The 72,089-nt window shown below is 39.3% G+C and overlaps 1 protein-coding gene and 1 pseudogene across 1 annotated transcript; one reads left to right on the forward strand and one right to left on the reverse strand.

The window, feature by feature from the left end:
- Positions 1-3,390: 3,390 nt before the first annotated feature.
- LOC118993698 (beta-arrestin-2-like) lies at positions 3,391-33,433 on the forward strand (annotated as a pseudogene).
- A 27,788-nt stretch (positions 33,434-61,221) lies between these two features.
- On the reverse strand, positions 61,222-62,563 carry LOC118993729 (glutamine and serine-rich protein 1-like). The gene has a single exon (XM_037056236.1). It carries the CDS (start codon positions 62,486-62,488, stop codon positions 61,610-61,612), a length of 879 nt encoding a protein of 292 aa, XP_036912131.1. The 5' UTR covers positions 62,489-62,563; the 3' UTR covers positions 61,222-61,609.
- Between the last annotated feature and the right edge of the window lie 9,526 nt (positions 62,564-72,089).

Raw genomic sequence — 72,089 nt, forward strand, 5'->3', positions numbered from 1 at the left:
TTGACCCAGCAATTCCACTATTAGGAGTATATCCTAAGAACCCTGAAACACCAATCCAAAAGAACCTATGCACCCTGATGTTCATAGCAGTACAATTTACAATAGCCAAGAGTTGGAAGCAACCTAGATGCCCATAGGTAAATGACTGGATCAAAATCTATGGTACATTTACACAATGGAACTCTATGCTGCAGAAAGGAAGAAGGAGCTCCTACCTTTTGCAACATCATGGATGGAACTGGAGAGCATTATGTTAAGTGAAATAAGCTAGGCAGTGAAAGACAAATACCATATGATCTCACCTTTAACAGGAACCTAAACAACAAAATAAACAAGCAAGCAAAATATGACCAATGACACTCAAATATGGAACAGGCTGACAGGGTCCAGAGAGGAGAGGGGAGTGAATCATAGGGGAAAAGGGGAGGGACTCACATGAATAAGTATAAAGGACACATGGACAATAATTAAGGTGGGGGGCGGAAATGGGAGGGAGTTAGGGTGCACTGGGATGGGCAGGGCTCAGAATATAAAACAGAAAACTGTACTTGAATAAGAATTAAATAAAAAATAAATGAACACAATCATAAAAGAAAAACAAAGGGGGGAGAATGGGATACCTGTAGTAGCATAATCAATGAAATAATTTTTAAAAATTAAAAAAATAAAAGGTAAAGGATCTCATAATGGATTAAAAATAATAAATAAATAAAAGTGAAAACTAAGGCAAAATAAAGACATTATCAGATAAGCAAATATGGAGGGTATTTATTGCTGTCAAATATGATATAATAAATTCTAAAGGAAGTTCTTCAGGCTGAAAGCAAGTGACCCCAGAAGTTAATTCAAAGCCACACACTAAAAAAACACCAGTAATCACATAATTATAAAAGACAGTGTAAACACATTCTTTTCCTTTCTTAAGTGATTTAAAGCAATTGTATTAAACCATATGTTTGTGTTTTTGGCCCTCTAAAGAAAGTATAGACATGTTATCTGTCTGACAAGAGCACAAGGAGGTGGAGTGAGCAAAGCTGTATTGGAGAAAGGAAATGTCATCCACTGGTAACTTGAATCCTTAGGAACAAATGAAGAGAAACAGAAATGGAAAATAAAAAGGCTCATGTTGCAAGCTATGACTATGTACTTGCTCTCCTTTCATCTCTCTGCATCATTAAAAGACACAACATTTTATACAGGAATAATTACAACAGAGCACTCTGAAATTTGTACAGCCATTGATGATAAGTGTGAACAATGATGGCACTCAAATGGAGAGAGGGAATAGAATGACATGGGAGCAACATTTCTAAATCTCACTGAAATTAGGTTAGTATAAATGTGAAGTAAATTCTGACCAATTAAGGTATGTATTGTAGGCCCTGGAACAAGCACTATTAATAAATAAATTAAAACTTCTAGTGGAATAACTATAGGACTTAAAATGTTACACTAGCTAATATTCACACAATGCAAAACAAAGCAGTAAGGAATGAACAGTGGAACAAAAAGCTGTGAGACATATAGAGAGCAAAATATCAAGTGGCAGACATAAAGTCAACTATTTTACTAAGAACATTTAAAGCAAATAGAACCCAAATTAAAGGACATTCTGACAAATATTCAATTAGTACTCCTCAAAACTATCAAGACCATGAAAAATAAGAAATCCTGGCAAACTCTCATAGACCAGGAGGCTAAGAAGAAATGATGATTGAATGTAATGTTACATCTTGCATTCAATTCTTGAACATAAAAAATACATTAGCATAAAAACTGGAAAAAGCTAAATAAAGACTGGGATGTAGTTAATAGCAATGTGCCAATATTGGCCTCTTAGTTTTGACAAATATACCATGGTAATGTAACATGTTAAAATTAAAAGAAATGGAATGAAGGGTACTTAGAATGCTGTGTATTATTTTTCCAATCTATCTGTAATCTAAAATTATTCCAAAATAAAAGTTTATTTTTTTAAATGCATGGATTAAATAAATCTAATCAAGAGGTAGATCTTGTCAGACTGGCTAGAAAATAAGATATTGTAATTTGCTGTCGATAGGAGACACATTCAACTCTCTTTTTTTAAGTACGTGTCATTGCTTCCCAGAAAGTTGTGGAGTGATTTTGTCTGTGAAGTAGCTTGAGATACAGGTATTATGTGAACATATGACTTTAATTGTACCACAGTCATCCCTTGCTATATTGTGGTTCACTTATTGCAGCTTCACTGTATTGCAGGTTTTTTAAAAATACATATCTAATTCTATATTGTGGCATTTTTGCTATATCATGAGATTTTGCCATACATAGGTATTTATACAATATTTCAGATTTTAATTATTTTTGCCTAAAAATTTAAAACAATATAAAAATATTAAAATGTTAATTCAAACATATTAAAAGAATATTAAATCAAAATACAGTACGTATTTCATCAGCAGATGAATACCATACTGTACACAATGGAAATGCAGTACACCACTACCACTTGCACAAGTTTGCCAATGTGAGAGTGTGCATGGCACACTATTGGCTGACGGAATGGGAGGCGACCAACCACAGCACTGTGTTCTGTATCATGGGCACAGATTGGCTCAGTGACCATAGCATCAGTTTGTTTGCTCTCCTGCACTGTGCCCATACATTCAGCATCTCTCCTTGTCCACTTCACATTGATGTCTGATCACTGCATGTAGTGTTGCTCTGCAATGTTGTGTTTTTGTGGAATTTTCATGAAAGTTTGAATCAATTTCAAGCCCTATGATGCCACCCAAACATTCTGTGCCTTCTAAGCCTTCTGGCAATGAACTAAATTGCCAGAGGAATATGCTTACCATCAAAAAAGGTGGAACTTCTCAACATGTTAAAGGAAGGCAAAAGTTACATGGCTGTAGGCTGCCATTATGGGATCAATAAATCTACTGTTTGCTACATAAAGAAAGACAAGAAGAATATTAGTTCTATAGCAACAGTGACTTTTAACAAGACTGCAAAGAGGGTGGTCACTTCCCTTAATAAGACCATTGTTAGGACAGAGTCTGCATTGGTCCTGTGAATAAATGACTATAGGAAGAATATCTTGCTGGATATCAACACCATCCAGATGAAAGCCAAGAAACTTTATGATAGTTTTGTGGAAAGCACGAACATTCACGACAGTGACAAGGATGAAGACGAGTACCGCAAAGCAGAAGCAGAACCATCGAGTGGTTCTCCCACCAGAGCAACCCCATTCAGTGCCAACAAGGGCTGGTATGACAGATTTCAGAGATGCTGTGGACTCAAGAGCATTTCTCTGCATGGAGAAACTGCCTCTCCGGATAAAAACAGTGCTAGCAACTCCCCATAACTATGTTCATCACTCAGACGAAGAGATCAGTTACGCCTATGCCTTTAGTGGAGATAGAAGTTATGGCCCAGGGCAAAGATACTGCAGCACCTGATGAAGCATCTGATGAAGTGGTGCCTTCAGAAGAGCTGTAATGCTCTTCTTGGCTGTGCAGTACATTCATCTCATCATCATCACCTTCATTGCCATCAGTACTGCACAGCTACATAATTCATGATCTTCATCATTCAAGTTGTAGTATATATACTTCACTGGTGAGTACCTATATAGAATTTTATATGTTGTTAAAATTATGCAGGTTTAAGAGTGTAGAAAGTGTTAAAGAGCATATGAAGTGTTTATAAGAGTGTGGGGAAGGATAATAAGAGAGTGGGAAAGGTTTATAGGAGTGTGGGAAGGGTTTTTAAAGCCTTAAAATATAGATGAATAATAAAAATAAATATAACACCACTTAGGAAGCCCCTAGGTTTTAGGAACTCTGTTCCCAGCACTGAGGACAGAGAACAGATATACCTTCTGTTGTACTACAACCCTGAGCATATCTTGGCTGTCCACACAGTGGAGACCAGTGCAGGGCAAGCTCCCCACCACTCCATTGCCCTGATCCTGTTCTCACAGGGCCTCACTAGTTCAAAAAGGACACTTGCATGAATTAGGAAGTGATATTCTCTCCTAGAAAGGCAAACTAGTAAAATCTTCCATTCAACCAGGGCTCCCCAACTAGGGCCCACAGCCTGGTGTCACCAAAAGAATTTCCAAACCAATAGAAAAAGTTCATGAGTTTATTTGAACCAAAAATTTCAGGACATGCCCAGAAACAAGATCTCAACATAATGAGAAAATGCTCCAGAGCATGGCAGTTTTGCAGTTCTTCTTATGCATTTAGAATTGAAGAAGAAATTCTTTCTGGTTGAAAATGGTGGTGAAATAGGTGGGAGTGGAGTCTGATCCCCACTGTGCACAGGTGGAACACCTAGCCAATCTTCTGAGGGATAGAATGAACAGCAAATGGAATCCCAGGATATTTGAAGGCTGGAGGCCAAAATTGTAGAGGACATTGAAAAATCAGATGGTAAGGAGAATACTTTGGGACAATAAGGTCCCTGGGACCAATGTGAGGCCATGGTGGCTGCAGCCCCAGGACCACCCTGTCCTGCCACAAGAGTCTTGGAAGAGAGCCAGGTCAACAACTCCCTCCCCTGCCAACAGGGAGGATAGAGCAGCACCAGGATGGACCTGAGTGCTTGAAGTTGCTGGGGAAATAAAGATGAAGTGGCAAATGCACAGGGGCAGTGTGCACCCACAGAGACTGTGGACACTGGCTGGGTCATTACCAGAAAAATTGGGGAGCCAGGTGATTCCTGGAGAAGGGAGAAGAGTTGGGTTGTAATGGACCCTGACCTGGGTATCCTCCAGTCTGGTTGGAAAGTTGGGCTGTGTGAAAGGCTGAGCAGCAGGCTTGAGCAGGAAGAATTTTTTAAAAGGCACAGGAGGGGGCTCTTGGTGGCTATTTAGGGAATTCTCCCAAAGCAGCCATGCCCCTGCCCTTCCCCCAGCCACAGCAGTGGAGGGTGGCCCCAGAGGCACATGCCAGACCCAGCCACCACCACACCAGTGGAGACCTCGTGCCCCTGCCCACGGCCCCAGTGGTGCACAGCCCACCCCACCACTCCCATGGCTGTGCCCCTGCTGCTGCAGCAGCAGCAGAGGCTGCACACTCAGACCCATCAGCCTCCCTAGCAGCCTGCTGCCTTGTGGTGCTGGACTGACTCTCTAAGAGGAAGGCAGAGGCACCCTCAGCAAAGGAGAGCAGCAAGGCTCAGGGATTCCGCAGTCCCTAGAAAAACTTGACTGTGGGGGGGAGCCAGACCACTCTGAAAAGACTTTCAGCATGCCTAGCACCTAGGACAGCAAAGAGCCAGAGGGTGGTGTGTGAGTTGCCCCTAATTGGTGTACCTCAAGGACAGCACAACTGGTGGGCTGAAGGCATAAGCCTGGCACAGAAGGGGACTAGGGGCACAGCAGCAAACTGAGGAACTGGGCTGGAAGCTGGGCAACTTGTGAAGAGCACAGCTCAGAATAGGCCCCCAACCTGTGCAAAACCACAGAAAAGGAGAAAAGCGAAACCCAACCACTCTCAGCTTGCTGCAGCCAGGAAGATCATAAGAACTCCCCTGGCTAGCTTAAAGCCAGAAGGAGGCTCTGTTTAAATTTTACTTATTTTTTTTCTCTCTCTTTTTTCCCCCAACAAGTGAGACAATAAGACCTGGAGCTGTGAAGGGACCAGAGGCAGACTCAAAGAGTGGTCATTCCCAAACACTGAGAAACTGAGACGAATTTCACTTTGCTATTCCAGAAAACTTGCATGTTATTGTTTATTTGTATTATTTTTTCATTGTTTTACTTCTTTTATTTTATTAGTTTCTTTATATTTATCTTCTTTCTGTTTAGTTTTATTCATTTTCTTATTTAAGTGCATAGTCTGACTGGTTTTCCTTGTTCTCTCTTTCATAGTGTATTTTTAATTTTCCTTCTTTCACTTCACTTGTATTCCAACAGCACACTAATCTAGGTCATGCACTACCTATTCTTGTTATTCAAATCATGGGGTTTCTGTCATATGATTGTTGCTCCAGTATTATTGTAAATAATTGTTGTTCTATATAACTGTAAATATTACACAGCACTCCTCCTGGATCTTAGCTCATTTCACTGTCTTCTACAACTTAATTACTGTTGTGGTTAACTCTATTCACTTGTACACCACACCCATTTTCTATTTTTTACTCTCACAATATCTCATGATCTGACCTCCCACAAGCTCACTGCTTTCTGGATCTAACTCACAATCCTCCAACCCCAAGAGTCTTTATCTTTTTTCCACCCTGTCTAAAAAGTGACTAGTTGGGTGACATATCACAGTTCACTATACTGATCCAAAGGATCGCCTATCTCTTCTCTATGGGTTAGTATTTTAAGTCCCATAGAATACTTTCCCACTGTCTTAATCCATTTTGCATTTCCCCTACAACTGATCACATAAAGAGTGGGTGGGAGCTGTGATCACCAGAATACCTACTGGAAGAGGGAACCCACCAACAAAGGAATCACCAACAAATAATGACAGAAGAAGGTGAAGTAGTGAGGGTAAGTTAAAGTAACCTCCAACCAGGATAAATAATGAATTACAACTAAACACTGAAAAAAATACCCCCCCCCAAAAAAAACAACTGAACAATAGTGAGAGAGAAGCCTCAGAACCTCATACAGAAAGAACAACTATCCTCAACACAACTGTCCACACCTGCACAACAGAATACAAGATGTGGTGGGTGAAGTGACCCTCAGTTTATCAGCTGGAGGGAAGGACCCACCAAAGAAAGACCCAACAACACTCAAACCCAAAGACATACAGAGAGCCAACATAAATGACAGCCCAAGACCAGCAAGCTCAGGAGATCAGGAGACTGCACCATTGAATCTCACACATCTCCTACCATAAAAGTTCACACCATCAACCAAGGGAGTCAGAACAAATCAGTTTTAGAAGAAGAGGCTAACAAGAAGAGTCTCACAAAAAATACGAAGACAAAGAAACAAACCCCTAATGAAAGGAAAGGGGGAAGCCTAAGAAAAATGGTAAATGAAATACAGGCAGGTCAACTATTAGATATTGAGTTCAAAGCAGTGGATATAAGGAAGCTCAATGAGCTCACAGAGAATTACTGGAAACTACAGGGAAACTACAATGAACTCACTGCAAACTATATCCACATGGAAGAAGAAATAGAAACTATCAACATGAGCCAATAGGAAATGAAGAATACAATTTCAGAATTGAAGAACAAAGTAGAAGAAATAAAAAGCAGGTAAATGAAGCAGAGGATCAAATCAGCAACCTGGAGGACAAGGTAGAAAAACACACCCAGAAAGACCAAGAAACAAAAAACAGACTCTGAAAGAGCAAAAAGCTCTTAAGGGAATGGCAGGACAACATAAAATGTAATCATGTCTATATAATAAGGATACCAGAAAGAGAAGAAGAACAGCAAGGGATAGAAAACCTTGTTGAAAAAGTAACGATGAAAAACTTCCCTAATTTGATGAGAGAAAAAGTTACACAAATCCAGGAAGCACAAAGAGTCCCAATCAAGAGGAACCCCAAAAGGCCCACTTTAAGACTCAGCATAATTAAAATAGTAAAATTCCAAGATAAAAAGAGATTCTTAAAGGCAGCAAGTGAGAAATAGGAAGTAACATTCAAGAGAGCCCCAATAAGACTAGCAGCTGACTTCTCAATGGAAACACTCCAAGCCAAAAGGAAATGGCAAGGAATATTCCAAGTAATGAAAAACAAAGGCCGGCAACAAAGACTACTTTATCCAGGAAGGCTTTCAATTAAAATAGGACAAATGAGGAATTTTGCACACAAAAGAAGCCTTCAAGAATACACCTCCTCCAAATCAGCTCTGCAAGAAATACTAAATTGTCTACTTTAAAAAAAGGAAGGAAAAGAGTGAGAGAGATAGGGAGACAGGTACAAAAAATGGCAATGAATAAGTACCTGTCAATAATAACCTTAAATGTAAGTGGATTAAATGCTCCAATCAAAGACACAGAATAGCTTAATGGATAAGAAATCATGACCCACACATATGCTGCCTACAAGAGACCCACCTCAGAACAAAAGACCTACACAGGCTGAAAGTGAAAGGCTGGAGACAAATATTCCAAGCAAATGGACAAGAAAAAAAGCCAGGGTACTAGTACTCATATCAGACAAAATAGACTTCAAGAAAAGGGCCACAAAAAGAGACCCAGAAGGTCACTTCATAACAATCAAGGAAAGAATCCATTAGGAAGACATAAACATTGTAAATATATCTGTACCCAACATACAAGCATCCAAGTACATAAAGAAAACCTTGGAGTACTTCAAGAAAGATATTGACAGCAACACAATTATACTAGAAAATTTTAACACCCCACTGTCAAAAATGGACAGATCTTTCAAACAAAGTATCAACAAAGATATTGTGGCACTGAACAATGTCCTCTATCAAATGGACTTAACAAATAGATATAAAGTCTTTCATCCAAAAGAAGCACAATACACATTTTTTCAAATGCACATGGAACATTTTCAAAGATAGACCACATGACAGGACACAAAAAAAGTCTCAACAAGTTCAAGGAAATTGAAATCATATCAAACATTTTCTCTGACCACAATGGAATGAAACTAGAAACCAACTTCAAAAAAAAAATGAAACTCAAAAACACTCAAAATCATGGAGATCAAATAACATGCTATCAAACAATGAAAGGGTTAAGAATGATATCAAGGAAGAAATCAAAATTATCTGCAAACAAATTAAAATGAACTCACAACAATCCAAAACCTGGGGAATTGAAGGTAGTCCTGAGAGGGACGTTCATAGCAATACAGGTCCACCTAAAAATAAAAAAAGAAACATTTCAAAATAAAACAACCTAACTCTACACTGACAAGATCTTGAAGAACAACAAAGAAAGCCCAGAGCAAGTAGAAGAAAGAAAATATCCAATATTAGAGCAGAATTAAATGACATAGAGATGAAAAGCATAATTCTGAGGTTCAATAAATGCAGGAGCTGGTTTTTTGAAAGATAAACAAGATTGACAAGCCTTTAAGCAGACTCAACAAGAAAAAAAAGAGAGAGGACCCAAACAAACACAATCAGAAATAAAAGGGGAGAGATTACAACTGATACCAGAGAAATACTAAGAATTGTAAGAAAGTACTATGAGGAACTATGTGCCAAGAAATTTGAAAACCCAGCTGAAATTGAAAAATTTCTAGGAATATATAATCTTCCAAAACTCAATGAAGAAGAAACTGAAAGTCTGAACAAACAAATAACAGCTGACAAAATTGAAGTGGTAATCAAAAATCTTTCAACACACGAAAGCCCTCGACTAGACAGTTTCACAGGAGAATTCTACAAGTCACTGAAGAAAGAGTTAACCCCTATCCTTTATAGACTATTCCTAAAAATCCAAGAAGACTTCCAAACTCTTTTTATGAAACCACCATTGCTCTAATGCAAAATCCAGATAAAGACATAACAAAGAAAGAAAACTACAGACCAATATCACTGAAGAACATAGTGCTAAAATCCTCAACAAATTATCAGCAAACAGCATTTAGCAATATGTTAAAAAGATCATACACCATGATCAAGTGGGGTTCATCCCAGGGATTCAAGGATAGTACAATATTTGCAAATCAATAAATGTAATACATCATATAAACAAAAGGAAAGATAAAAATCACATGATCATATCAATAGATGTAGAAAAAGCATTTAATAAGGTACAGCACCCATTCATGATAAAAACACTCAGCAGAGGGAATATAAGGAGCATTCCTCAATATTATAAGGGTTCTATATGAGACATGTACAGCCAACATCATTCTCAATGGGCAAAAACTTAGAGCTTTTCCACTAAGATCAGGAACAAGACAAGGATGTTGCTCTCACCACTCCTATTCAACGTAGTATTGGAAGTCCTAGCCACAGAAGTCAGCCAATAAAAACAAATAAAAGGAATCCAAATTGGAAAGTAGGAAGCAAAACTCTCATTGTTTAGAGATCACATGACAGTGTGCATAGAAAATTCTATAGACTCCATCAAAAAACTACTCCACCTAATAAGTGAATTTGGCAAAACAGCAAGATACAAAGTAAATATGCAGAAATCAAAGGCATTTTTGTACACAAACAATGACATATCAGAAATAGAAATCAGGAAAAAAGTCATTTGATATAAGAAAAATAAAGTACCTAGGAATAAACCCAACCAAGAATGTAAAAGACCTGTACTCAGAAAACTACACAACACTGAAGACAGGAATCAAGGAAGACACAAACAAATGGAAGCATCTGTAATGCTCATGGATTACAAGAATTAACATAATCAAAATGTCCATACTGCTCAAAGCAATTTATAAATTCAATGTAATCTTTATTAAAGTACCAATGACATACTTCACAGATATAGAACAAACATTTCAAAGTTTTTTGTATTTTTTAAATTTATTTTTAAAATATATTTTATTGAGACTTCCGCCAAGATGGAGGCATAGGTGAAAACACTGTGCCTTCTCCCACAACCAAGTTTGAATACAACAAAGGTTTAGTAAACAAAGACACAGCCAAAGAACAGAAAATTGAACTATACAGAAGTCTGACAACAACGAACCATTCAACCAGGACTGATAAACGAGCAGAGGAGTGAGCAGTGAGATGGACCGCACGGCCCCCGGCGCGGCTGGAGGTGGCAGAGAGAGCCGCCATTGCTCCTCTTTGACCCCACCCCCACATACAGTGTCACAAGCCAGCAACCGAGTTGCCCCGCCCTAGTCAACACCTAGGGCTCTGCTCCTCATACATAACAGGCACAAACAGTCCAAAATATGGCTCAAGAAGAACTCAAAGCCCCAGGGCCAGTAACTCTAAGCAAAAAAGAAATAGCAAACCTCTCACATGCACAGTTCAAAATACTGGAGATCAGGATGCTCACAGAACTGGTTGATTATAGTCACAAATTAGAGGAACATATGAAGGCTAAACTAATTGAAATGAAGGGAGATGGCCAGGAAACCAATAGCGATGGAAAGGAAACTGGGACTCAAATCAATGGAATGGACCAGAAGGAAGAACAAAACATCCAACCAGAAAGGAATGAAGAAATGAGAATTCCAAAAAAATGAGGAGAGGCTTAGGAACCTCCAGGACATCTTTAAACGTTCCAACATCCGGATTATAGGGGTACCAGAAGGGGAAAAGAAACAGCTGTGAGTGGAAGACATATTTGAACAAATAATAAAGGAGAACTTCCCCAGTCTGGCAAAGGAAATAGGCTTCCAGGAAATCCAGGAAGCTCAGAGAGTCCCAAAGAAGTTGGACCCAAGAAGGAACACACCAAGGCACATCATAATTACACTAGCCAATATTAAAATGAAGGAGAGAATCCTAGAAGCAACAAGAGATAAGGGGACAGTCACCTACAAAGGAGTACCCATCAGACTGTCAGCGGATTTCTCAAAAGAGACCTTACAGGCAAGAAGGGGCTGGAAAGAAGTATTCCAAGTCAGGAAATCCAAAGACCTACATCCAAGATTGCTCTATCCAGCAAAGCTTTCTTTTAGAATGGAAGGCCACATAAAGTGCTTCTCAGATGAGATCAAATTCAAGGAGTTCATCATCACCAAGCCCATATTCTATGAAATGATAAAGGGACTTATCTAAGAAAAAGAAGATGAAAAATATGAACAGTGAAAGGACAGCAAACTCACAGTTATTAACAGCCACACCTAAAACAAAAGGAAACCAAGAGGACAGATAGATCAGAAGCAGAACCATAGAAAGGAAGATCACATGGAGGGTTAGCAACAAGGGAGAGGGAGGAGGAGAAGGGGGGAGAAGGTACAGAAAATANGCCTATGATATTTTCTGTACCTTCTCCCCCCTTCTCCTCCTCCCTCTCCCTTGTTGCTAACCCTCCATGTGATCTTCCTTTCTATGGTTCTGCTTCTGATCTATCTGTCCTCTTGGTTTCCTTTTGTTTTAGGTGTGGCTGTTAATAACTGTGAGTTTGCTGTCCTTTCACTGTTCATATTTTTCATCTTCTTTTTCTTAGATAAGTCCCTTTATCATTTCATAGAATATGGGCTTGGTGATGATGAACTCCTTGAATTTGATCTCATCTGAGAAGCACTTTATGTGGCCTTCCATTCTAAAAGAAAGCTTTGCTGGATAGAGCAATCTTGGATGTAGGTCTTTGGATTTCCTGACTTGGAATACTTCTTTCCAGCCCCTTCTTGCCTGTAAGGTCTCTTTTGAGAAATCCGCTGACAGTCTGATGGGTACTCCTTTGTAGGTGACTGTCCCCTTATCTCTTGTTGCTTCTAGGATTCTCTCCTTCATTTTAATATTGGCTAGTGTAATTATGATGTGCCTTGGTGTGTTCCTTCTTGGGTCCAACTTCTTTGGGACTCTCTGAGCTTCCTGGATTTCCTGGAAGCCTATTTCCTTTGCCAGACTGGGGAAGTTCTCCTTTATTATTTGTTCAAATATGTCTTCCACTCACAGCTGTTTCTTTTCCCCTTCTGGTACCCCTATAATCCGGATGTTGGAACGTTTAAAGATGTCCTGGAGGTTCCTAAGCCTCTCCTCATTTTTTTGGAATTCTCATTTCTTCATTCCTTTCTGGTTGGATGTTTTGTTCTTCCTTCTGGTCCATTCCATTGATTTGAGTCCCAGTTTCCTTTCCATCGCTATTGGTTTCCTGGCCATCTCCCTTCATTTCAATTAGTTTAGCCTTCATATGTTCCTCTAATTTGTGACTATAATCAACCAGTTCTGTGAGCATCCTGATCTCCAGTATTTTGAACTGTGCATGTGAGAGGTTTGCTATTTCTTTTTTGCTTAGAGTTACTGGCCCTGGGGCTTTGAGTTCTTCTTGAGCCATATTTTGGACTGTTTGTGCCTGTTATGTATGAGGAGCAGAGCCCTAGGTGTTGACTAGGGCGGGGCAACTCGGTTGCTGGCTTGTGACACTGTATGTGGGGGTGGGGTCAAAGAGGAGCAATGGCGGCTCTCTCTGCCACCTCCAGCCGCGCCGGGGGCCGTGCGGTCCATCTCACTGCTCACTCCTCTGCTCGTTTATCAGTCCTGGTTGAATGGTTCGTTGTTGTCAGACTTCTGTATAGTTCAATTTTCTGTTCTTTGGCTGTGTCTTTGTTTACTAAACCTTTGTTGTATTCAAACTTGGTTGTGGGAGAAGGCACAGTGTTTTCACCTATGCCTCCATCTTGGCAGAAGTCTCCATTTCAAAGTTTTATATGGAACCATAAATGACCCCAAAAGTCTAAGGCAATTTTGAGAAAGAACAAAGTAGGAGGGATCACAATACCTAATTACAAGTATTACAAGTCCAATGTAATCCAAACGTCTTGGGACTGGCATGAGAAGAGACACATGTACCAAAGGAACAGAATAGAGAGCCCAGAAATAAACTCAAGTCTCTATGGTCAATTAATATTTGACACAGGGGGAAGAAGCATAAAATGAAGTAAAAATAACCTCTTCAACAAATGGTGTTGGAAGATCTGGACAGCTACATGAAAAAAATGAAACTCAATCACCAAGTTACACCATACACAAAAATAAACTCAAGGTGGATGAAAGACTTAAATATAAGTCATGACACCATAAAAGTCCTAGAGGAAAACTTTGGTGGGGAAATCTCAGACATTCCACATCTTCACTGATATGTCCCCTAAAGCAAGGGAGATAAAGGAAAGAATAAACAAATGGGATCCCATCACAATTAAAAAGCTTCTGTATGGTTAAAGAAAACAGCATTAAAATGAAAAAGAACCCAACTATATGGGAAAACATATTTGCCAATAATACCTCAGATTAAGGTTTGATCTACAAAATATATAAAGAACTCACACAACTCTACTCCAGGAAGACAAAAACCCCAATTAAAAGTCAGCAAAAGACTTCATCAGACACTTCTCCAAGGAGGACATACAGAGGGCTCAGAAACATATGAAAAGATGCTCAGCATCACTAGGTATCAGAGAGCTGTAAATTATAACCACAATGAGATACCACTTCCCACTGGTCAGAGTGGCCATCATAAAGAAATCAACAAACAAGTGTTGAAGAGGATGTGGAGAAAAAGGAACCCTAGTACATTACTGGTGGGAATGCAGACTGGAGCAGCGACTGTGGAAAACAATATGGAATTTTCTCAGAAAACTAAAAATGGAACTGCCTTTTAAGCCAGCAATGGAATTGCTGGGATTATATTCTAAGAACCCTGAAAAGAGCAATCCAAGGGAACCTACATACCACAATGTTCATAGCAGCACAATTTACAATAGCCAAGTACTAGAAGCAACCTAAGTGCCCATCAGCAAATGAATGGATCAAAAAACTGTGGTACACAATAGAATACTACATAGCAGAAAGAAAGAAGGAGCTTCTGCCCTTTGCGACAGCATAGATGGAACTCGAGAGCATTATGCTAAATGAAATAAGCCAGGCAGTGAGGGACAAATACCATATGATCTCACCTTTAACTGGAACCTAATCAACAAAACAAACAGGCAAGCATAATATAACTGGATACATTGAAATTAGGAACAATCTGACAGTAAACAGAGGAGAGATGAGAGGGGATAATGGGGAGAAGGGGGGAAGGGTTTTCAGGAATAACTATAAAGGTCACATGGACAAAACCAAGGCGGGGTGGAATTGGGAAGGAGGTGGGGTTGTCTGGGGTTGGGGGTAGTAGTTGGGTGTAAATGCAGACAACTGTACTTTAACAACAATAAAATAATTTTTAAAAAATAATAATCAAAGAATACCTAAGGAACATTACATGAAATCCATTTGTGTTAGATTAAGGTGGGAGAAAGCAAAGCAGGGAAATATCTAAGATGAGATAAAGAACAAAATGGATAAAATATACTTTTTTTACATTGGTGGGTACAGGATGGTTAAAATTTAATGTTTCCAGTACATAGAGATTATACACAGGAGACAAGATAATGAGGAGTCTCACAGTCTTGTGCTCTTGTGCTGGAGGTTATGCCTTCAAGGGGTCTGGAAAAGAAAATTCCTCTTGCATTTCAAAGGTATATTATCCTAGATGCTTAAGAACAATGAACAGGACTCACTTAAGTAAAGACTGACCTTTGCTAAAGAAGCTATAGGCCTGGGGCATGACTACCTGCCATCACCAGTTAGGAATTTGTGGTCATACCATCCTGCAAGGGTACTTTCTGTCACGGAGCTTGTCAATCTTGCCATGTTCCCCCTGAGCTTGTCAGGTGTATTATATAGCCCCCACTCTGGTCACATTGGCAAGCAAGGCAGGCTGCATTTTGGCCTCACCTGCCCTTATTGGGCTTACAACAAGCAGGGCATTTGTGTCTTCAGCACATCCCCATAGACTGCATGCCTGACCACCTGACCACATTGATGGGCAGCTTGGGTTTGAGAAAGTGATTTTTGGCTCCGTTGACAGTGAGACTGGGATGGTCCAAGCACAAGAAAGACAAAATTTACAGTGGGAGATAGATAATACCTACAGATATGTCAAATTTTTTAATACAGCCCAAACAAGGTAGCTGCTGAAATGATCAGCAGTCCATTCCCTGAGTTGGCACCTTTGTTCTTACCGGTGACTTCCCAGGCCCATTCAGCTGACAGCACAATGAGGCTGAGACCCCCTTTGATGGATCCTGTCCTCTTGTGGGTGCCTGTTATCCACCCCCAAGCTGGTGGTAACCTCCTTGGTCACCTAGAGCAGGCTCAGCCCCATGAGAAGCTGCCCATCTTCCCCTTGCCAGGTCTCCCTTAGGCTCCCCTGGGGAATGTGCTGTAGCAAGCTAACATATCTACAAGGTGCATCTGACAAATTGCTAAAAGAAACTTCAATACAGAAGAGGGAAATGTTTAAACAGTGGGCCAAATGTTATTTCCCCCATAGTTTGACAAAAAACACCCAAGGAATTAAACACGTCACCTTCGGTCTATGCATATCCACAAAAGCATTACCTTCTTCCACCTCCACTCGCAGTTCAGAAAGCCCCACTTCCACCCAGAAGAGTTTCTCCTCCCTAGACCCAACTCTGTCCCTAGGCTGGGGATGTAGGTGTAGGTCACAGTTGCCATCCTAGGGCACTTCACTCTACAGAACTTGCTGGACGATGGGCCCTTCAAAAATCCCCAAATTCAGATCAGTTACTACACACTCAGTGGGAATACATACTAAAGACAAATGCTAATTTTCAAGAGAAAAAATGCATAATATGTATACATTAAACTTCTTACTATTTTGCAAGGGTGACCTCCTCTGGTGACACAATCTCTAGAGAAAGCTTTAAAATGACTGTGTGTTAGGAGTTGATAAATTCTTAGCAAGGACTGCTTCATGACCAGCTTTTTGTTGGGGTGTATAGAGCAAAATAAAGAGTGTGTTTCATTTTCCAGATATGTGAGCAGTCAGGAGGGCTGAGTGGCTGTTTTCTCTGTAGACCTATCATTATTCTAGAGCTTCTCACAGGACAGTAGTTCATTGGAGCCCCAGACATCAGAAGTGCCAACATTCAGAGTCTGGTGCAGTGACAAGTAAGATAAACCAGCCAGCTCATGAAATGTTTTTCACTGTGGTACCTGCCCTATATTCTGACTCCTAAAATACACCATACAACTGTGCATTTTATCTGGTTCTTTTCATGAATTCAGGGAGCCATGCTTGGCACCGGAAAAGCCTTTGCTCAAGATGAGGGTGACAACAGAAAAAAGTGGTAATCAAAAGAAAACCAAAACTGTGACATGGAGGGATGCTGTACACTGCAATTTGAATAACAGGTATTATTTTTATGACCTGAAAAATAGTTGTAAGATAGCAACAATACTACACAGATAAAAATGGAATAAGATACAAAAATAAAATACCAGCCCTGGCCAGGTGGCTCAGTTGGTTAGAATATCATCCTGTACACCAAGATGTTGCAAGTTCAATCCCTAGTGAGGGCATATACCTAGGTTGTAGGTTCAATATCTAGTCAGGGTACAAATTGGAGGAAAATGACTGATATTTCTCTCACATTGATGTTTCTTTCATGTTCTCTTTTTCTCTTACTCTTTCTCTAAAATCAATAAACATATCCCCAAGTGAGGATTTTTTTAAAGTCTTATAAAATATCAGTTTACTCTCAAAACAAAAGCATCTTAAACTACATAGAATTTTATTCCTAATTTTGAACAAATATCTCACAGAACATGAGTTTTCAGATTGAAAACATGCCTAACACAATGAATGAAAATAGTCCTACATAAAAACACTGCATTGTGAAATTTAACAAACCATAGGCAAAGAAAATATTCCACAACATATTTGGAAGAGAAGACAGGTCACTCACACAAGATATGAATCAGAATGGCACCAGATTTATCAGTAACTAGACGACAATGGGCCCATGCCCTCAAAACTATGAAAATGACATCTTGGACTTCTATATGCAGACACACTACCAACCAAGTCAAGTACAGAATATTTTCAGACACACAGGTACCATGCTCCTTTCCTCCAGAACCAACTGAGGAATATGCTCAACCAGAATGACAGTGTCAACCAGGAGAAAAGACATGAGATGCAGGAAGTCAGAAGTATAGCAATGCATAATGCAGCCCCCAAAATGATGGGAAGGGACATCCCACACATCAGCAGGGCCCCAAACATAGAAAGCAACCAGTCCGGATTGGACCAGCATGATCCAGAAAAAGTAAAGTAATCATTGCCAAAATTCTTGTTGTTATTTTATCTTTTTTATTGAGAACCATCCTGCCTGGTGTCAGGAGCTCTATTACCCCACTGACAGGTGAAAAGGCCCCATGGCTAGGGTACCTTGGGCCCATAAGCCATTAAAAAGACAAAACTTACCCCCCCAGCCTCTGCCCCCTTTAGTTCACCCTGCTTGGCCCCTGGAGGATGGCTGGATAGTCAATGATGAGTAAGACTCCTCAAGAAAGGAACAACCTAAGCCAGGCACAGTTGCAAAGGGGCCATCAGAGAAGGAATTGTGGAATTGTGGAGAAGAGACGAAAGACCTTCATCCCTCGGTGCTATCATAGCCTGGGTCCTTACTCTATCTGTAAAAAGTTTCCTAATATCTTGACTGCCTTGCTTCCCTCAACTGATTCAGGTCTGAAATAATGTTGAAGGTGGGTGAGCCCTGTGCCAGAACTGGCAGTTCACAGTAGGAGGGAATCAGGCCTAAGAAAGAATGCATAAAGTCCTATGAAACCTGCTTTGCTGAGAATGCCTTCAATTTAAATGTTAAGGGTACAAGCACAAAATAAGTTTTTTACCCCAGGTTTTATGGCCAATTGAAGTCACACCATCTACCAGACCCTGACTTAAACCCCCACCCATGATCCCAGAAATGTTATCTGTAAACCATACCTCCTTTCTTCAATATGCATCCCTATGCAAGCTAAACTCAATAAAAGCCCATGAGAGAGGGGCTAACCACCTTTCTCCTCTGAGAGACTGGTCAGCCTTCCCTCCTCAAGCAGATCATATCTTGGTAGACTTATTCTCATCAATGGAGGCCAGGAGAACTCTGCTGGACAAAGCTCCCCACACACTTTCTAACTGGAGAATTACATCAGGTGAGCTTGATGCAATTTCTTATTTATATTTCATTTGTTTTGACCACAAGATGACATTTTTGATGTTCCTTCCATGTTTGTCACAGCACTTTTATTTTACCCCACAAAGTGCTTTGTTTGATGCATGCCTAACAGCTGGATATAAGGCATGGTAAGCTTTGAAAAGTGAAATTCAAAGCAGTCCATTACTCTGCTCATATTTTTCAAAGATACCCAGGTCCTGGCCCAAAACAGCCCTGCAGATACCCCAAATGGGATAAGCCCCCTATTTCCGGAAGCTTTCTCTTCACTTTTCCCAAAACCAAAGTCAGATTACTTCTCAGGAATTCTCTACAGCTTACCTTTTCCAGAAAAGCTTTATCTAGCACTAAGAATACTGAGCTTCTGTTACCCAGCTAGCTTTGTGTTTGCTACTTAGATTTCAAAGCTAAGCAATTTTTCACACATTTGTAGATAGAGAACAAAAGTTGGTATAACTGTTACTTCTAGAGGAGATGGGGCAATGGACTTTCTAGATTATTGGTCATGCTCTAATTCTTAATTTGAGAGGTGAACATAGGAAGTTTAAATATTATTAAAGTCTAGCCCTGGCTGGTGTAGCTCAGTGGATTGAGCGCAGGCCTGCGAACCACACGATCGCAGTTCGATTCCAAGTTAGGACACATGCCTAGGTTGCGGGCCAAATCCCAGCAGGGGACTCATGAGAGGCAACCATACATTGATGTTTCTCTCCTTCTCTCTTTTCTTTCCTCTCTAAAGATAAATAAATGAAATCTTTTTTAAAAAAGTCTATATATACTTTCACAAATTCTGTAGAAATCCCTATTAGTCTGCTCAGGCTCCCATATCAAAGCACCACAGAAAGGGCTATTTAAACAACAGAAATTAATTCTCACAGTATTGGAACTGGAAATATAAGATCAGGGTATTAGCAAGATAAGTTTCTCCTGAGGCCTTTCTGCTATGCAGATGGCCCATCTTCTTCCTTGTTCTCACAAGGTCTGCTCTCTGTGTGTCTGTGTCCAAGTATCCTCTCTTTATAATACCAGCCAGATTAAATTAAAGCCACCCTAATGACTTCATTGTACCTTAATTACCTCTTTAAAGATCTTTTCTCTAAATACAGTCCCATAGTGAGGTCCTGGGGGTTAGAACTCCAACATATGGATTTGGGGTAAGGGGAACACAACTCAGTCTATAACAGTATCATAGTTTTCAAATTTTTATAGTAAAAGTATTAAAATATATTAAAATAATAAAAAGCCTTCATAAAAAAGAAACATATATCACAATTAAAATTTTTAAGTAATAAAAAAAATTTTAAGTAATAAAGATTTTACTTATTATCAATTGTCCCAATAATATCCTTCATTTGGGATATATGTTCTTAATGGTTTTTTTTCTTTTCCTGGTCTGTGATCAGCTCCAGGATTATACAATCCTGCATTTAGTTTCAGATCCCTTTAGTCTCCATTATTCTGAAACAGTTCCTCAGCCTTAGTGTTCCATGACTTTGTAATTTTTAATTTACAATTATTTGTAGAATGCCTCTCATTTGGGTTTGTTGGATGTTTTCTCATAATTAGGTTTTAGAAGGAATACTCTCAAAAAGATATTTTGCCTGCCTTAGGCTTGTGATCTCAGTTTGTCCCAATTCTTGTGATGTCAACTTTGATCACTTGGCAAAGGTGGCTTCTACCATATTTCTGTTCTGTAGAGTAATAGCTTTGTCCTTAGTAATTAATAGGTAACTCATTGAATGCCCTTGTTGGAGCATTATTGATGATGTATTCACTTCATCATTCTTCCCGTAGTATTTCTTAGTAGGCATTCCTCCATGTCAGTCAGTTGTAATCCATTATTGTTATTAATTACTCGGATGCTCAATCATTCCAGATTTTGCATTGGGCCCTTTTGATATATCTCCATCATTCTTTAAAAACACAAGAATATTTAGAAGTGAAATAGCATGCTGTCTTTGACTTACTCTGAAATGGCTAAAAAAAAAACCATAATGAAAGGGTATATACACACATATAGAGATGAAATGAGAGTGGGGAGAGAGCGAGAATGAGAAAGTTTATAAACTGAGTGGCTTAAAACAACAGAGACTTATTTTCTCCCAGTTTAGGAGGCCAGAAGTCTGAAACATGGTATCAGAAGGGCCATGCTCCCTCCAAAGTCTCCAGGGAAGGTTTCTTCTTTGTCTTTCCAGCTTCTGGTGGCTCCAGGCCACCATTCTTTGGTTTGTACCTGCATCACTCCAAACTTTGCCTCTGTCTTGACATGGCTTCTACTCCATGTACATTTAACTCCTGGCAGGAAGAGGGAAAAGAGTATTACAGGTGCATAGTTCCCACTGTTAAGAAGAGAGCGAGCCAGGCCTAAGAGAGGCAAACCTTTTCCTGTCTCTAAGTTCTGAAATATCTTACATGAGATCCTTGATCAACAGCATTGCTGTCACCTGGGAACTCTTTATAAAGGCAAGTTCACCACACAACTACTGAATCTGAAATCTATGGAGAGGAGCCCATCGGACTATTTTAACAAACCCTCCAAAGTGATTCTATGGCTCTATCAAGCTTAAGAAGCCCTACAACAGATAATGTGCTCAGAGAAATGCAAAAGTAGCTGGGGATCCATACAACTGTTTCTTATAGCATCCTTTGTGCATTACATATTTAAGTAAAGACACAATTATGATGGCAATGCACACAACCCTCCTGGTTTTGAGTGGGAGAGCAAAAGTCCAATGTTTCAATTATTATTGGGTGTCAGTGCATCTAAACTCTACATTGGCATTTAGGTCTGCTTTTCCAATGAAGCAAGACCCAGATCCCCCTGCAACATAGTAGATCAGGGCTCTAAAGACACAGATCCCAAGAGAGACCCAGGCAGAAGCTGTGTCACAGTTTCTAACCCAACCTCATTAACCACAGAGGTCACTTCTATAGCAGTTGCAAAGTTCTCCAGGCCCAATGGAAAAGAACAGATACACAACCTCTTGATGAACAAGGCTCAAAAGAGCCCATGCAACCAGAGTGCAGTTGTGGCCAGTGTGAGGAAACAGAATCTGTCACTGAGACATGAAAGAAATCAACAGAAGAGCACAAGCATCAACTTTCCCCACTCCAGACTGCATTGTTTTTAGTAGAAGGCCCCTCCCTCCCAACCCCTTACAGTCTCAACAACTAGACATATCGACTTCACCCCCCAGGCTGCCTCTGAAGCCTTGGAACCTTTGGGCCATCATATGAGGCATTTGTGCATCATCCCACACTAAATCCCAGCTGTCACGTAAATCAGTGTCACCACCATCATTAAATTGCTTCTAAAAGAACACTACACAAAGCTTCATTGTTTTTTGAGCCTGCAAATAAATTTTCTTTAATCGTGCTTTCAAATATGGCAGAATGTGATCCTTTCATTTTCAAAAGTTTGCAGCAGTGATAAAATAAAATAAAATAAAATAAAATAAAATAAAATAAAATAAAATAAAATAAAATAAAATGATAAAGCAGGGATTTTCAGTGTCTGCATACTGGAAGCTGGCTCTGCATTCAGTTTCATAGTTAATTTCCAAATTTCATATGTGCTCATGAATACACATGAGCATTCCATCCAAATGTCACTTTAAGGGCAAGTCTTTCCCTGCCCCCAGCTTTAATATGTCTTCACCAAACAAGCATTTCTGGAGTAATCTATTCTTCATCCATCTAAGAACAACCCTGGAGTACAGGCAGATCCTACAGGCACAGTGGTGGGCAAGGTAGAGTGGGTGCCAGCCATGTCCTACCTGAAGCTGAGACCCACATCCTGAGCCAGATCCAACACCCACTGAACTGAAAGCTACCTGTTCTATAAGCCTCTTCATTCACATTGGCACATCCCCCCCAAGTTGCTCCCCTCTCTTCATGCCTTCCTCTCTGATTCCAAGCTCTCTGATTCTCAATGGGCACATGGCAGTAGGTACTCTCTCTCCTGACCAGGTCAACCCCACTCTTTCCTTCACCCTCTACTGCCATCTCCTCTCTGATCTATTAACAACTAAATTAATCTCCATTGTTCAGTTGGAGAAAGAAAACCTCTTCCCAGGTCCTCCTGTGGGCTACCCATCTTAGATTCACTGGCTGGAGCCCTGTAAATTTGCTAACAAAAGAGAGATGAACAAGAGGAGAGGTTTATTAATGTGTAGCACACACATAGGGAGACAGCAATGAGTTACCCAAAGGACTGGTTACAACTTGGGAGCTTATACATTATCTTCACAGAAGAAAAAAAGATTTGCAGAGAAGTGACAAGGCACTAAGGAAGTGAGGTTTGTGCAGACCCCTCTTTGTACTGACTATTTGTCTTCTTCACAGCCATAAAACTTACCCCAGAGAGGGGACTTATAGCAGCCTCACTTCTCAGAGGTTTCTGCATTTAGTCAGATAAAAAACTCTGCAAAGGCGTGTTCCTGCATCTGTTGATTCTCATTTGCCTTCAGCTCAAAACAGTTCTTAGGCCAAATGGCACATTTGGGGTGTCATGTTCCTGTCCCCTAAACTGCCATGATATAGCTTGGTTTTATTTGACAATATCCCAAACCTTGCAGCCATCTCTAAGAGATGACTACCTCCTCTGTTCTTCTGTCATTCGTGGACCAGGAAGGATAATCTCATCCTCTGTCTACTGTCACCTCTGCTCAGATGCTTTTGTTTCATGTTAGAAATCCTATGTTGAGGAATGCTCCCTCTATTCCCATTTTTCTGAGTACCTTTATCATAAATGAGTGTTGTACCTTATCAAAAGCTTATTTCGCATCTATTGATATGATCATGTGGTTTTGTCTTTGGTTTTGTTTATGTGATATATTACATTTACTGATTTATGAATATTGAACCATCCTTGCATCCCTGGGATGAATCGCACTTGGTCGTGGTGTATGATCTTTTTGATGTATTGTTGGATGCAATTTGCCAATATTTTACTGAGGATTTTAGTGTCTATGTTCATCAGCAATATCGGCCATGCAATACCTATTAAAGTACCAATGGCATATTTCGCAGACATAGAAAATGCTTCAAAAATTTATATGGAACCATAAAAGACCCCAAATAGCAGCCTCAATTTTGAGAAAGAAGAACAAAGTAGGAGGGATCACAATACCTGATATCAAACTGTATTACAAGGCCACTGTAATCAAAACAGCCTGGTACTGGCATAAAAACAGGCACATAGACCAATGGAATAGGACAGAGAACCCAGAAATAAACCCAAATCTCTACAGTCAATTAATATTCAACAAAGGGGGCAGTAACATAAAATGGAGTAAAGATAGCCTCTTCAACAAATGGTGTTGGTAGAACTGGACAAGCTACATGCAAAAAAATGAAACTCAAGCACCAACTTACACCATACACCAAAATTAATTCAAGGTGGATAAAAGACTTAAATATAAGCCGTGACACCATTAAAGCCCTAGAGGAGAGCATTGGCAGGAAAATCTCAGATATTCCATGCAGCAATATTTTTACTGATATGTCCCCTAGAGCAAGGGACATAAAGGAAATAATAAACAAATGGGATCTCATAAAAATTATAAGCTCCTGCATGGCTAAGGAAAACAGTATTGAGATAAAAAGAGAAGCAACAGCTTGGGAAAACATATTTGCCAATGATACCTCAGACTAAGGTTTAATCTCCAAAATATACAAGGAACTCACTTGACTTCACTCAAAGAAGATGAGCAACCCAATTAAAAAGTGGGCAAAGGACTTGAACAGATACTTCTCCAAGGAGGACATACAGAGGATCCAGAGACACATGAAAAGATGTTCAATATCACTAACTATCAGAGAGATGCAAATTAAAACCACAATGAGATACCACTTTACACCAGTCAGAATGGCTATCATAAACAAAGAAACAAACAACAGTGCTGGAGAGGTTGGAGAGGAAAGTGCTGGAGAGGTTGTGGGGAAAAGGGGACCCTAATTCCCTGTTTCTGGAATTGCAGACTGGTACAACCATTATGGGAAACAGTATGGCATTTTCTAAGAAAACTAAAAATGAACGTGCCTTTTGACCCAGCAATTCCACTGCTAGGAGTATATCCTAAGAACCCTGAAACACCAATCCAAAAGAACCTATGCACCCGATGTTCATAGCAGCACAATTTACAATAGCCAAGAGTTGGAAGCAACCTAATGCTCGTCAGTAAATGAATGGATCCAAAAACTATGGTACATATACACAATGGAATTCTATGCAGCAGAGAGAGAGAAGGAGCTCCTACCCTTTGCAACATCATGGATGGAACTGGAAAGCATTATGCTGAGCGAAATAAGCCAGGCGGTGAAAGACAAATACCATATGATATCACCATTAACAGGAATCTAAACTACAAAACAAACAAGCAAGCAAAATATGACCAATGACACTCAAATATGGAACAGGCTGACAGGGTCCAGAGGGGAGAGAATCACAGGGGAAAAGGGGATGGACTCACATGAACAAGTATAAAGGACCCATGGACAATAACTAAGGTTGGGGTGGAAATGGGAGGGAAGTGAGGAGCACTGGGGGGTGGGCCAGGACTGGGAATATAAGACAGAAAGCTGTACTTGAACAAGAATTAAATAAAAATAAATTCTATGGTGTTATTGACCACACCTTCTTGCCAGGCCCCCTCTGCCACCTCCAGTTCTCAACCTCCCTTTGGACTAACTCCTGACATTCATGCTTTCATCAGTCTCAGTGATAATTCTTCTAAAAACATTCATGACAGAAACTTTTTTCTCCATACAAGTACCCTTCCAAGCCTGCTGGGCATGTATCAGTATCCATTCTTGACTGATGAGAACTGGAGACTTGCAGAAGTATCTGGGAGAGTCCTTCAGTCTCTCAGCCCATGTGACAGAGTACATGCTAAAACCCAGGTCCCTGGCTCTGCTCTACTTCCCTCCCTACCAACTCCAAAGCCATTTCATCCATGAAGCATTTCATGGCTGGCCCAGTTTGGGACCATGTCTGTCATCACCTGATTCCTTCCTTCTCTGATCCCAAAGCACCACATTTGCAGTTCTTCCATCTCTGCTCCACATACCATGGAAATCTTGCCCATTACTTACACTGTGCAAAAAAACCACTTGGTCCACCCAGTTTTATTAGTACATGGGCCAAAGTTGTTCTCACTGAGAAAAATAACTTCTAGTGCATTGTTTTTACATACAGCAGCATTTTGCCTCTGTGAAGTGATAGCACAGAAGGGCACTAGCTAAAATGTTCTGTATAAATTGCAGGCTAGGAAGGAGACAAGAGGTATCTGCAGTTGAGATTTACATTAACATCTGTGAATCTGAGAGACCAGGGCCTTATTACTTGGAGTGACATCTCCAAGCAGCTTGCTAGAAATGCAGTTTGAGACTCTACCCCTGACCTGCTGGATCAAAACCTCCACTTTCAGAAGACCTCCAAGTAATTTGTGTATATTACAGGTTGAGAGGCTCTGGGCTCCACAATACAGAAGGGGAGAGGAGAGACCAACAGAGGAATGGAGAGTCTGAAAATTGGGGTTCTGCAGGTCATGTAGTTTACTTGGGTGTAAACTCAAGTTCTTTGAGAAATGCACCACCTGTCCATTCACCCTTTTGCAGGCTGAGAAAATATGTGGGAACCTATGCTTCTGACAAAAAAAAATGTGCAGTGTCTTATATTGAAATCTTTTATCTACCTTGAATTTATTTTTGTGTATGGTGTAACTAGATGATTGAGTTTAATTTTTCTGCATGTAGCTGTCCAGATCTCCTAATACCATTTGTTGAAGATATTATTTTTACTTCATTTTATGCTTCTAACCTATCTGTTGAATATTAACTGGCCATAGAGATTTGGGCTTATATCTGGGCTCTCTGTTCTGTTCCTTTGGTACATGTGTCTGTTCTTGTGCCAGTACCAGGCTGCTTTGATTATAGTGGCCTTGTAATACAGTTTGATATCAGGTATTGTAATCTCTCCTACTTTGTTCTTCTTTCTCAAAATTGCTGCAGACGTTTTGGGGTAATTTATGATTCCATATAAATTTTCAAAATGTTTGTTCTGTATCTGTGAAATATGTCATTGGTACTGCAATAGGGATTGCATTGAATCTATAAATTGCTTTGAGTAGTATGAACATTTTGATGATGCTAATTCTTCCAATTCATAACCATGGCACATGCTTCCATTTGTTTGTATCTTCCTGAATTTCTTTCTGCAGTGTTGTATAGTTTTCTGAGTACAGGTCTTTTACATCCTTGTTTAGGTTTATTCCTAGGTACTTTATTTTTCTTGTTGCTATATCAAATGGGATTTTTGTCCTGACTTCTGTTTCTGATATTCATTGTTGGTGTACAAAAATGCTTTTGATTTCTGAATATTAACTTTGTATCTCACTGTTTTGCCAAATTCACTTATTAGGTCTAGTTTTTTGATGGAGTCTATAGAATTTTCTATGCACACTACCATGTCATCTGTAAACAATGACAGTTCTGCTTCCTTCTTTCCAATTTGGATGCCTTTTTTTTTGTCTGATTTCTGTGGCTAGGACTTCCAATACTATGTTGAATAGAAGTGGCAAAAGTGATATCCTGTCTTGTTCCTGATCTTAGCGGGAAAGTTCTTAAGTTTTTGCCCACTGAGTATGATGTTGGCTGTGGTATCTCATATAGAGCCTTCATTATGTTGAGGAATGCTCCCTTTATTCCCACCTTACCTGGTGTTTTTATCATAAATGGGTGCTGTACCTTATCAAATGTTTTTAAAACCCAGTTGAAAAATGGGCAAAAGACTTGAACAGACACTTCTACAAAGAGGACATACAGAAGGCTCAGAGACATATGAAATGATGCTCAGCATCACTAGCCATCAGACAGATGCAAATCATAAACACAATGAAATACCACCTCACACTGGTCAGCATGGCATCATAAACAAATCAACAAGCAAGTGTTGGAGAGGATGTGGAGAAAAGGGAACACTAGTGCACTGTTGGTGGGAATGCAGACTGGTGCAGCCACTATGGAAAAATATATGGAATTTTCTCAGAAAACTAAAAATGAAACTGCCTTTTGACCTGGCAATTCCACTGCTGAGATTACATCCTAATAATTCTGAAAACAGCAATTTGAGAGAACCTATGCACCCCAATGTTCATAGCAGCACAATTTACAATAGCCTAGTGCTTGAAGCAACCTAAATGCCTATCAGTAAATGAGTGGGAAAAAAACTGGTACATTTACCCAGTGGAATACAACACAGCAGAGAGAAAAAAAGAGCTACCCTTTGCAAAATGAAATATGCCAGGCAGTGAAGGACAAATACCATATGATTTCATCTTTAACTGGAACCTAATCAACAAAAAAAGCAAGCAAAATATAACCAGAGACATTGAAATTAAGAACAGTGGGATATAACCAGAGGGGAGGTGGGAGGGGATAATGGGGGGAAGGGTTTTCAGGAACAACTATAAAGGACACATAGCAAAAAACAAGGGGGGCATGGAAGCAAGGGGGGGAGGTGGGTCTGGCTGGGGTTGGGGGCAGTGAGGCCAGGGAATGCAGACAACTATAATTGAACAACAATAAAAAATATTTTTAAATGCATGTCTTTTTCAACTCTTTTATACCAACTGGGTGTCCTGAAATTTGTGCAGAGCCCACAGGTAAAGAGCTTAGCCCCACAAGACACCAGGGAGAGCCACCTGGGACACCAGGCTCAAGTTCCAGGTTGTCATTTGTACTGCCTAACCAATTATACATTTGTGGGGTTCCCACAACCCACTTCTCAAGTTTGGTCATTTGCTAACATAACTCACAAAACTCAGGAAAGTTCTTTCCTTACTGTGACTAGTTGATTATAAAAGAAACAACTTAGGAACAGCCAGATGGAAATGATACAGAGGGAAATCTTAAAGCTCCTAAACCTTCTCTGGGCTACCACCCTCCCAGGCCCTCCAGCCAGAATCCCACCCCACAGGATCTGTGAGCATCTTGACAGCCCTTTGTGAGGCTCTCACTTTGGTGTGCTTTGTCATGAGCATAGGAACTTGCAGCAATGCAGTTATGGGATCTGTAGAAGCCTCACTCCTCACCTCCTTGGTGCTTTTCAGGTTCCATTTTCTAAGGGACAGGTCCTTCTGCACTCAGGGCACTTGGATGGGAAGTGGGAGGGAAAGCACCTAGCCCTCCCACCCTACATCCAGAATGGCAATGGCTTTCAGCCATTTTGGTGATTTTTCTTCCAAGAAAATTTTTTCCACAAAGACATTCTCCAGGTCCTGAGTGTTCTTAGGCTTAAAAAAGAGCTGACAGTAACCAGAAAGGAGATGGGAGAGGGTAATGGGGGAAAGGGGGGAAAGGATTTTCAGGAACAACTATAAAAGACACATGGACAAAACCAAAGAGGATAGAATCAGGAGAGAAATGGGGATGGTTGGGGTGGGGAGTAAATGCAGACAATTATACTCAAACAACAATAAAATAATTTTTAAAAAGAGCTGGGACATTCCTCATTTTACAGCTGAGTAAACTCAGGCCCAGAGAGGGGATGTGTCAAAATAACATAGTAGACTGCAGACCAGAACACCCTTCAAACTAACCTCCACTTGCAATTCTGCTTATTTCACTTCCAGGTGGCCCGTTTCAACCCAAAGATCAAGAGAAGGAACAAGCTTCCTTTAACATGTGGGCTTTGTTCACACATTCCAAATTTAGCCCCTAAAGTTGGCAGTTAGATGCATTAGGCAGTCTCTAAGTAATACACCTGTGTTTCTCATTACATCTTTCATCTCCATGTTTACCTTACTTTCCAACTTTTAGAACAAATTTCATGACCACATTTGAATTTTAGTAGTGAGCTAAAAAAATCACACCTAAATTCTTATTGTGCATTATTTTTCCCAAAACGAGGATCCTCATATAGATTGCTCAATCTGCAGTCAGAGGCTCTTACCAAGATAAAACATCACATCCAAGGCTGGTTTTAGTAATGCAAAAGCAGCCATCAGTGTGGGGGATATTCCAAAATACTTGAAAATATTGGAAACTTTCACAGTTCTTGTTGAAAATCTGTGGGTTCTAAGTGGATAACACAAGAAGATAAAAATCCTAGTGTGGCATTTGGTAAAGAAATATTCATGAAATAAGTGAATATCAAATATAACTTAACTTATTTGACTCTAGGTCACCCTTTTAAACAGTAGTTTTGCTGTCACACAGGAATATTCTCAGAGATAACGGAAGTGTGTTTGCCACTTTTATCTTATGGTAGCTGAGACATCAGGTTAGATGAGAAGACAACCAGAATGTGAAGATATGGTTCCTGGAATCCAAACACTAAGGCACAGTACTTGGCTACCATGCGACCTTCCTCTCTCCCAATAATCCTGGACTCTCTTCCATAAAGCATTCTACCTTACACAGGGCTCAGGAATCTTAGACTATATTATTAGTCAAAATTGTATAAAGACAAACCCCTGTATCCTTGCAGCAGCCCTGGTTGGTGGTCAGGCCACCAGCAGGAGAAACCAGGCTCATGCTTCACTTCCACCAGGTAGAGAAAAGGATGTCTCTCTGAGGCTGAGATTCCCTGTATCACAGCTTCATACATTCCTCCCACCTTATGTGACCCCGAGGCCTAGGTCAGAACCCAACAAATGCCTTTGAATATTTTATCCTTTATGTTTGCTTTAAAAATTGTACAGTTTCATAGTTCTGTAGAGCAGACATTTGCAACCTGAAAATGATTTCAGTTTTCTATGTTAACTTTGTTTTTATGAGTCTTTGGATTTTATAAGAAAAATCAGCTTTTGGTCTTATTAACTATAAATCTAAAAGGTGGAATTTCTTGTTACACTATAGGCATACTTTTTAGGACCTAGATATTTTTTTTCTTCTTCTTTTTCAGTACATCTCTCAAGACTAGCATTTCAAAGATTCAAGGTACAGATCTCAGGAAACATTTTCTGAGAAATAAAAGCCATCAGTCATGTTTAAATTCTCAGAACCTCACAGAACTCTCCCAGTTCACTTTTTTTCTCTCAGCTCCAAAACCCCCTCCTCTAACCCAAGCTCCTCCAAATGTCTGGGTATATTGGGCCTTAATTAATGCTTCCTGAGAAGTCTCAGCCATATTCCACTATAATTCATTAAAGCAGGTACCCTCTTGTGCTGCATTACAATCATCAATGAAATGTCAACAAATTAATTGGTTGATTCTATGAAATCACTGCTCTTAGAAAAAAGTGAAATACAGGCATTTCCAATAACATTCCATTTTATTGTGCTTTGTTTTATTGTGTTTCATAGATGTTGCATTTTTTACAAGTGGAAGAGACAACCCTCCACCAGCAAAAAGATTATGACTCACTTTATTGTGGTAGTCTGGAAGCAAACCTGCAGTATCTCCAGGGTGTGTCTGTAAACAAAACTTGATCAGTGTGTGCATAAAATCATCTCTCGTCCTCTAGTTGTTTCAAAGTTTTTCACTGGGGTAAGTCCAATTTCACCACCATAAAGCTGAAGCAATGAATTTGACCTCTGATCTAGCTTCTGGGTACAGTTTTAATATTGCAACCAGAGGTGGACTGCCCCTTGGGTGTTCACTGTAAACCATCGCAGTGCCATCATTACACAGTGAGAATGTGAGGTCTCTATTTACCACTCTTTTGTGGATTTCCACTTGCTCTGCCTTTCTTCACTCTGATGTGTAATTTATCTTTCATAGGTTGTTGCCATGTCTTCCTCTGTTTGACTCCTCTTCCTAATTAAGTGGGAGATTTCTCAAAGCAGCATCATATACCTCATACAATGCCTACTTCAAAGTAGGCCTTCAGTAATGAGTGGTGAATAGAGAGGTGGTTCACAGTATCAGATTTTAAAAGGCAAAGCAAAAACCAAATGTTTTGTTCTCCCAAAGGCTCAATGTGGTTCATTTCTTGTTGAATGACCCAGATTTTAAAAGAAAAAAACTTAAAGTGAAATTTTCTCTCCACACAGTAGGCATTTCTGCCAGTAAAGATTATTTCTCCATTCCCAGCTCATGCCTGGCACCCTGTGCTCTGAGCTGCTATTGGAGAAATGTAGGTCACTCGTCACAGTGGAGGTGAAACATGAGTTAGTGGGTTGGCCTAATCAAGAAATACTACCTTAGCAAACCACTAACAGGAAGTGCTTTGGGAATCACTATTTGGGAAAACAGTAAACAACATTTTATGCTGCAGTGATTTGGGAAAAGAAGCATTTTCTCCAAGGGAACATTATCCTTGATTTCTGAGTTTGCTCCTGTGAAGTTACACTTCAGAGCAGCTTGTCCCCTGGTGCAAGTGTCAGACAGCATGGGTAGGGCTGGTAGTTGAGTTGAGGAGGGTCAGAGATAGAGAATCTATAAGACTGTTGGAATTGAGGTGGGCCCATAGAGGTCAGTGGTGCATTGGAATGACTGGCAAGTTGATGAGGAGGGCAATGATTTGCAAGATGGGGAAGCCAAGCAGTTTTTGCAGGCTTTTCAGAGGATCAGGGAAGAACATAGTTTTTTATTTGGATAATGTCCAAACCAGCCTCTTGTACTCCTTGATCTGAGTGAAAAGTGTGACTCTAGTCTTAAACATTTGTTTAAACCAAACAAACCAGCAAATACAGTTTGAGTTCAAAATCTCAGCCAAATAATAGCATTTGGAAATCACACTTAGTATATATTTCTCTGTGTTTTAAGAGTTTGCCAAATTCACAGTGTGTTTGGTGGGGAGGAGCAGTGACCCAGCAGTAGACTTTGAAGCTGCAAGCAAGGCATGAAGCATATGGGCAACTGGCATGCACACCATGTGGGAGAAACCAGCTTACTCTGCACTTGGGCGAAGACTTTATAAATCACCTGGACAAAGTGGATCCTGTAGATGGCATGGTACTTGTAGACCCTGACTACTTGAAGGACTGCAAAGTATTTGTGACCTTCATCTGCGATTTCAGCTAAGGCCACATTGACCCAGATGTGCTGGGCTTGTCCTTCCTCAAAGACCTGTTCATCACCAGGCCTTTCCCCCAATGTCCAACCTGCCCTGGCGCCTAATTGCCTGTAGGACCACTTGCTGAAGAATCTAGGCAAGCATGCAGATCCCTTGTTTTTCACAATACCACAGAATCTGCCCTGCTTCATCACCCTACAGCCAGGCCCAGAGGACAGAAGAAATACCTGCAGGTTAGGCTTTGAGATTCCAACCTTCTGTGCCAAATCACTAGAGGAGAAAAAACCACAAAAGGAACTCTGTATGTCTAATGATCTGAAAGGTACAGTTTGCCCCAGAGACACCCAGTGCCTAGCCTTCAGCTGAAACATGTCACTTCCTCATGTCTGACTGGTCCTTACACCTGAAGGCTTCCCTGAATAAGTAGGAGCTGTACTACTATGAGGAGCTGCTCAATGTCAATGTCCATGTCACCAACAACTCCACCAAGACTATCAAGAAGATCAATGTCTCTGTGAGACAGTATGGCAATATCTGCCTCTTCAGCACCACCGAATATAAGTATTCTGTGACTCAGATCAAACAAGATGATCAGGTATCTCCCATTTCCACATTCTACAAAGTGTACACTATAACCCTGTTCTACAATGACAACCAAGAGAAGCATGGTTTTTCCCAGGGTGGGAAGCTCAAGCATGAAGACACCAACTTGGCTTCAAATACCATCACAAAAAGGGTGCCAACAAGAAGGTGCTGGAGATCTTGGTGGCATACCGGGTCAAGTTGAAGCTAGTGATGTTGATATCAATAGCCTGGTGGCAAGTCCCTCGCCCTTTGGTCAGAAGGTGTTAAGAGGAAGCATTGTCCTGAACAAGTGCATGACTAGCAATACAATTGGATGGTGGAAAGCCCTCCTACCCCCTTCCCATATGTGACTGGAGGTTGGCAGGGGAAGGTGGGCACGTGATCGTAGAGGTCAGAAGGGCATCAGGGGGACGTGCTGTACTGAAGACATCTGTCAGGCTCTCCTGGGGAAAAGAAGGAATTGGTTGGGGAAGTGGACTCTCAGGTATGTATGAAAATTTGGGCTGAGAAAGCACTTGGTCTAGCCCACACAGGACAATAAATATAGGAGATCCAAGCTGGTGGTGGAGTAAGTGGAAGCCACACTAACCTCATCCCAGGATCAATCTGGAATTACAACTACACTGAAGACAAATCATCCCAAATAACCAACTGTACACTAGCTGTAGAGAATAAACCTTACAACCAAGGACGGACAGAATAAACCACTTCACCACAATGAGACTGGTAAAGAATGCATAGGTGGTATGAGAGCACTAGCTGGGCTCCCAAGAGGGGGGAAGCTGAAATTCTGGGGGGATATTTTAGCAGCCAAGAGGTTCCATCTAAGAAATGAGGGCTAAATCCCAAGATGAGTTCCTCAGCCTAAAGCACCAGAGCCAGAAAGGAACCCATATAACACCCAGTTATGAAAAAGCAGCAGGGTTTCTATTTGTCAGGGAGAGATGGCTGGAGATTCAGAGAACCTCTTAAAGGGCCAATGCACAAAGTTTCATTTGCAGCCACTTACCCTGGGTTTACCAAGCAGAGGGAGGGCACAGTGAACCAGAGATGCTGGAGGAGAGTCTGAGGTAGGTAGCTCTGGGTATAGAACTGAATGAACAGCTGCCAGGATTCCTGTGCTGAGTAATTTCCCATACTTCAGGAGCCATCTTTCTCAAACAGAGCACTCCTCTCTAAGTGGCACTAGTTTGAGGGGAAGCAAGCACTCCACCCAAAGGAATTATTGTACCTCTCCCTGTGATGTTCAAGCCAGGCTGCTGACTATAGTTTGAGGCTATATCACTGATCAGTTTAACAACTAAGGTGGAAAATACAAAGAACACAAAATGAAAAGACAAAGAAACAGACCCCCCAAAAAAGAACAAGAGAATTCTCCAGAAGAAGAACTAGATAAAATGGAAGCAAGAAATTTATCAGAGAGTTTAGAGTAATGATTATAAGGATACTCAATAGCATGAAAAAAAAGACATAGAAACCATAAAAAAAGGATCAGCCAGAAATAAAGAATGTAATATCTGAAATAAATAATACTCTGGAAGGAATAAAGAGTAGGTAAGATAAAGCGGAGGATCCAATCAGTGATTTACAAGACAGGGTAGGAAAAACACCCAGGAAGAGTGGCAAAAAGAAAAAAAATTAAATAAGGAGAACTTAAGAAACATTTTTGACAACATGGAGTGGAAAAACATCAGCATCATGGAAATACCAGAAGAAGAGAGCGAGCAAAAGATCAAGAACCTACTTGAAGAAATAATGACTGAAAACTTCCCTAATCTAGTGAAGGAAAAAAAATACAAGCCCAGAAAGCTCAGGGAATCCCAAACAAGTTGGACCCAAAGAGGCTTACACCAAGACACATCATAATAAAAATGGCAAGGCAAGGAGATCATCTTAAAAGCAAGGCAAAAGCAGGTAGTTACATACAAGGGAGCATCAATTAGACTGTCATCTGATTTCTCAACACAAACATTTCAGGCCAGAAGGGAGTGGTGTGAAATATTCAAGGTGATGAAAAGCAAGGACCTACAACCAAGGCTACTTTACCCAGCAAGGCTATCCTTTAAAATCAAAAGAGAAATAAGGAGATTTTCAGACAAGAAAAAGATAAGAGTTTGTTAACACCAAACAAGTATAGCAACAAATGTTAAAGGGTTGCTTAAAGAAGAAGAAAAAGAGAAAGAAAGAAAAATAGGAAATAATAGTCTAACAATAAAATGACACTAAATATCTATCTATCAATAATCACCTTAAATGTAAATGGCTTAAATGCTTCAACCAAGATACATAGGGTAGTTAAATGGATAAGGAAATAAGACCATATATATGCTGCCTCCAAGAGACCCATCTCAAATTTAAAAATACACACAGACTACAAGTACAGGGATGGAAAAATATATTTCATGCAAATAGAAAGGGGTAGCAGTAATTATATCTGATAAAGTATACTTCGAAACCAAGTCTATAGGGAGAGACAAAGAAGGACACTACATAATGACAAAGGCAACAATCCAACAAGAGGATAAAACTCTAGTAAACATTTATGCACTCAATATAGAAGCACCTAAATATGTGAAGCAAATCTTGTTGGACATAAATGGAGAGATCAACAGAAACACAGTCATAGTCAAATATATTAAAATGCCATTGACTTCAATAACTAGATCTTCCAGGCAGAAAATCAACAAGGAGAGAGTGGCTTTAAATGACTAACTAGATTAAATGGATTTAACTGATATCTTCAGAATAGGGCATTTCATCCCAAAGCAGCAGAGTATACATCGTTTTCAGTACACATGAAACATTTTCTAAGATAGACCACATGTTGGGAAACAAAACAAGTCTCAATAAAATTAAGAATATTGAAACCATATCAGTCATCTTCTCTAATGACAATGCTATGAAACTAGAAATCACTCACAAGATGAACACTGTTAATACATTCAAAGACGTGGAAGCTAAATAACATGTTATTAAACAATGAAGGGGTCAACAATGAAATGAAGGAAGAGAAAAAAGGTACCTTGAAACAAATGAAAATGAGGACACAACAATCCAAAATCTGTGGGACACTGGAAAAGCAATCCTAACAGGAAAATTCAAAGCATTATGTGACTGTCTCAAAAAAAGAAAAAAGAAAAAGTTTAAATAGACAACCTAAGTTCATAATTAAGGGAAATTTCAAAACAACAACAAGCCAAACTGAGTAGAAGGAAGAAAATAATAAAGATCAGAGCAGAAATCAATAAAATAGAGTTTAAAAAATGATACAAAAGATCATGAATCCAAGAGCTGGCTCTTTGATCACAGGAGAATTCTACAAAGCATTTAAGGAAGAGCTAACTCCTATTCTTCACAGACTATTCCAAAAAATCCAAAATGATGGGAAATTCCCAAACTCTTTTTATGAAGCCAGCATCATCCTAATTCCAAAACCAGATAGAGACACAACAAAGAAAGAAAACTTTAGGCCAATATCGCTGATGAACATAGATGCTAAAATCCTCAACAAAATATTGGCAAATCGCATCTAACAATGCATCAAAAAGATCATACACCACGATCAAGTGGGATTCATCCCAGGGATGCAAGGATGCTTCAATATCTGCAAATCAGTAAATGTAATACACCACATAAACAAAAGCAAAGACAAAAACCACATGGTCATGTCAATAGATGCGGAAAAAGCTTTTGATAAGGTACAACACCCATTTACGATAAAGGTACTCAGCAAAGTGGAATTAGAGGGAGCATTCCTCAATATAATAAAGGCCATATATGAAAGAAAGACCTACAGCCAACATCATACTCAATGGGCAAAAATTAAAATCTTTTCCACTAAGATCAGGAACAAGACAAGGTTTTCCACTTTCACCACTTCTATTTAATATAGTATTGGAAGTTCTAGCCACAGCGATCAGACAAGAAAAGGAAATAAAAGGCATCCAAATCGGAAAGGAGGAAACAAAACTGTCACTGTTTGCAGATGACATGATAGTGTACATGGAAAATCCTATAGACTCTACCAAAAAACTGCTGGAACTAATAAATGAATTTGGCAAAACAGCGGGATACAAAGTCAATATCCAGAAATCAAAGGCATTTCTGTATACTAACAATGAATCAGCAGAAGCAGAAATCAAGAAAAAAATCCCATTCGATATAGCAAAAAGAAAAATAAAATATCTGGGAATAAATCTAACCAAGGAGGTTAAAGACCTGTATGCAGAAAATTACACAACACTGAAGACAGAAATCAAGGAAGACACAAACAAATGGAGACGTATACCGTGTTCATGGATTGGAAGAATTAACATCATCAAAATGTCCATACTACCCAAAGCAATTTACAGATTCAATGCAATACCTATTAAAGTACCAATGGCATATTTCACAGACATAGAACAAACACTTCAAAAATTTATATGGAACCATAAAAGACCCCGAATAGCAGCTGCAATGTTAAGAAAGAAGAACAAAGTAGGAGGGATCACAATACCTGATATCAAACTGTATTACAAGGCCACTGTAATCAAAACAGCCTGGTACTGGCATAAAAACAGGCACATAGACCAATGGAACAGAATAGAGAACCCAGAAATAAACCCAAATCTCTACAGTCAATTAATATTCGACAAAGGGGGCAGTATCATAAAATGGGGTAAAGATAGCCTCTTCAACAAATGGTGTTGGGAGAACTGGACAGCTACATGCAAAAAAATGAAACTCGAGCACCAACTTACATCATACACCAAAATAAATTCAAGGTGGATAAAAGACTTAAATATAAGCCATGACACCATTAAAGTCCTAGAGGAGAACATTGGCAGGAAAATCTCAGATATTTCACGCAGCAACATTTTTACTGATATGTCCCCTAGAGCAAGGACTATAAAGGAAAGAATAAACAAATGGGATCTCATCAAAATAAAAAGCTTCTGCGCAGCTAAAGAAAACAGCATTAAAATAAAAAGACAACCAACTGTATGGGAAAACATATTTGCCAATGATACCTCAGACAAAGGTTTAATCTCCAAAATATACAAAGAACTCACACGACTTCACTCTAAGAAGACAACTAACCCAATTAAAAAATGGGGAAAGGACTTGAACAGACACTTCTTCAAGGAGGACATACAGAGGATCCAGAGACACATGAAGAGATGCTCAATATCGCTTGCTATCAGAGAGATGCAAATGAAAACCACAATGAGATACCACTTTACACCAATGATAATGACTATCATAAACAAAGCAATAAACAACAAATGTTGGAGAGGGTGTGGGGAAAGGGGGACTCTGGTCCACTGTTGGTGGGATTGCAGACTGGTACAACCACTATGGAAAACAGTATGGAATTTTCTCAGAAAACTAAAATTGGACTTGCCTTTTGACCCAACAATTCCACTGCTGGGATTGTATCCTAAGAACCCTAAAACACCAATCCAAAAGAACCTATGCACCCCAGTGTTCATAGCAGCACAATTTACAATAGCCAAGAGTTGGAAGCAACCTAGGTGCCTGTCAGTAAATGAATGGATGAAAAAACGATGGTATACATACACAATGGAATTCTATGTTGCAGAAAGAAAGAAGGAGCTCCTACCTTTTGCAACATAATGGATGGAACTGGAAAGCATTATGCTGAGTGAAATAAGCCAGGTGTTGAAGGACAGATGCCATATGATCTCACCTTTAACAGGAAGCTAAACAACAAAACAAACAAGCAAGCACAATATAACCAAAGACACTGAAATAGAGAACAGGCTGACAGTGACCAGAGGGGAGAGGGGAGGGAATTTTAGGGGAAATAGTGGAGGTATTTAAAGGAACATATATAAAGGATACATGGACAACAAATAAGGGGGGTGGAAATGGGAGGGAGGGGGGAGCACGGGGGTGGGATGGGATGGGAGTAATAGACAGAAAACTGTACTTGAAAAATAGTTAAATTAAAAAACTGGGAAAAAAGAAAAAAGAGAGCTGGTTCTTTGAAAATATAAACAGGTTTAACAAACCTCTAACCAGATTTTTCAAGAAAAAAAAAGGACCCAAATAAATAAAATCAGAAGTGAAACAGGAGCAAAAATAACTGACACCAAAGAAATACAAAGGATTGTAAAAAGTATTATGATCAACTATATACCATCAAACTGGACAATCTGCATGAAATGGATAAATTCCTAGAAACAGACTTCCAAAACTAAATCAGGAATAATCAGAGAATTGAATAAATAGATTACACCTAGTGAAATTGAAGCAGTAATAAAAAAAACTCCCAACAAACAAAACCCCTAGCCTTCACAGATAAATCTTAACCAAATATTCTGAGAACTAACACCTCTCCTTCTGAAATTATTTTATAAAATTCAAGAGGAAGAAAGTCTCCCAAACTCATTTTACAAGGCCAGTATTATCTTAATTCCAAAACCATATAAAGATACTACAAAGGAAGAAAATCATAGACTCATATCCCTGATTAATAGAGACACTAAAATCCTCAACAAAATATTAGCAAACCAAATAAGGCAATGCATCAAAGAGATCATACAATATGATCAGGTGGGATTGATTCTGGGAATGCAAGGTTGGTACAACATTCACACATCAATAAATGTGATACACCACATAAAGAAAATGAAGGATGAAAACCACATGATCTTATCAATAGGTGAGGGAAAAACTTTTGATAAAATCCAGCACCCATTTATGATCAAAACTCCCAGCAAAGTAGGATTAGAGGGAACATACCTCAATATAATAAACTCCATATATGATAAACCCACTGCCAGCATCATGCTCAATGGGAAAAAACTACAATTGTTCCTCTTAAGATTGGGAACAAGACAGAGATGTCCACTTTCACCACTCTCATTCAACATAGTACCAGAAATCCTAGCCACAGCAATCAGGCAAGAAGAAATAAAAGGTATCCAAATTGGAAAGGAAGGAGTAAAACTGTCTTTATTTGCAGATGACATGCTACTATACATAAAGAACCCCAAAGATTCAACCAAGAAAGTATTAGAATTGACAAATGAGTTCAGCAAAGTAGCAAGGTACAAAATTAATGTCCAGAAATCAGTTGCATATTTATATGCCAATAATGAAGTGACAGAAAGGGAAACTAAGAAAATAATCCCATGTATGATTGCTACAAAAAAAATACCTAGGGATGAATCTAACCAAAAAGGTAAAAGAACTGTATCTGGGAAAGAAATTAAAGAAGATATAAATAAGTGGAAGCACATATTGTGTTCATGGATAAGAAGAATTAACTTCATTAAAATGTCCATACTACCCAATGTGATCTATAGATTCAACACAATTCCTATCAAGATTCCAATGAACTATTTCACATAACTAGAATAAATATTTTAAAAATTTATATGGAACCAGAAAAGTCCCCAAATAGCAAAAGCAATCCTGAGAAAGAAGAACAAAGTTGGAGGAATCACACTGCCTAATATCAAACTATACTATAAAGCCATAGTAATCAAAACAGCATGATACTGGCATCAAAACAGACACACAGAGAGCCCAGAAATAAATCCACACCTTTATAGTCAATTAATATTCAACAGAGGATGCAAGCACATACAATGGGCCAAAGATAGGTTATTCAATAAATTGTATTGGAAAAATTGGACAGATACATGCAGAAAAATGAAACTAGACCACCTTCTTATACTATACACATGAATAAATTAAAAATGGATCAAAGACTTAAATGTTAAACCCAAAACCAAAAGATCCTAGAAGAAAATTTAAGCAGCAAAATCTCAGACATCGCTTATAGCAATATTTTATCAGATATATCTCCCCAGGCAAGGGAAACAAAAGAAAAAAAAAGGAAGTGGGACTACATTAAACTAAAATTTTTACACAACAATGGAAATCATCAACAAAATAAAAAGACAACCCACAGAATGGGAGAACATATTCACTGATACATCTGATAAGGGGTTAATATCCAAATTTTACAAAGAACTTACAAAATTTAACACACAAAAATACAATGTAAAAATGGAGACAAAGGACCTGAATAGATACTTATGAAAGAGGATAGACAGATGGTCAATAGACATATAAAAGATGCTCAGCATCACTAATCATCAGAGAAATGCAAATTAAAACCACAGTGAGATATCATCTCACACCTGTCAGAATGGCAATCATCAATAAACCAACAAACAACAAGTGCCGGTGAGGATGTGGAGAAAGGGGAACACTTTTGCACTGTTGGTGGAAATTCAGATTGGTGTAGCCACTGTGTAAAGCAGTATGGAGAAACCTCAAAAAATTAAAAATAGATCTGCCTTTCTACCCAGCTATCCCACTTCTGGAAATTTATCCAAAGAAACCTGAAACACTAATTTAAGATAATATATGCACCCCTATATTCATTGCAGTGTTATTTACAAGCACCAAGATATGGAGGCAGCCCCACGTGTCCATCAGTAGGTGAGTGGATAAAATAATTATGGACATTTACACAATGGAGTACTACCCAGCTTTAAAAACAAACAAACAAAAAATTTACCTTTTGTGGCAATATGGATGGGCCGGAAGAATATTATTCTAAGTGAAATAAGCCAGAGAAAGACATGTACCCTGTGTTTTCACTCATGTGGAATCTAATGAACAAACTGATCTATCAAGGAAAATGTGCACAGACTTGTAGATGGAGAACAGATGACAGACTAAGGTGGGGAGAGGTGACAGGGTGGAAGGGTTGAGCAAAATGAACAAAGGACTCATGGACATGAACAGTGTGGTGAATGCTGGGGGAAGGAAGTTTTAAAGGGCCTGAAGTAATGGGAAAATATAATAAAGATTAAATTAAAAATTAAAACATTTAACATTAATTTGTAGATATATAAGACTTGTCAAAGTTTGGGATAGCTGTATGTTTCTGGGGTCAGTGTCTTCTCATCCTCAGAAGTCTTTGATCTCCACTGTAAGTGGAGGCAAGTGTCAGAGACAGGGACAGATGTCCATTTGTGGTTAGGCTTCTGATAAGGTCCCTTCCAACAATGGAAAGAGAATATTTCATTAATGTCTTTTCCAATGGACAAAAATCTTCTGGTTGTAAGTCATGGTATTTGAAGTCTTCATCTCCTGGGAGCACACTGTGAAATGTTACTAACTTATTAGTTCTTATAAGCTGGTTAATGAGCCTTGATAATAATGCATGCCTTCTTTTCATAAAGTTGATTTATATGTCCCTTCATCTAGATTTGTAGTGTGGCTGGTGACTACTTTCATAATGAGAAAGACTATGTTTACCATAGATTCAGGTTGAGGAGTACTCTGAGAAGATCTTTTGGCCAAAGGAGAGTAAAAGCTTTTGAATATTTACCTAGTTGAGTTTTAATTGTATCAATTGTGTATTCTACCAGTCCAGAGAGCTGGGGATGATAGGCATAATGAAAATGCTATAAAATAACCAAATGAATTGCATTGAATCATTTGTCTAGTAAAATGAGTCCCTCCATCACTAACAAAGAGAATCCCCCAACTGGAAATTAATTATACACGCACACACACACACACACTTTAATAGTTTACTTATCATTAAATCTGTTGCTCTCCTGCTATAGAATGCCTCAACCCATACAAAATCATAACTAATATATTTTAACATTCTTGAGATGGTAACATTTTTATAAAATCCAATTACCATACCTCAAATGCATGTAAGAGAAGTGGAAAATGTCTTTGGGACTGGTGGAATGATTTTCCTGGGCTATGTTTTGGACAGAGAGAACATTCACTGTATTCTTTATGAACTACAAAATAAGTTTTCCAGTAATATTGTTTACTCCATGATTGTCTTTTAGGATTCTAGTTTTAGATCATGTTAAAGTATGGTATAGGTAATTAAGCTCCTTCAGGTAAGAGTGGTTTCTGATTGGGTCCAAGCCATATCTGTTTGTTGCTGTGTTCTCTTTTCCTCTGAAGCTTTCCATTGCAACTATAAAAGAGAGTCTATTATTGACTAAGTAGGAAGCAAGGAGCATTCTCAGGTCTGGATAATTTGGCTATTTAATGCTGCCTCTCTAGCTGCAGCATCAGCTAAATAATTTCCTTTTGCTTCCATGGTGACAGCTTTAGAAGGCTCTGGAACTTTGATAATTGCCAATTGTTTCAATTTCTGTATGACATCTAATAATTCTACAACTTACTTTTTATTCTTTATGGGCTACGCTTGAAACAGAATAAGAGAGGAGCTAGGAAAATTCCTTGGCAAGTGGAATAGGGAAATTGAGACAGCTGAATACCATGGTCAAGCAATTCACAGCCAGATACAGATGGTCACTAGAGTTGAAGGCCTGAGCGCCTGGCAGGAGGCAAAGCTGGGAAAATACGACCTCACCCCCAGAGTAACCTTTCATTCCCTGGCTTTTCTTCTCTGGAGACAACATCTAGGCCTCAGTTGTATTTAAAAGCTCCAAGTCCAGAAAAGCTGCAAAAACCAGGTGGGCAACAGCAGGACCAACTGCAATGACTGAAGACACCCTGCCCTGGCAATGATCAATCAGTGTAAATCATGACCCTAAAGGACACACCTGGAGAAATGATGAATATTCTATTGAAACTCTCCCCTAAGAGGTCCCCTAAGATTCTCACCTGTGAAAAAGAAATAAAAGCCTCAAGAAAAGGGACCCATTGCATGTATGCTCTCCCTCTGGGGAGTAGCTGGCACAATTTTCCTTTTTCCTCTCCACCTCCCACTTCTGTCTTCACAGGCACACATCTCCTAAACTCTAAGGCAGGGCTGCCCAACCTTTTGGTGTCTCTGGGACACACTGGAAGAAGAGTTGTCTTGGGCCACACATTAAATACATTGTGATATGTAATCACAAAAAATCTTGTAATGTTTTAAGAAAATTTATGATTTTGTGTTGGGCTGCATTCATAGCCATCCTGAGCTGCATTTGGCCCGCAGGCTGCAGGTTGGACACCCCTGCTCTAGGGAAACTGGGAGCTGGCAGTTTGTCCTAGGCTAATCCCATGAGTCTGGTCCCAAAGTCATAAATTCCCATTTTCTCTGACTTCCCAGTGAGGTAAGACAGCTCAGCCTAATCTCTCTCCTGTTGCTTCTTCTATGCTAAGCCTTTTCTTGTTTCATTGGCCCAGCTTTAATAAATGTATACTCTTTGTCACCTGGGCTCATGTTGTAAAATCTTACTTACGTGAGATCAAGAACCCACATATTATATCTGGCTCTAGGCAGACCCAAGGCAGGAAATAGCATAGGAAGAACTCTGAGACTGTGCTGCTGTTGCTGCATCTAGCATCCTGGTTGCCAGGAAACACATTTTAATACTTAGATAAGAGGGATAGTAAACCAAGGCAAGGAGGAGGAGGGAGACATGTCTCAGTCACTAACTCAGCATTCCTGAGCCTGGTCCAATAATATTGCCAGGTGTTCCAACAGCACAAGAAACAACACGGTAACACAGGAAGAGGGAAGTCCTTGAAATTCTATGTAGTGTTTCCACTCTCTGGGAAAGAAATCCTTTGAAACTGTGTATTCATCCCAAGGCCTGGAAGATGGCAGGGGGTGCACAGTGCCAAAGAGGAAGACCATAAAACAACTTTGATTAATTGCCTGCCTCACTATCTGTTTTACAAGGGAGCCCCTTATGCTTATAGAAAGAGCCCATAAATAACTTTGGGTAACTGCCTCAACTTTCATTAACTGCCTTCTGTCACATATCTGTTTTACAACAAGATAAGCAAATGTGGCCTGGAGAAAGATAAGGACTCAGGCTAACAGATCCCCACATATACCTAAGTTTGGGTAGTCACATTCCACCAGGAAAGCTGGCACCACCTTTATCCATCAAACAATATGTAACTTCTTCACCCCTATTCCAACTATCCATCAACTATACAACTCCTCAGAACAAAGGACCTGATGCTCTTGCCACCCTGCTCTTGCTGCCTTGCTTTTTGTCACCCATGCTTTTGCCTTTATCCCCCACCTCAGCAAAGCCTGTTTTCTTCAGTGAGAATGTATCACTAATAAACCCTGCTTGCATGCTAATAGACTTTCTGATCTGTAATTCTTTACTGTTTTGGCAAGAAGAATCAGGTTTCTCCATTAACAGACCCACTCAGGGCCAAGACCCTGCCTCGTAACAGCCTGAAAAAATTAAGAAGCCTTGCTACTTCAACAATATTCTACAGTTCTGAGCTACACCAAAGGAATAGCTACTATCAGTGTGAATATTGGCTATTTCATCTTTGGCCAATTGACAATCCAAGTTAAATATTTAATTTGTTGTTGGGAAGATCTTTTTCAGGTAAATAAAAACTTTCACCTATGTCTACCAAGGAAGTTATTACATTTCAAGCTCAGTAACATACCTGTTTATCTTTTAAAGGTCCATCTGTAAACCAAATTAAATCAGCATTATCAAGGAGTTTCCTACAAACCATTCCTAGGAACAAGAAGATGGTCAGGTCAATTTGATTTTAATAAGACACATAGAGGCTGAGCCATTAATAAAAATTTGGAATTCAACTGCAACAATATCCAGTCAAACTCAGGAACCCTCTAGGCTGCTTTCTCATTTTTAGAAGAGGAAAAAAAGGAGTTCTGGACAAGATGGAGGCATAGGTAGAGACCCTTCACTTCTTCAGACAACCAAAAGAAGAATAACAACCAATCTAAAATCAATAAACAACCACAAGTGTCAGAAAATCAAACTGCATGGAACTCCAACAACCAAGAAATTGAAGAAATAGTCAATCAGACCAACCAGACCCTTAGGAGGGAGACAGGCAGACAGGCTGACAGAGAGAACCTGCAGCAAGGAAGCGGACCACACAAGCAGGGCTGACTGAAAGGACCCTCAGTAATGTGGCAGATGCGACTGCAAGGCAAGGTGGGTGCTGGCTGAGAGAACCCAGGGTGCACCAAGACAAAGAAATATGGCCCAAATGGAGAAGAGAGCAAAACTCTAGAAAAAGAGGTAAGCAATAAGGAGATAGCCAACCTATTTGATGCAGAGTTCACAACACTGGTAATCAGGATGCTCACAGAACTGATTGAGCTTGGTCAAAAAACAAAAGAACAAATGAAAGATACTCAAAGTGAAATAAAGCAAAATATTCAGGGAACCAGTGACAGGAAGGAAACCAGGACTCAAAGCAACGATTTAGAATGAAAGGAAAAAAATAAACATCCAACTAGAACAAAATGAAGAAACAAAAGTTCAAAAAAGTGAAGAGAAGCTTAGGAACCTATGAGACAACTTTGAACATCCCAATATCCAAATTATAAGGGTGCAAGAAGCAGAATAACAAGAGCAAATTGAAAACTTATTTGAACAAATAATGAAGTAGAACTTCCCCAGTCTGGTGAAAGAAATAGACTTCCAGGAAGTCCAGGATGCCCAGAGAGTGCCCCAAAAGTTTGATCTAAAGAAGAAAACACCAAGGCACATCATCATTAAGTTACCCAAGATTAAAGATAAAAAGAGAATATTTAAAGAGGCAAGAGGAGAGAGTTACCTACAAAGAAGTGCCCATAAAACTACCAGCTGATTTCTCAAAAGAAAACTTGACAGGCAAGAAAGAACTGGAAAGAAGTATTCCAAGCCATGAAAGACAAGGACCTACATCCAAGATTCTCTATCCAGCAAAGCTTTCATTTACAATGGAAGGGTAAGATAAAATGCTTCCCAGATGAGGTCAAGTTAAAGGAGTTCATCATCACCAAGCCCTTATTATATGAAATGTTAAAGAGATTTATCTAAGAAATTGAAGAAAATCAAAAACTGTAAACAATAAAATGATAACAAACTCAAAAACTATCAACAACCGAAACTGAAAAAAAAAAAAGAAAACAAATACTAAGCAAACACCTAGAACAGGAAAAGAATCAGAGAAATGGATATCACATGGAGGGTTTCCAGTGGGGAATGGGTAGAGAAAGAATAGCAGGAGAAAGGTACAGGGAATAAGAAGCATAATTGGTAGGCATAAAATAAATGGAGAGAGGTTAAGAATGGTATAGGAAACAGAGAAGTCAAAGAACTTATATGTACAACCCATGGACATGAACTAAGGTAGGGAATGCTGGAGGGTTGTGGAGCACAAGGTGGTGGAGGAATAAAGGAGGAACTGTTACAGAAAAATGAAGCAACCAGACACCGAGGGGTTCAGGAGCACGATCTTTTATTACGTGCACGGGCTCAGAGGAGAGTGACCTCCAAATTCTGAGCCCCGAACAGTGGCAGGGGTCTCACTTTTATACTCCTGTCTTTCTTTCTAAGCTATGTGGCAAAAGCAGGTTACAGAAGCAAATGTGGAAGTTATATCTATTTCCTTATTCAGGGATAAAATGCTAGATCTCTCTTATGATTTCGTGGCAGAAGCAAGTTACAGAAGCAGATGCAGAAGTTAGATTACTTTGTGGCATTCTTAGGCTAGCGGGAGGGGGCTTTTTCCCTATCAGAACAATTGGGAAAACTGTAATAGCATAATCAATAAAATATATTTTTTTAAAAAATTAGAGGATGAAAACAGGATTCCCCTGAGTCTTTCAGAGTTAATTAGTAGCCCATCTTTAGATGTTAAACAAAGCATTTTACCCGGGGTATACAGAATCAGAGTTTATCCTTTTGGGAGTTTAGTAATTTCCTATACCATAAAATAAATCATTCACATATCGGATTAGAGCAAAATATCTAGAAAATTTAACATCATTTAAATCCACTTTATTTTTAAGTATATTTTAGTGATTATGCTATGGCACTTGTCCCATTTTTTCTCGTCTTTGTTCCCCTCTGCCCTTCAACCCCTCCCACCAGCATCCCCGCCCCTTAGTTCATGTCCATGGATAGTACATATTTGTTCTTTGGCTTCTCCATTTCCTATAGTATCCTTAACCTCCCCCGTATCTATTTTGTACCTACTATTTATGCTTCTTATTCCCTGTACCTTTTCCACCATTCTCCTCCCTCCTCCTCCCTGATGATAACCTTCCATGTGATCTCCATTTCTGAGGTTCTGTTTCTGTTCTAGTTGTTTGCTTAGTTTGTTTTTGTTTTTGTGTTTGTGTTTTAGGTTCAGTTGTTGATAGTTGTGAGTTTGTTGTCACTTTACTATTCATAGTTTTTATGTTCTTTTTCTTAGATAAGTCCCTTTAACATTTCATATAATAAGGGCTTGGTGAGGATGAACTCCTTTAATGTGACCTTATCTGGGAAGCGCTTTATCTGCCCTCCCATTCTAAATTATAGCTTTGCTGGATAGGGTAATCTTGGATGTAAGTCCTTGTCTTTCATGACTTGGAATACTTCTTTCCAGACCCTTCTTGCCTGTAAGGTCTCTTTCAAAAAATCAGCTGATAGTCTTATGGGAACTCCTTTGTAGGTAACTGTCCCCTTTCTCGTGCTGCTTTTAAGATTGTATCCTTATCTTTAATCTTGGGTAATGTAATTATCATGTGCCTTGGTGTGTTCCTTCTTAGGTCCAACTTCTTTGGGACTCTGAGCTTCCTGGAATTTACACTTCTGGAAGTGTATTTTCTTTGCCAGATTGGGAAAGTTCTACTTCATTATTTGATCAAATAAGTTTTCAATTTCTTGCTCTTCCTCTTCTACTCTGGCACTCCTGTGATTCGGATCTTGGAGCATTTAAAGGTGTCCTGGAGGTTCCTAAAATTCTCCTCATTTTTTTGAATTCTTGTTTCTTCATTCTTTTTTGTTTGGTTGTTTCTTTCTTCCTTCTGTCCCAAATCAATGATATGAGGCCCAATTTCCTTTCACTGTTGGTTCCTTGTACATTTCCCTTTACTTCACTTTTCATAGCCTTCACTTCTTCCTCTATTTTGTGACTATACTCACCCATTGCTGTGAGCATCATGATTACCAGTGTTTTGAACTCTGCATCTGATAGGTTGTCTACCTCCTCATTGCTTAGTTCTTTCTCTGGAGTTTTGATCTGTTCTTTCATTTGGGCCATATTTCTTTTTCTTGGCACAGCTACTACATTGTAAGGGGCAGAGTATTAGGTATTCCCCAGGGCAGGGCAACCCATTTTGGTGCATTCTGGCACCGTATGTGGGGAGGGGTCAGAGAGGGAACAATACTGCTTGCTCAGCTCTTGCCCAGCTTTCATCACTTCCCCTACTACCCACAAGTAAATTGGGCCCTTCTGGTGCTGGTTTCCAAGTGGGTGGATTTGTGTATGTTCTAGGACTCTGTGGGTCTCTCCAATGAACTCTCCTGTGAGGCTGGGAGTGTCTCCCACCACTGAAACCCCCACAGGTCCTTACAGCCAGAAGTTTGTGGGGTTTCTTTTCCTAAGCTGGAACCCTGAGTTGCACAGTTTGTCTCACTCCCAAGTTGTTCCTCCTGGTTTATCCACATGCAAATGTGGGACCACCTGGTCTACCAGCCATTGCCTTGCTGCTCAACCTCTCCACCCTTCCTACAAGTCTGAATGAATGTTTCTTCTTTAACTCCTTGGTTATTGAAGTACCATAAAATTCTATTTTCTTGTAGTTCTTATTGTTGCTGTTGTTTTAAATATATTTTTGTCCTTATTTTTGTTGTGCAAGGAGGCAAAGTGTATTTACCTATGCTTCCATCTTGGCCAAAAGTCCTAAATCCACTTTTAGTATCTAAGACAATAGGTGGCACTCTTCTGTTTACACATACCTGGGGCATCATTATCCAAATAAATCTGTAATATTTCCAAGAGACATATAAATTGAACTTTATTATTATTATCATTATTATCATTATTATTTTGGTAAAGCTTCCCATGGAACTTCAAGCATCTCGAATAGACCTAATTAGTTTAAAAACTTTTATAAGGAAAGAGAATAAATCCTTGAGGTATGCCAGGGCCCATTGGAATAACTTTAAGTTATTTTTCAGTTAAGAAAGTCTCTTAAAATTTAAACTTTGGGAAGATTTGTCAAATATACTCAACCAAAAGACCATAAACCTATTTGTAATTCTTGGTAAAACAAATGCATATTTTGTGGTAATAACTCATAAAAATAACTCAGTAAAAGACATTAATCAAACTTAAATCATAGGATTCTTATTAATTTACATAAGTATTTAATTTTTTAGGCCAACAAATATTTCACCTTAGTAATGTCATACAAAGGCAGAGAAAAAGCACCATATGTAAATACAGATGAACACATATTACATCAAAACCATATACATCATGACCATAAACATAATCTGAATTATTCATTTTGTAGAAAAGGCAAGGACAACTGTAGCCACTTAAGGTTTTAGCTTAAGGTTACAAACAAAACTTTTACAAATTCCTGCAACTTTTACAACCTGTGTTAAGTAGAATAGGTAGCAATGAAGGGGGAATATTAGGTAGGATAGATAGCAAACCAAGGCAGGGAGAAGAAGGGAGACATGTCTCATTTGCTAACTCAGCAGTCCTGATCCTGATCCAGTAATATTGCCAGGTGTTCCAACATCACAGCAAACACCATGCTAACATGCGAGAAGGGTAGCCCTTGAAATTCTATAAATTGTTCCTACTATCTGTGAAAGAAAGCCTTTGAAGCTGTGCTTTCATCCCAATGCATAAAAGACCAAAAAGAGCCCATAGTGCCCAAAGGAAGAAACCCATTAACACCTTTGGGTATTCATTCCCCAGTCCCAAATCTGGCACATTTACCTATCAATCAATATGTAACTGCTTCACCAACATCCTGCCAACCACATAAGTCCTCAGAACAAAGGACAGGACACATGATTGCCACCCCAGCCTTTGGCCACCCTTACTTTCACTACCCGTATCCTGCTTTTCTCTGAACCTATGAACTTGAGAGTGAAAGCACCCCCCAAGTTCACATTAACTAAGCCTGTTCTCATCCATGATAATGGATCACCAATAAACCCTGCTTGCATGCTAATAGACCCACTGATCTATAATTCTTTAGTGCATTGGTGAGAACCAAGTTTCTGGGAGTTTCTCCCATAACACCTCCTACAAAACCTTTACAAGTTTCATGTGGGAGCCCACCAGGCCACAGGGAACCAAGGACAGAGCTCCCACTGTGAAAACGGTGGCGGGACTTGGTTTCTGGTCCCGGGAGCCGGCGGGTATCTTGACATCTTCCGGACCTTCTCCTTCTCAGCCTTGAAGGAAAGAACAAGGTCTTGGCATGTGCGTCATGTTCCAAGGAAGTGATAATCTTGAGGACACTGCTATCTGTGGGCTAATGTTCTCAGGATGTGAGAACATCTTGCCCTCTTGATAGCTTTCGGTAATGTACAAACTTTTGTAAAACAGCATTGTTCTCAGGCCACTGCAGTTCTGCATATAAGCCAGCAGTTCCTTGAATAAACTCGCCATTTGCCAGCAAGAGCACTTGGACCTCTCCATTCTTTTAATTAAGTTAAGTCCATCACCTCACCTTGCGACCACCTTGCTGCTGCAGGCGGCGGCAGTTTCATATTTTCACAAATTTTCTTATCCATTCAGAAATATCTATCTTTAGAACTTCCTTCCTTTTCCCTCAAAAGTATTTCTGTGTCATGCTTTCTATTACCAAAACCATGCAATTTTTCCAATATAATTTGAATTTTAACTTTTAGAAAACTCAGCTTCCAATGATAATCAAAGTAATTAGCCAGCATTCCTTAGGTTGACTTTCATGAACATAATTTATAACCTGTAGAAACATAGATTTCTCTATTTTCAAACACACGTTTCCTCAAGAAACAAACCTCCAAGAAAGATATTTATTAACAAGACACTCATTAACAGCTCCAAGTCTATTCCACAGCCTCTCTGAGACAAAAAGCCAAAATCAGGCAAACACAGACTTGTCTAGCAATCAATCTTTCTGTATTTAATGTTATTTCAAAATATGTAGATATTCATTCCTGGCTGCTGTACCTCAGTAGATTGAGCATGGGCCTGCAAACCAAAGGATTGCGGTTCAATTCCCAGTCAGGGCACATGCCTGGGTTGCAGACCAGTTCCCAGCAGGGGACACACTAGAGGCAATCATACGTTGATATTTCTCTTCCTCTCTCCTTCTCTTCCCCTCTAAAGATATATAAATAAAATCTTAAAAAATATATCTAAATATTCAATAACTTTTATCAAGTTTACCAACAGCTAAATAAGTTAAAATGATTTGCATATATAGCTAAGATTTTTTTCAACCTTTTTGATAAAATTTACCTTCCAAAATTTGCAGTTTAAAAGATGATCCAGATAAGAGTTCTTGCCAACCAGGTATTTGCATTTTGAAGACAGACTTTGGTTTCAGAGTCACAGAAGGAAATAAGGGACTAAGAAATAGGGTGTTGGCATGTATTAGCTTCAGAAGCCTTCCTTAGCTCAGACATTCTCTAAAATTTCTTATTAACTTTTTAAATTTAATTGTTATTCAAGTACAGTAGGCTCCATTTTACCCTCACCACTCCTCCCCACCCAGCCATCCCCACTCCCCATCTTGGATCCTACCTTTCTCTGGTTTTGCCCATGTATCTTTTATACATGTTCCTGAAAAACCTTCCTTCTTTTTCCCCCATCATCCCCCTCCCACTATCCCTCTGTTTACTGTCAGCTTGTTCTTAATTTCAATGTTTTTGGTTATATTTTGCTTGCTTGTTTGTTTATTGATTAGATCCCACTTATAGGTAAGATCATATGGTATTTGTCTTTAACCACATGGCTTATTTCACTTAGCATAATGCTTTCCAGTGCCATCAAATACAAGGAACTAAGTGAGATCTTATTAACTTTTTTTGACCATTCATGAATTGACTTTTATTTTCTAATTTAATCAATTCAAATTATTTATGGCTATAATTGTGTTGAGTAAGAAAGTGATTGAAGGCCCTGGCTGGTGTAGCTCAGTGGATTGAGCACAGGCCTGCGAACCATAGGACCGCGGTTCGATTCCCAGTCAGGGCACATGCCTGGGTTGCAGGCTGGTTCCCTGCAGGCCAACTCCCAGCAGGGGATGCATGAAAGGCAACCATACATTGATGTTTCTCTCCCTCTCCTTCCCCACTAAAGATAAATAAATAAATAAAATTAAAAAAAAAAGAAAGTGATTGAAGTTAAAAGTTTAAAAAGCGAGCCATAAATTGAGCAACATTAGTTTTTATTTTTAATATAGTTTTTTACTTAATTATGGTTCAAATATAGTTTTCTGTCTTTTACTCCCCTCCCAGCCCACCCCCAAAGGCTTCCCACCTCCCTCCCATTTCCATCCCCCTTATTTGTTGTCCATGTGTCCTGTATACCAGTCCCTGTAAATCCTTCCACTTTTTCCCCTGAAATTCCCTCCCCTCTCCCCTCTGGTCACTGTCAACCTGTTCTCTATTTCAGTGTCTTTGGTTATATTTTGCTTGCTTATTTGTTTTGTTGTTTAGCTTCCTGTTAAAGGTGAGATCATATGGTATTTGGCCTTCAACACCTGGCTTATTTCACTCAGCATAATGCTTTCCGGTTCCATCCATGATGTTGCAAAGGGTAGGAGCTCCTTCTCTCTGCTGCATAGAATTCCATTGTGTATATGTACCATAGTTTTTGGATCCATTCATTTACTGACGAGCACTAGGTTGCTTCCAACTCTTGGCTATTGTAAATTGTGCTGCTATTGGAGTGCATAGGTTCTTTTGGATTGGTGTTTCAGGGTTCTTAGGATATAATCCCAGCAGTGAAATTTCTAGGTCAAAAGGCAGGTCAATTTTTAGTTTTTTGAGAAAATTCCATACTGTTTTCCACAGTGGTTGTACCAGTCTGCAATCCCACCAGCAATGGATTAGGGTCCCCTCTTCTCCACAATCTCTCCAACACTCATTGTTTGTTCTTTTGTTTATGATGGCCATTCTGACTGGTGTAAAGTGGTATCTCATTGTGGTTTTAATTTGCATCTCTCTGATAGCAAGCGATATTGAGCATTTTCATCTGTCTCTGGATCTTCTGTATGTCCTCCTTGGAGAAATGTCTGTTCAAGTCCTTTGCCCACTTTTTAATTGGGTTGCTTGTCTTCTCAGAGTGGAGTTGTGTAAGTTCTTTGTATATTTTGGAGATTAAACCTTTGTCTGAGGTATCATTGGCAAATATGTTTTCCCATACACTTGGTTCTCTTTTTATTTTAATACTGTTTTCTTTAGCCATGCAAAAACTTTTCATTTTGATGAGATCCCATTTGTTTATTCTTTCCTTTATGTCCCTTGCTCTAGGGGACATATCTGTAAAAATATTGCTGCGTGAAATATCAGATTTTCTTGCCAATGTTCTCCTCTAGGACTTTGATGGTGTCATGGCTTATATTTAAGTCTTTTATCCACCTTGAATTAATTTTGGTGTATGGTGTAAGTTGGTGCTCAAGTTTCACTTTTTTGCACGTAGTTGTCCAGTTCTCCCAACACCATTTGTTGAAGAGGCTATTATTAGTCCATTTTATGTTGCTGCCCCCTTTGTCAAATATTAATTGGCCATAGAGGTTTGGGGTTATTTCTGGGCTCTCTGTTCTGTCCATTGGTCTATGTGTCTGTTCTTATGCCAGTACCATGCTGTTTTGATTACAGTGGCCTTGTAATACAGTTTGGTATCAGGCATTATGATCCCTCCTACTTAGTTCTTTCTCAAAATTTCTGTAGCTATTCACAGTCATTTATGGTTCCATATACATTTTTGAAATGTTTGTTCTATGTCTGTGAAGTACGCCATTGGCACTTTAATAGGTATTGCATTGAATCTGTAAATTGTTTTGGGTAGTATGGACATTTTGATGATGTTAATTCTTCCAATCCATGAACATGGTATATATTTCCATTTGTTTGTGTCTTCCTTGATTTCTTTCTTCAGTGCTGTGTAGTTTTCTGCATACAGGTCTTTAACCTCCTTGGTTAGGTTTATTCCTAGGTATTTTTTGTTTTTGCTATATCGAATGGGATTTTTTTCTTGATTTCTGCTTCTGCTGATTCATTGTTGGTATACAAAAATGCCTTTGATTTCTGGATATTGACTTTGTATCCCGCTGTTTTGCCTAATTCATTTATTAGTTCAAGCAGTTTTGGGGTAGAGTCTATAGGATTTTCCATGTACACTATTATGTCATCTGCAAACAGTGACAGTTTTGTTTCCTCCTTTTCGATTTGGATGCCTTTTATTTCTTTTTCTTGTCTGATCACTGTGGCTAAGACTTCCAATACTATATTAAATAGAAGTGGTGAAAGTGGACAACCTTGTCTTGTTCCTGATCTTAGTGGAAAAGATTTTAGGTTTTGCCCATTGAGTATGATGTTGACTGTAGGTCTCTCATATATGGCCTATATTATATTGAGGAATGCTTCCTCTATTCCCACTTTGCTAAGTGTTTTTATCATAAATGGGTGTTGTACCCTATCAAAAGCATTTTCCGCATCTATTAATATGATCATGTGATTTTTGTCTTTGCTTTTGTTTATATGATGTATTACATTTACTAATTTGTGAATACTATACCATCCTTGCATCCCTGGGATGAATCCCACTTGGTCATGGTGAATGATCTTTTTAATGTATTGTTGGATGTGGTGGCCAATATTTGTTGAGGATTTGATTGCCTATGTTCATCAGTAATATTGGCCTGAAGTTTTCTTTCTTTGTTGTATCTTTATCTGGTTTTGGAATTAGGATGATGCTGGCTTCATAAAAAGAGTTTGAGAGTCTTCCATCATTTTGAATTTTTTGGAATAGTCTTTGAAGAATAGGGGTTAGATCTTCCTTAAATGATAGGGGTTAGATCTTCCTTAAATGCTTTGTAGAATTCTTCTGTGAAAACATCTAGTCCAGGGCTTTTGTTCTTTGGGAGATTTTTTATTACTGCTTCAATTTCATTTGCTGTTATTGGTCTATTCAGGCTTTCTGCTTCTTCTTCATTGCATTTTGGAAGATTGTATTTTTCTAGAAATTTGTCCATTTCAACTAAGTTTTAAATTTCTTGGCACACAGTTCTTCATAGTAATTTCTTACAATCCTTTGTATTTCTGTGGGGTCAGTTGTAATCTCTCCTCTTTCACTTCTGATTGTGTTTGTTTGGATTCTCTCTCTTTTTTTCTTGATGAGCCTGCTTAAAGGCTTGTCTATTTTGTTTATCTTTAAAAAAAACAGCTCCTGGAATCATTGATTCTTAGAATTGTGCTTTTAGTCTCTATGTCATTTAATTATGCTCTGCTCTTGGTTATTTCCTTCCTTCTACTTGCTCCGGGCTGTCTTTGTTGTTTTTCCTCAAGTTCTTGTAGGTGTAGGGTTAGGTTGTTTGTTTGAAATATTTCTATCTTTTTTAGGTAGGCCTTATTGCTATGAAGTTCCCTCTCAGGACTGCCTTCACTGTGTCCCATAAGTTTTAGGTTGTCATGAGTTCATTTTCATTTGTTTCCAGAGAGTTTTTGATTTCTTCCCTAATTTCATTCTTGACTCATTCGTTGTTCAATAGCATGCTATTCGATCTCCATGGTTTTGAATATTTTGGGTCTTTTCTCTTGGGGTTGGTTTTCAGTTTCAGAACCTTGTAATCAGAGAAAATGCTTGGGATGATTTCAATTTTCTGAAATTTGTTGAGGCTTGTTGTGTGTCCTATCATGTGGTCTATCTTTGAAAATGTTCCATGCACATTTAAAAAGAATGTGTATTTAGCTTTTTGGGGATGAAGGGTTCTATATATATCAGTTAAGTCCATTTCATCTAGGACATTGTTCATTTCCACAATATCTCAGTTAATACTAACTTTTTAAAAAAGACGTTATCTCTGCTTTTTCTAGAAGATTCTAATTTCCAAATCAAGATGTGCTTCCCATCATTTCTTTTAATTTTAGAGCTGGCATTTTTCTCATTTTGCATGAAAAATAAATTTAGGTACTAAAAGAAAACTTCATTTTGGCTATTTTAAGTTGATATCATTTCTGGTTAAATCTTCCTATTTCTGTAATGCACTAGAAAATCAAGCCTTCCTAGAAGGATTATTAATGAGGGCTGGGGTCTGAGAGTTTCTGGCCTTGGAGACAGAATTTCCCATGTCAATTTTAATTTTATTTTGGGATCTATAGAGTCTGTACAAACTTCTAGTTTTTTGTGTGTAACAGGTCAAAGTGTACTGCTTATGAGTCCGAGCTCTAGGGGACATTGAACCCCTGAGTCACCTCAACCCTCTTACATGCCTTAGTTTCTCTCCTTGGCTAATAGAGCTCTGAATACTAGGAGCCCTAGGTGATCAACTTTTATGTGTGTGTTCCCCAAAAGTCCATTGTTTAATTACAGTTGAATTGGGATTCCCTATGGAGCCCCTGCATATCATGAGATATGTCCCCTGACACCTCCAGAAAGATTCTTAGTCATCTAAGAATGCCTGAGATTCAGGCTGGAAGGGGAAAGTGACTCTTATCTTAGGAGCTGAACAAATTCAGATTCTCATTTATCCAGCAAAAGGTTTTTGTGAAGACTTTTATAAAGCAATTCTAGTTGAAAAGCCAAAATTCATAAACCAGCCACCCATTTTCCTCCAGTCTTGTCTTAGCCTGGTCACTCTCTCAACTCTTAAACTTTACTTCTACCTCAAGAATTTAAGAAGACAGCTCCAATAAAGTCAGGGCCTCATACCTTAAAATAGGAAGGTTCAGAATTCCAACAGAAATGCACATAAGTTCAACCTTTGCAAAACAAGGAGCCAGTGGGGCTCAATGCACCCTTGCTGGATTCTTAGCCCCAAGTCCAGCTCCACAGGGTGGTCCTGGGTGTGCTTCTTTGGAATCCTGCCAAGTATGCCAAGTAAATGTCAACATAAGAAACATTCAAACCTGTAGCGGAATTTTTTTTACTTTATTTGCACCAAATTGATGGCAATTGCTAGGAAGCAAAATCTCAACAAACTGAGAAATGCTCCAGAGAATGGCAGTTTAGCACCTTATTTCATACATTACAATGAAAAGAGGAGCCATATGGTGGTTACAAGAAATCTGTTGGTGATAGATTAAGGAAGTGGTGATGTCCACTAAAACTTTTCTGTCTATGTATTATTCATTCTCTCTGAGCATTTGAAATTGTTGATCTCTGCTATTGCCTTGGGTCATCTCTGACTTCTATGACTCTGCTTTTCCCATTTTTTTCTGGCTCTTGTTTTGGGAATCTTCTTTCATCATTAGTTTCCTACTATTAATAATACTTTAAAAGTAAAGTTTGGGGCATCATTTACTTTGAGAATGGAAGAAAAGAGCCCATGCAAATTAAATTGATGAATTAAAAGCTAATTCTTCTCAATAACAATATCAAGATTTTTTTACAAGATAAACTTATTCTAAAGTTCATATGAAAAATGAATAAACAAGAATAAGTAATGTAAGAAATTTTTAAAAGGGGGAGGACAAAAAGGTGAAAATATGTTGGGAACCACCCTGCCTGGTTTCAGGAGCTGTAAATCCCCCATGGCTAAGGCTGAGCAACCTTCAGACCATAAGCTACTAAGGAGACAAAGCTCATCTCCCTGGCAGGAGGGCCACTTCTGCTCCTTTTTTCATAACTGGCCTCTAGCTTGGTCAGTTAATCAATGACCGGTAAGATTCCTCAAGGGAGGACTGACCTGAGAAAGGCACGATTGCATGGAGGCCCCAGGGAAGGACTTGGGGGGCTATGGAGAAAGGGGATGATGGACCTTTTCCCCTTGGCTTTGATGAAGCCTGACATCCCTGAGTCTGTGAGAAGTCTCTGAAAATTCTTTGGCTATCTGCCTCCTCTGCCTGGCTTAAACCTGAAACAATGACAGAGGGTGGTGCAGCCCTCTGCTGGAAAGGGCGGGCTGCCCAGGTGATCAGGCCTGAGAACAGATATGTTAAATCCTGTGAAGCCTGCTTTGCTAAGAATGCTCTTAGTTAAAAGATAACTTAGTTAAATGATAACTTTAACCCTTAGTTAAAGGTCCAAGCAAGAAATGAGTTTGTTTCCCAAAGTTTTGTAGCCTTTTAGCTGATAGACCCTGACTCAGAAGAAGCCCTAATAGTTCTTTGCATGCTATCTACTGTTTAATACTTACTGACAATGATTAATAAGCTGTACCTGTATTCCTGTGCAAATTAAACCCAATAAAAGCCTAGGCAAGGGTCAGGGTGCTCTCCTCTTGAGAGGGTGGTCAAGACACTCTGAGGTGCTCCCCCCTTGAGGGAGTAGCCATGCGGTCCCTTTTCCTCCACAGGACTTGGTAGTCTGTGTGAATTTGTCTCATATCTCATCCATGATGCCATGGGCACTGGGAGCTGGTATCCACATCAAAAATAGTGGTTCTACCAGATACTAAATCATATTATAAAGCTTCAATAACTACAACATGTCACCAGAACATGAATAGTCAAAGCAGTGGCTCAGAATAAGAAATCTGGAAGCAAATACAATATACACATGAACTCTGATTTTGATAAGGAGAGAGCCAAACCAATGGCTAAGGATGGGCTGCTCTCAAATTTTTAACATTCCTTTCCTCTATTTTCCATCTTTCTTTACCTTGTTTCCTCTGTGTGTAAATAGACTTAAGTGTCTCATTAAAAATCAGAAAACAGACAACACTCCCCTTTTTTCTGTAACACCTTAGTTAACCACTCTCTTGACACTTTGCTTTCAAGTTGTTTTGAAAGAATAAGTTTTACAGTCTCTACTTCTTTTTTTAAACCCAATGAATATATTTTACTATTAATTGATTAGAAAATAATTACTCTGTTAAGTATCTTTTATGGGACACAAATGTACAGTTTTATTTTTATACCATTATTATTTGATTCATCTTTCCAATTATTTGAAAACAGAATATATTGATATCTGGACCTTTCATATAATACAGACATTTAGTGAAATATTATAAGGATGATAAAGATTCTAGAATTGAAAGAAACCATTGGGTAGTTGCTTAATTTCCCCATGAGTAGAAATTGATAAAAATACATCCAATATTAAGTTGTTCAGACACCCAGGCAATTCATGAAAAGAAATTACCCTTTTATACAATATATATACATATCATGGATTTGTTAACTGAAAGTATAGGTATCTATTAAAAAACATATATTAAACACATAACTAAAAGACAATAGTAAAAGATCCAGAAAGTACTACCCAAGAAAGTACTACTTAGCAGACTGTACTGTTGCTCTTCTCTAAGGCTTGCATTGTGTCAGGGTCCAAGGCAATGCTAACAAGCAATTCCACGTAACTCTTAAAGGTTTCCTTCATTGCTATTGTGTTCAAAAAATGAGTGACAAAGGGAGCTGGAGGACCAAATTCCTCATCATCACTACTAGAATGGATTTCAGGAGATGACTCCGATTGGGATGATGAAAATTCTTCTTTCCATTTCTTCCATTTCTTTGGTGGTGGCTCAGCCTTTACTTTCAGCTGTTTACCTTTGGGTTTTATGGAAGGGGCTTCTGCAGTTGTAGTTTTTGCTGTTGGAGGATCAGAAGTTTTACTGCTATTACTAGGCTTAGCCTGAACAGTTCTGATAGTCTGTGAAGGCTTACTTCTTGGCTTTTTGGAAGACACTCTGACATACTCCTTTTTGTTTGTTTTCAATGAACTTCACATATATCCTTTTGTATTTACTCTTTGCATCTGCAAAATATCCAAGGTAACTATTTGTAGCAGCAAATTCTCTTTGCCCATCTCGAATTTCAGGAACAAACTTCTGTAATAAAGCTTTTTGTACTTTCCAAAAAGCTGGGCATTCTTTTCCTGTTTTTAAAGCCTCCTTAAAAGTCTCTATGTCTTCTGTCTTTAACACAAATTCATCATGTTCTCAGTATTGGCCTTCTCCTCCACTTTCTGTGTTCTCATCATCTGTAAAACCTTCTATGGCAACAGAGTCCTGTCCTTTTGCACGTTGGTTTGAAGGAGGACCATCAAGTTTGATGGGTTTGGGGAGTTCAGTAGAGCTTTTATTTTCTAGGATATCTGCTGCTGATGAAGTTGCACCCACAGTGGTGGAGGGAGTAGTAGCAGTGCCAGTAGCATTGGCACTTGACCTAGTAGTTGCCACCTGTATGGCTTCTGAAACTGTTTTCTTTTTTTTATCAGAAGTAGCATCCAAAGTAGTTAAGGTAGCAGAGGTGCTTTTATGACTATCATGGCTGCATACTCCAGGATCATCTTCATCAGAAGAAAATGAAGATAAATGCTCTAAGTTTTTAAGTTCCCTAACTTTTTCTGATGGACTGTTAGACCCAGTGTCAGACACTAACAGTGTGGGTGTTGTAGAGGAAGTCTTTGGAAATGGCGGGGGACAAAATGTATGAACAACCTGGGTCCCTGGTCATCTAGTTCTGTTAGGCATTCGTACAGCAAGAGTAGAAAACTGCTGCTTGGGCCCAGATTTCAGAAAATCTAAGAAAGAGGCAATAAATCCTGTTTTGACTTCTGGCTGCTTTGCCTCTACTTCTTTGATCTTCTGTCTCATTTTTTCTTGATGCTGATAAACATCATGGCAGCCTTTGGAAGGAGGAGTATATGGCAAATATATATATCTGTTCCCCTTGGATTCTGGCATTTCCCTTGGGCAGGTCTTTTCAGCTGTTTCTGATTACTGTTGTCTTCCTCTTTAGCTTGCCCTTTCCCTTCAGTTTTTTTCTTCTGAAGGTTAAAATGCATTAAATCTTTATGTTCTTCTTCAATCTTGACACTGACTGCCTCCCCAGGTTGGGCCATGGCCAACAGTGCAAGTGCACTCCTAGCTGGGTTCACAGACACACCACTGTCATCCCCAGCTAAGGTGAATTCGCTCTCAGATGTAGCACTTTCTCCACTTATACTTCTACTACTAGAAACAAATTCTTGGTTTCTATTATTATTTAATGAACTATCAATAGGAACTTCACAATCTTCTTCACATTCGTGATTGGTAGCAGACTGTTTCTTGAATGGGCCAGAACTTTGTTCCTGGACCTCATAATTTGGCCCAGCCACTGGTGAAGTAAGTTTAGGAGCTGTATTTTGACCAGGTGTTTCAATGTGCTGTTTATCAAGAGTCATTTTTGACTGAAGGGTAGGCACTGGTGAAAGGTTTACTGTAACATGACTTCCATTTAGAACAATATCATTTAAATTCTGTGGCTTTCCTACTGTAGCTGTTAGAGAGTTAAAATCTGAATTCACATGCCCGACATCTAATGATTGCTGAAAATGAGATTTAGAATCACCATTTTCAACAGTCGGAATGGTTTCATTTGACATTGACTTGGAAAAATCAGAACGTGTAACCCCACAAGCTGCAGCTGTAGCTGCTAAGATATCATCTACATTTGACAAAATATTTCTTTCATCAGTGAGCAGCATTGCCTCTGGGAAACATATTGATCCAAGGGAAACAAAATGATTCTTTGAATCATGTTGATTTGCTTCACTAAAGTGGTCCTTTACTGTTAGATGTTGTTGTAAAGGTTTTGAAGACTCAGAAAATGATTCTGAAATCATTTTCATAATTTCAGAATTTTGAGCATGAAGTTGCTGCTGAGAATGATCACTGTTGCTCTGAATAATAGAACCATCCATTTGAAGAAAAGAATGTACTATTTGTTGAGGACTTGGAACGCGCTGTACATGTAAAGATGCTTTTACCTGTCCTAAACCTGCCTGAAGTATTGACTGTTGAAGAATTTGTAAATCACAGGCAGAATCTAGAAGGATCTGTGTATTAGGTAGAGATGCCTGATGGCCATGCCCTAAAGCATGATTTGGAATTTGAATCTGAGATGAGGCATTAATAATTTGATCATGCTGCTCCTGAACCTTGGCTTCATGAACTTTATGTATAAGAGAGTGCTGCTGGTTTAGGTCTTTAGTATTCAACCTTATTTGTGGAGTTTGCATTAAATCAGTTGCTTTTTTAATATCAAGGGTTGCTGTATTATTGACTTGGCCGATTTGTTGGTTAAGTTGTGTCACTAAATGAACCATACTTTCTTCTTTTTTTGAACCTTGTAGAGCAATTCCAACAACTTGGTCTTCAAGATGGGAATTACTTCTGAAAACACTCTGAGGACATCTTTCATCTGCCTTTGACACCTTGTAAGCTGATTCTTGAACATTAATTTCTCCATCAGATAGTCTTTGGGTTGATGACTCAAGAGATAACTGTGGCTGTAATACCTGTAACTCTTGCATTGGAAAATCGCCTTCTGGCTTTGAAGACGTATACACATTTGAGTCAAGTTTTCTTTCAGCATAAGATTTTGAGTCAGGGGAAGATATGTTATTCTGTAATGTCTGACAATGAGTAGAGGACGTAAAAGATGATTGGATAGCAGGCAAAAACTTTTGGGACTGAGGAGATGATGACCCTTGAGCCTGAGCATTTTGGGAAGAATGCATAGAAATATAATTCTGGGTTGTGCTAGAATCTGGCAAACTCAGAAAAATAAGAGGCAGAAAAATAAGAAAGAGAAGGAGCTGTTAATGTTAGGGACTGACCTGATGCATAGTTTTCTAAAGGACTAACAACTGACAAAACTTGTGATTGAGATGAATAATTAACCTGTGTCTGGCTAACTGGTGACAGACCCTGAGAATGATCAGATGAGTAACTTTGAGACTGGCTAACTGAAGATAGATCTCTTGTTTGAGCAGGGTAATTCTCATTTGTAACTGAAGATAATACCACTTGCTGATTAGAAGAATAATCAAGTGACTGATTTTCAGAAGTTATAGTCTGAGGTGAGCCAGAAAAAGTCAATGTGTTATACAAGGATGGCAACTTTTCAACTTTGCTGGACCTATAAACCTGTGAATGAACAACAGACAGCACATTATGTGGCTGTACTAAATCATAATTTTGGGACTTACTGATAAAAGGCTTAGTAGTTGCACTGTAGAATAAATTTGTGCTTGGCCTGATATTACAGAACTCTGGTTGTGTAAAGTTCTGGAATAGCTTAGTGTTTGCACAAGAGGAATTACACTTTGAGGTTTTGGGGTCTTAGTTGATGTGAGTGGTTGTTTTGTAGAACAGCTTTTTACTTTTGTAGTGGAAAGAGGATCCCCTGATGATGGAATTGCAGATGAATACAACTGAGCAAGTTCCACTGAGACCTGGGAGCTCTTCTGCTACAATTCTCCATTGCTCACCTGAGTGAACTCTCCGAATGGGCTACAAGATAAAGATGACTGCCTGCTTATTTCCTGAAAATTAACGACACTTGAGTTTGATAGATAACTATGTAAGGAATGCTGTGAACCAGTCAATTGTGCCTGAATAGACCTGGTACCTGAAGACCGCTGATGGTGTTTAATAACAGTACATTTTTGAAGAAGAGCTCTTTCAATGGAAGCAGTAGAATTAGTAAAGAAAGTTGAACTGTAGGCTTGAGGAGTTTGCTGGGTTCCCCCAAGTGCTGAAGGCAACAAACTGAACTGAGGTTGTAAAAGATGGGGTGCAGACTCTTGAGCAGAGCGATATGTTGAGGACTGAGGTGGTATGCTGTTACTCAATACAGAACTGCCCAGGCGCTCAAATGCCAAATCAGTTGGAATAGTTCCCTGGGAAGTTTTGATCTGTAGCAAAGCGTCATGAGGATTTAAAATTCCATTTGATGTAGTGTTAAAAGTTGAATCCTGAAGCACCAAAGGTGAGGTGGTAGCAAAGTTCCTATTGCTGAAAGTGGTGGGATGCTGATAAGCAGAGAGGGCAGAAGGTGGAAGTGTTCCAGTGGTTGGCAAAGGTCCAGTCACAAACAGCTCAGTTGCCACTGAGGAATGCATACCTGTCTGCCAGGATGGAGCCCTGAATTGTGGTAAGAGAGTAGTTCCTGAAGAAGCAGCCAGAGCTGTTCGAGATTCAACAGAAGAGAGAAAGTTCATTACTGAAGATTCCTTAGTGTTAGTGCTAGCACTGTTCACACCAGTATCGAATATTCCAGACAGACCAGTTGGCTGAGCTGTGGTAGAATATCCAGGAGGCTGATGAGAAGCTGCAAAAGTCTGTCTCTGAAGGAGATTTGTTTCAGAGAGTGAGGGATGTCCTTCTTCATAGCTTCAACTGGCCTTGAGGCTGGGGCTGCTGCTGCTGCTGGTACCGTTGGTACTGGCGGCGGCCACGGCCCCGGGTTCGTAGGCCCAGGTGGAGGCTGGGGGTTGTGGGGCTGCGTTGGCGGCGGTGGCTGCGCCAGGGCTATGGGGGCGCGGGCCGTGGCGGGCGGCGGGTCCGCAAAACCGGAGGTCTCGTAGTTCCTGTCCATCACAGGGGTTGCGTAGAGAGGGCGGGTAGCACTGGGGGCTCCTCTAAGGCCCTATGTGAAGGGGGACGGGAAGGGGGAGGGGTGGGGGAAGAGGAGGAGGTGGCGGCCGAGGGAGCTGCCCCCCTCACAGGGCCCCGGCCTGCGAGCGGGCAGAGGGCGCGCAGGCTAGTCCGTGCCTGGGAATCTTGGGCTACGACACTCCGCGAGGCCCCAGCTGGGCGTCAGGGAAGCGGGAGGATTCGCGGCCCGACTCCCGGAGACGGCGGCTTCACCCCCGTCGGCCCCCGCACTAGCACCTCGCGGACCAAGGGGTCGGCCCGCGAGGCCTCCACCACCACCGGGCCGCTTTTGGCTGGCCAGCTGGGGGCAGTGAAAGCTCCAGGCCTCCCCAACCCAGCCTGCTCCGAGGACCCACAGGGGCGCCGGTCAGCCGTAGCCTGCGGGCCAGGGACTTGCCGCTGTCGGCGGCTCCGAGGGTAGCTATCTGCTTGTCGTGCCCTGTGTGGGAAGGGGCAGCGCCTCTTGTTCACCCTGCACGAGGAGGGAGAATTTGAGCGTAAATCCAGCATCGGAGGCTGAGGAGGAGAGACTTCTCAAGATTTTGACAGACCTCGTTATTTGATCCTTGAAATTATTTCTAGTGGCCCAAATACTCGGTTCCCACAAGGCAATGTCTTCCTCTGCACCTAGGTCCAAACCAGAAACAGCTGAGCGGGCTGTTTTACAGTTCCGTTTACTCCCTTCCTGCCCCACAGTCTCTACTTCTTGTTGAAAAAATGTTTTAAAAACCTATATTGGTTTATTTTTAGTGATAAAGTGAGACAATACAGAAGACTAAGCATTTTAATAATGTTTTTTAATATGAGAAGAAAAATTACGTAATTAAAATCGGTTATCTCTATACTGTCTAGTATGTCCAGACTAGTTGGTTGGGCTTTGCCCCACAAAGCAAAAGGTCACCAGTTTGAATCCTGATCAGAGCACATACCTGGGTTGTGGGTTCGGTCCCCAGTTGGAGCACATGTGGGAGGCAACTGATCAATATTCCTCTCTCACATTGATGTTTCTCTCTCTCTCTTCCTCCTTTCCCTTCTCTATAAAAATAAATAAATAAAATCTTTTTAAAAATTGCTTATGTCAAGAATGTACGTACAAGGATCTTTGTAGTATGAATCTGTACTATCCAGTACAACAGCCACTAGCCACATGTGGCTATTGAGTACTTGAACTGTGACTAGGCTAAACTGAGATGTACTATAAGATACAGACTGAATTTCAAAGACAGTGAACAAAGAGCAAGTGAAATAACTCTTGAATAATCTTTTCTGTTTATTGCACATTGAAATGATACCATTTAAAATAAAAATATAATAAGATTAATTTCACATCCTTCTTTTTACTCTATTTAATGCAGCTGCTGGAAAATTTTAAATTTTGTTTGTGCCTACATTATGCTTCTACTGGATAGCACTGGTTTAAATAGTTTGCTTATGGTTTGAATTTTGCAAAAGTGAGCATATGTTAGTTTCACATTCAAACTAAAAGATGCTTTTTTGTTATGGTAAAACTTACAACATAAAATTTACCATCTTATTTATTTTTTCAGGGCAATCATTTAATTATTATAATGACAAGACATGACATTTTTTCATATCACCATACATTTATGCTAAGGATAACAATGCCTCCTCTAATAAACATTACTTGTTCCTTTTAAAACATGTTATTTCTTATGATAGAAATTTTTAGATATCTTTAATAAAATAAATTATAAAACATTCAAATTGTTTTACTAAGCAAAGTATCTAATTTTATAAAATTTACACACAACTTTTGATTTTAGTAATGGAAACAATGAAGTTATTTCACTTCTCGATATTAAACAATTAACAACTCCCCAGGACATGCATTACAACTATGTAATAAGTTCTTTTATCAATATAATGGTCTTTGCATTTTATATATTATGTTCCCACTTTAAATTAAATTCTATTTATTGAAATAAAAATAGGCAAAGACAATGAACTAGCAATTCATTAAAAGAAGGAATATAATGTCCCTAATGAACATAGATGCTAAAGTTCTCAACAAAAATTAGCAAACCAAATAAAATAATGCATCAAAAAGATTATATACCGTGATCAAGTGGAATTTATTATGGGAATGCAAGTACAACATTCATACATCAATAAACATGACACACCACATAAACAAAATGAAGGATGAAAACCACATAATCTTATCAATAGATGCAGAAAAACCTTTTGATAAAATCCAGCACCCATTTATGATTTTTAAAAATCTCAGCAAAGTGTGATTTGAAGGAACATATGTAAACATACTAAGGTTATATATGACAAACACACAGCTAGTATCATACCTGATGGGCAAAAACTATAAGCATTCCCCTTAAGATCAGGAACAAGACAGAAATATCCACTATCACCACTGTTAGCCAGCATACTACTGGAAGTCCTAGCCACAGCAATCAGGCAAGAAGAAGAAATAAAAGGCAACCAAATTGGAAAGGAAGAAGTAAAACTGTCTTTATTTGTATATGACATGATACTATATGTAGAGAACCCTAAATATTCTACCTAGAAACTCCGAGAACTGATCAATGGATTAAGTAAAGTAGCAGAATACAAAATTAATATTAAAAAATCAGTTGCATTTTTATATGCCAACAATGAACTAACAGAAAGGGAAATTAAGAAAACAATCCCATTTATGATTGCCACAAAAAGAATAAAATACCTAGGAAAAAATCTAACCAAGGAGGTAAAAGGACTGTACTCAGAAAATTATAAGACACTGAAGAAAGAAATTGAAGAAGATACAAATAAGTAGAAGCACATACTGTGTTCATGGAGAGGAAGAACTAACTTCATTAAAATACTCATGCTACCCCAAATGATCTATACATTCACTGCAATCTCTATTAAAATACCAATGACATATTTCATATAACTAGAAAAAATATTTCAAAAATGTATATGGAACAACAAAAGGCTCCAAATAGCAACAGCAATCCTGAGAAAGAAGAACAAACCTGGAGGAATCACACTGCCTAATATCAAACTATACTACAAGGCCATGGTAATCAAAATAGCATGGCACTGGCATCAAAACAGACATATAGATCAAAAGGACAGAATAGAGAGCCCAGAAATAAACCCACACCTTTATAGTCAATATTCGACAGAGGAAGCAAGCACATAAAATGGGCTAAAAATAGTTTATTCAACAAGTGGTGTTGAGAAAATTGGTAGATGTGTGCAGAAAAATAAAACTAGACCACCTCTTACAACACACACAAGAATAAGTTCAAAGTAAAGTAAAGACTTAAATGTTAGACCCCCAAACCATAAAATTCTTAGAAGAAAAGACATGTAAATGCAGTTCAGTAGATATTCCCTAGCACCTCCTTTATGTCTTGCACCAGGCTGGGCCCAAGAAATGACAAGGCCAATAAGACAGTCTTTTTCCCTCAGGATGTTACAAATTGATGCATGGGCCTGGCATATAAATGCTCATAAAGATAAATGCATGCTATTGTGGCTGATGCCAAGTGTAGTGGGATAATGCAGGAAGTATTGAATCCGCAAATTTCTCCAATCCCTCCTTCATACTGGTGCCAGAGAGATCTTTCAAAGTAAGGGAAAAGCCAAATTGCCTGATTGCCCCTAGCAAGCCTCCCTTCCTGTCCACGACCTTGCCTTTATCCTCTACTTTGGCCCTTTTCCCCCTATTCTTTAGCTTTCTTTGTGTGTTCCAGGATTTACCATATTTCCAGGCTTTTCTGCCAAAAAAAAAAAGGCGTTTTGCTTACTTGCGTACATCTGAAGTGCTTCTTCACAATTTAAACATTACCTCCTCCACGAAACCTCCCCTGCCCTCTTAGGTTAAACAATCACACTCCTTCTCTTATTCCATTATATTTGGAAACTGCTTTTATTACAGCACCTGTCACAACCAAATATCTGGGTTCATTTATTTTATAACAACCTTTATTGAGATATAATTCACATATCTTACAATTCATTAATTTAGAGTGTACAATTCTGTAGTTTGCATTGTATACATAGAATTATGCATCCATCACAATAAATTTTAAAAAACTTTAATTACCTCAAAGAGAAATCCCACCTCTCTTATTCATCAACCTTCAACTCCTCCTTTCTCCTCAGCTCTAGGAAACCTCTAATCTCTACCTTCTGTCCCTATAGATTTGCCTCTTCTGCACATTTTATATAAATGAAATAATATAATATGTGGTGTTTTATAACTAAATCATTTCTTTAAAAATGATGTTTTCAAGAGTCATCTGTATTGGCCCTGACCAGGTAGTTCAGTTGGTTAGAGCATCATCCCAATACACCACAGTTGTGGGTTTAATCCCCAGTTGAGGCACATACAAGAAGCAAGCACTGAATGGCATGAATGTGTGGAATGACAAATTGACATCTCTCTCTCTCTCTCCCCTCCTCTTTCTCTTTTGAAATTAGTTCCTAGAATCTTTATGCAAGTGTGCTATTAATCTACAAGCTACATATTAGTCAAGAGTCAACATTTACAGAAAGTATCAAAAGAATGTTGAGATGGGTTATAATTTCTCAGTTACACCAGCACTAGTATCAGCCAGCCTTAGTTCACAGCTTGACCTCACCTGGGCACCTCCAAGCCCAGCACAAGTAGCAGCCACTTAGAGATCACATTATAGCTTATGCTGGGTGACCCCAGGCAGAACACAGGTGGTGGCTGACCATGGCTTCCACCTTCTGAAAAGCCCCAGTACAGGTAGACCCAGTAGACAGCTTCAGACCACAACAAATAATCACCACCCAATAACCTCCACAACAACACACTCTAATGGTGAACTCAGCATGCACAAGAGCCCTGCTGAAGTAAGTCTAGCTCTTTGGTGTGGGCCCCTGTACAGCAGATCCTCCACAGTGGTTGGGAGTTGGTAGTCAGAGGGTGGTGGTCATGGCCAATCCTTGCAACTGATCAACTTGTGTGTAAATCCCTCCCACTGACCTGCCAATAGCAATTAAGGCTCAACTACAACACGAAAGTGCACACAGCCTACAAAGGGTTTTCACCTCAAGAGCCCTGCTTGGGTAATCAGGGAGGTTGTACCACTAGTCCCTAAAGGACAGCTAGTATATTAGGTCACTCTACCAAGCCTGGGAGATAGCTCTACCTAATACATAGAAACAAATGCAGGGAAATTGCTAAAATGAGGAGACAAAGAAAAATTGCCCAAATGAAAGAAATGAACAAACACCAGAAAAAGAATTGAACAAAATGAAGACAAGCAATCTATTCGATGCAGAGTTCAAAACTCTGGTTGTAAGGGTGCTCAATGTACTTAGTTAACAAATGTTAAGAGGGAAGGGTTTTCAGGAACATATATAAAGGATACACAGAAAATCAATAGTATAAAAAAGGACCAGTCAGAAATGAAGGCTACACTAACTAAAATAAAGAATAATTTATATGAAGTCAACAGTAGAATTGATGAAGCAGAGAATCAAATCAGCACTTTGGAATAAAAGAAAGAAAAACACCCAATCAGAACAGCACAAAGAAAAAAGAATCCGAAAATATTATGATAGTGTAAGGAGCTTCTGGAACAGCTTCAAATGTACCAACATCACAAGGGTGCCAGAGGGAAAGAGAGAGCAAGAAATTGGAAACCCATTTAAACAAATGACAGAAAACTTCCCTAAGCTGGTGAAGAATATAAACATACAAGTCCAGAAAACACAGACAATCCCAAACAAGAGGATCCCAGAGGCCCACACCAAGGTCTATCATAATTTACACACCAAAGGTAAATATAAAGACAGAATCCTAAGAGCAGCAAGAAAAAGACAGTCAATTACCTGCAAGGGAGCCCCCATAACAATGTTAGCAATTCCTCAAAAGAAACACTTCAGACCAGAAGGGATTGTCGTGAAATATTCAAAGTGATTTTTAAAAAAGCAAAACCTACAAACAAAACTATTTTATCCAGAAAGGCTATCATTTAAAATTGAAGGTGAATAAGCCAGATGATAAAAGACAAATACCATATGATCTCACCTATATGTGGAACCTAATCAACAAAACAAACAGGCAAGCAAAATATAACTAGAAACATTGAAATAAAGAACAAACTGATAGCACCTACAGGGGCAAGCGGAGATGGATAATGGGGGAAAATAGGGGAAGGTCCATCAAGGAACATGTGTAAAGGACACATGGACAAAGCCAAAGGGGGTAGGTTCAAGGGTGGAAGGTGGGGATGGGTGGGGTAGGGGGCTATGGTGGGGTGAAAATGGAAACAACTGTACTTGAATAACAATAAATAAATAAATAAATAAATAAATAAATAAATAAAAGATGAAATAAAAAGGTTCCTAGACAAAAGGTTTTTGAAAAATTAAGAGTGTCGTTCCACCAAACCAGTATTATATGAAATGTTAAGGGGGAAGGGTTTTCAGGAACATATATAAAGGATACACAGACATAACTGAAGGGGGATAAGCTCAGTGGTAGGAAGTGGGGATGGCTGGGTAGGAGAGAGTAGTGGTGGGGAAATGGAGACAACTGTACTTGAATAACAATAAATAAATTTGGGAAACAAAAGGTCTTTAAGAAGAAAAAGTAATGAAAAGTTTGAACTATAAAATGGCTATAAATACATATCTATCAAC

Source organism: Sturnira hondurensis, unplaced genomic scaffold (assembly GCF_014824575.4).
Source record: "Sturnira hondurensis isolate 20B ecotype Veracruz unplaced genomic scaffold, ASM1482457v3 Scaffold0008860, whole genome shotgun sequence".
Lineage (NCBI taxonomy): Eukaryota > Metazoa > Chordata > Mammalia > Chiroptera > Phyllostomidae > Sturnira > Sturnira hondurensis.

Coding starts and splice junctions, on each gene's coding strand:
- LOC118993729 (XM_037056236.1), bottom strand. CDS start 62,488: ATGCTGCTCACTGATGAAAGAAATATTTTGTCAAATGTAGATGATATC.